Source organism: Aedes aegypti, chromosome 1 (assembly GCF_002204515.2).
Source record: "Aedes aegypti strain LVP_AGWG chromosome 1, AaegL5.0 Primary Assembly, whole genome shotgun sequence".
In the NCBI taxonomy this organism is placed as follows: domain Eukaryota; kingdom Metazoa; phylum Arthropoda; class Insecta; order Diptera; family Culicidae; genus Aedes; species Aedes aegypti.
Genome location: NC_035107.1, coordinates 105,910,822 through 105,982,910, shown reverse-complemented (window position 1 = coordinate 105,982,910; position 72,089 = coordinate 105,910,822). Strand labels below are relative to the sequence as shown.

Here is a 72,089-nt window from a genome sequence, read left to right as displayed (position 1 = left end):
GGAAAGTGGGTCTGTTCGTCGGAGTGCTCCCTATATTGGTGTAGGCGGCGTTGTGCAGCTGAGGGTGAAAAAGGATTCCTTCCATGGAAGTGTTGATGGTCTTTGTCGACACTCGGTTGTTTTATTTTTTTATTGTTATTTTTAACATTTATTTCTTATCGTATAGTGTATTATTTGTTACTTAGAATAATTCTAACAGTATATGCTGGAAAGTTAAAATTTCTAGCTTCTGGTAGAGGAAGAATTTTTCCAGATTCTAAAGGAGAAACATTCCACTTCTGGAAAAACAGTTCTCCAGCTTCTGGAAGAGATAACATTCAGCTTCTGGAAAAGAAGCTTTCCAGCTTCTGGAAGAAAAACTTTTCAACTTCTAAGAGATAAATTTCCCAGCTACTAAAAGATAATCTTTCCAGCTTCTGAAAGAAAAAAAAAACAATTCCAGCTTCTGGAAGAAACGCTTTCCGGCTTCTGGAAAAAAGCTTTCTAGATTCTGGAAAAGAAGTTTACCAACTTCTGGAAAAGAAGCTTTCCAGCTTCTGGAAGAGAAGCTTTCTTGTTTCTGGAAATGAAGCTTTCTAGCTTCTGGAAGTGAAGCTTTGCCGCATCTGGAAGAAAAGCTTTCCAGCTTCTAGAAGATAAAATTTCCAGCCTCTGGATAAGCTTTCCCGCTAATGGAAAAAAACAAAATTACCAGCTTCTGGAAGAGAAGCTTCCCAGCTCCTGAAAGAGAAGCTTTCCAACTTCTAGAAGAGAAGATTTCCATCATCTGGAAGAGAAGCTGTTTAGCTTATGGAAGAGAAGATTTCCAGCCTCCGGCAGAGAAAACTTTCAGCTTCTGGAACAGAAGCTTCCAGGATCTAGAAGAGAAGATTTCCAGCCTCTTAAAAAGAACCTTTCCACTTTCTAAAATAGGAGCTTTATAGCTCCTGGAAGAGAAGTTTTCCAGCCTTTTGAAGAGACAATTTTCAGCTTCTGAAAAAGAAGCTTTCCGGATTCTGGAAGAGAAGCTTTTCAGCTTCTGCAAGATAAGCTTTCCTGCTTCTGAAAGAGAAAATCTCCAGCTTCTGGAAAGAAGCTTTCCAGCTCCCGAAAAAAAAACTTTCTAGCTTCTGGAAGAGAAGATTCCCAGATTCTGGAAATCTGCCCTTCCTGCTTTTGGAAGAGAAGTTTTCCAGCTACTGAAAAAGAAGCTTTTCATCTTCTGCAAGAAAAACCTTCCTGCTTCTGGAAGTGAAGCTTTCCACATTCTAAAAGAGAAGCTTTCCACCTTCTGGAAGAGAAGCTTTCCAGCTTCTTGAAGGGATGTTTTCAAGCTTCTGAAAGAGTAGTGAGTTTTCCAGCTTATGAAAGGGAAGCTTTCTAGCTTCTGGATGAGAAGCTTTCTAGCTTCTGGATGAGAAGCTTTCCAGCTTCTGAAGTAGAAGCTTTCCAGCTTCTGGAAGGAAAGCCTTCCAGCTTCTGAAAGAGAAGCTTTCCCGCTTCTGGAAGAGAAGCTTTCCAGTTTCTGTAAGAGATGCTTTCCAGCTTCTGGAAGAGAAGCTTTCGAGCTTCTGGAAGAGAAGCTATCCAACTTCTGGAAGAGAGGCTCTAACTTTTGATAGAACATCAAACAACATCAAGACAACATCAGAAACAGAAATTTTTCAGCTTCTGTAAGAGAAGTTTTCAAACTTCAGGAAGCGAAGCTTTCCAACTTCAGGAAGAGAAGCTTTTCATTATCTGGATGTAAAGCTTTTTAGCTTTTTAAAGGGAAATTCTCTAGCTACTGGAAGAAACGCTTTTAAGCTTCTGGAAGGGAAGCTTTCTAGCCTCTAGAAGAGTAGCTTTCCAGCATCTGGAAGCGATGTTTTCTAACTTCTGGATGAGAAGCTTTTTAGCTTCTGCAAGAGAAACTTTCCAGCTTTTGGAAGAGAAGCTTTCCAACAACTGGAAGAGCAGTTTTCCAGCAACTGGAAGAGCAGCTGTCCAGCAACTGGAATAGAAGATCTCCAGCTTGTGGAAGAGAAGCTTTCCAACATCAGGAACAGAAACATTCCAGCTTCTGAAAGAGAAACCACCCAGCTTCTGGATGGAAAGCATTCCAGCTTATTGAAGAGAAGCTTCCCAGCTTCTGGATGAGATACTTTATGGCTTTTTGAAGAGAAGCTTTCCAGATTCTGGAAGAGAAGCTTTCCAATTTCTGGAAGAGGATCTTTCCAACTTCAGGTAGAGAAATTTTCGAGCATCTGAAAAAGAAGCTTTATAGCATCTGGAAGCAAAGCTTTCTAGCATTTGAGAGGGAAGCTTTCAAGCTTCTGGAAGAGAAGCTTTCTAGCTTCTGGAAGAGAAGCTTTCCAATATCTGAAAGCGATGCGTTTAACTTCTGGAAGGGAAGCTTTCTAGCTTCGGGAAGAAAAGCTTTCCAGCTTCTGGAAGAAAAACTTGCCAGCTTTTGAAAAAGAAGCTATCTAACATCAGGAACAGAAACTTTCCAGCTTCTGGAAAAGATGCCATCCAGCTTCTGGAAGAGAAGCTTTCCAGCATCTGCAAGAGAAGCTTTCCAGCTTCTGGATGAAAAGCTCTCCAGCTTTTGATAGAGAAGCTTTCCAACATCAGGAACATAAATTTTCCAGCTCCTGAAAGAGAAGCTTTCAAACTTCAGGAAGTTTTCAGCATCTGAAAGCAAAGCTTTCTAGCTTCAAGAAGGAAAATTCTCTAGCTACTGGAAGAGACGCTTTCTAGCTTCTAGAAGAGAAGCTTTCTAGCTTCTGTAAGAGAAGCTCTTCAGCATCTAGAAGAGAAGCTCTCCAGCTTCTGGAGGAGAAGCTCTCCAGCTTCTGGAAGAGAAGCTCTCCAGCTTCTGGAAGAGAAGCTCTCCATCTTCTGGAAGAGAAGCTCTCCATCTTCTGGAAGAGAAGCTCTCCAACTTCTGGAAGAGAAGCTTTTCATCACCTGGAAGAGAAGCTTTGCAGCTTTTCAAAGAGAAGCTTTCTAACATCAGGAACAGAAACATTCCAGCTTCTGGAAGAGAAGCTTTCCAGCTACTGGAAGAGAAGCTTTCCAGCTTCTGGAAGAGAAGCTTTTCTGTTACTGGAAGAGAAGATTGTTGAGAAGATGTTTTCCAGCTACTTGAAAAAATCTTTAGAGCTTCTGAAAATTAAGCTTTCCAACTTATGGAAGAGGAGCTTTCCACCCAGTCAACACAAACTCGTATACAATAGCGCATAAGAGTACAAGAGTGGAGGCGATATATGTACATGCGCCATTTGGCTGCATGCAAAATGTACGTATATCGCCTCCACATTTGTACTCATATATCCTATCATATACGATCGTGTGTTTACTGGGCAATTTCTTGAAGTTGAGCTCTCTTGCGCCTGAAAGAGAAGCTTACCAGATTTTGAAAGTGAAGCTTTCCAGTTTCTGGAAGAGAAGCTTTCCAGCTTCTGAAAGAGAAGCTTTTCAGCTTCTGGAGAAGAAGTTTTCAGGCTTCAGAGAATCTTTCCAGCTTCTTGAAGGGAAGCTTTGCAGCTTCTGGAAGAGATGCTTTCCAGCTTCTTGAAGAGAAGCTCTCCAGCTTCTGGAAGAGAAGCTTTGCAGCTATTGATAGAGAAGCTTTCCAACATCAAGACCAGAAACTTTCCAGCTTCTGGAAGAGAAGCCACCCAGCTTCTGGATGAGATGCTTTCTGGCTTCTTGGAGAGAAGCTTTCCAGCTTCTGGAAGGGAAGAGTTCCATATTCTGGAAGAACAGATTTCCAGCTTCTTGAATAGAAGCTTTTCTGCTTGTGGAAAAGTAGCTTTCCATCTTCTGGAAGAAAAGCTTTCCAGCATTTTGAAAAGAAGCATTTCAGCTTCTGGAAGAGAAATTGTCCAGCATTTTGAAGAGAAGGATTCCAGCTTCTGAAAGAAAAGCTTATCAGCTTCTAGAAGATAGGCTTTCCAGCTTCTGGAAGAGAAGCTTCCCAGCTTCTGGAAAAGAAGATTTACAGTTTCTGGTAAAGAAGCTTTTCAGCCTCTGGAAGAAAAGCTTTCCAGTTTCTGAAAGAGAAGCATTCCGGCTTCCGGCAGAGAAGCTATCCCGCTCTGGAAGAGAAGCTTCTGGAAGAGAAACTTTGCAGCTTCTGGAAGAGAAACTTTCAAGCATCAGGAACAGAAGCTTTCCAGCTTCTAAAAGGGAAGCTTTTGGAAGAGAAGCTTTTCAGCTTATGAAAACGAAGCTTTCCCTGGAAGAGAAGTTTTCCAGCTTGTGTTAGGAAAGCTTCCAAGTTTCTGGAAGGGACGATTTCCAGCTTCTGGTAGAGAAGCTTTTAAGCATCTGGGAAAGAAGCTTTCCAGCTTCGGGGAAGCAAGCTTTCCAGCTTCTGGAAGAGAGGCTTTCCAGTTTCTGGGAGAGAAGTATACCAGCTTCTGGCAGAGAAGCTTTCCCGCTTCTGGAAGAGAAGTTTTCCTGCTTCTGAAAGACAGTTAAGCTATCCCGCTCTGGAAGAGAAGCTTCTGGAAGAGAAACTTTGCAGCTTCTGGAAGAGAAACTTTCAAGCATCAGGAACAGAAGTTTTCCAGCGTCTGGAAGAGAAACTTCTTGAAGAGAAGCTTTTCAGCTTCTGGATGAGAAGCTTTCCATCTTATAGAAGAGAAGCTTTCAGCTTCTGGCAAACTAGTTTTCCAAAAGATATTTTTTCCAGCTACCCAAAGAGAAACTTTCAAGCTTCTGAAAGGGAAGCTCTCCAGGTTCTGGAAGGACTTCGGAAGGAAAACTCCGAAAAGCAACATTTCCAAGGCTTCCAAGATTGGTACAAAAACTTATAGCGATTAACCTGAATAAACCACAATTCCTTAGTATTTTAGGAACGGGAATTCATGAGAATATCTTAAATATCTTAAAATTAATAATATTCTGAAGAAATTATCTCACATTTGAGCGAAAGAAGTTCCAAAATGTGACACCCCTGAATTCACCATGCAATACTCAAAATAGGGACAATCCGAAGAACAGATCCACTATCGCACCCTGTACAGTTGGAGGTTTTCTTTCATCTCGGGCCGAGCGCGAGAGCGCAATGTTAAACTTTCGTCAAACGAAGTTAATCAAAATCAAGCAAACATACAAAATTGCATATTAGAGGCCGGAATGGGGCAGTTAGAGTATTCAAAACATTTACATACCACGATCAATCATCTCAGCTAGGTGTACATTTTTCTCCACAATCACATGAAGAACTTTACAATGTGTACAAAAAACATGGAAGGAGCGATGCGTTTCCTAGGAAGAAACCGTCAGTTTTATTTTACTGTCGATGTGAATAGGGGAAACCGAAGTCAAACCTGTGAATGCAAAACGTGTAAGAAACAGCGTAGAAGGACTAGGAGTGGATGCTTGGTGGATCTGATCCAGGAAGGAAACATCACGTAAGTAAGTAGGTCTATACGAAGAAAACAATATTTTTATATACAAAACTTGGTGGGAAAAATGGAGGGGAAACAATTGTATGTCGTTACCGAGGGGAGGGAAAATCGGAGGAAACATCAATCAAAATCAAGCTCAGCCGTTGATCCGATGGATCAGACAAAATCGAGTGTATCATCGTTAGGGAGTTTGTTGGATCACTTTACTTTTGTTATTCGTGCGATTAGATTTCTATTTAGTGGAAGAGTACTGTCATAAGGTGCAGATAAATTGATTGAGTCAAGCATTAGCATCGGATTAGGATGAAAATTATTGGTTCTGTTAGATAATCACACGCCAAAGGTTTCTTATATGTGTAGTAAAAGGTAAAATTTAGAAGAAAAAGAAGTAGCTCAAAATGACCTGAGGGGACGTAAAATTCGATCGTCACTGCGAGGTCGATCATCATCCTGATATGTGTGGAAGTTTGAATGTTGCACCTAATCACGTGGTCCCATGCGCCATTCACAATTTAATAGAGAAAATAAACGTGAACAAACGCCGTTATTGGAAAAGAGACCCAGCCAGGGATTATACCTGGTCCAAACTGTTCAAATTTTGTTTTCTTTAGTGCAATTGGTTCAAATCAAATCAGCCCCCAAACACCTCACTATGACTAATTCCCAATCAGTGGTGAATTTATCATTTTTTTTTCTTTGAGATTGAATGCTTTCATCACTTTGATTAGAAAATTTAGTTGTTGTTTAACATTTCATATGATTTTTTATTTTTCAATTTCTTCAAAAGCGAGCCCATCAAGACACATTCTTTTTATCCTGGAAAAAGTTTTATCGACGTTCAGGCCAGTAATAAGGCGAAAAGGTCCATATTTGTTCAGAAAATATATTTTATTATCGAAATTTCGCTATGAATTTTCAAACTCTAAGATATGGCCTCTAGTCAGGCTTGATAATACTTCTCAACATTATCAGAGTTCGGTGACTTGCTCTAGAGCAGCGGGCTGCCTTTGCCTCTTTGCGAGGGAGCGAAAAAATGCTAAGCAGAGAGGCAACGTAAAATGAGCGAGAAAGATGCAGCACAAAACATGACAGAGTGAAATCCCATAAAAAAGGGTTATCTCACAACTCACCGAGGACTGTCTTGTTTGGGCGGGTAACTCAAGAGTTCTTTTGAAGCGTGAGTAAAGGTGGGCATCGCAGCAAGAGAGAGAGAGCACTCGAAACAATTCTCGCATTTTTTTTTTTTGCACTCTCATTCGGATCGCTTGAGGATCTGTGTTGAAAATTTTGAGTTCAATTTTTTCTCTTCAGAAAAACGGCAAAATTGCCTCCTCCTAAGATAGCTTTTTGAATAAGTTTTCGGACAGTGTATAAAAATCGTATACGCAGTATATTGTATTCAATGTGTATCTTGTGTTTGCACAGAATTCTTCATTCTTCTTAAAAAAAACTCTAACTTAGACATACTGTATCAATTAAACTATAAAAGATCCTGCCCAAATATTCCAGGAATATCTTATTAGAAATGTTAACAAAACGAGTCATTTATTCGATTATTGGCCACCTGATTGCCCATAGTGGGATAATACTATTCTGGAAATTAAATTTATGAAAAGTTTGTGGAATATCAAATTTGTCTAAAATTTAAAGTGGTATAGTACAGTAAAGTTTTCTCTATTTTTTCCTCTTTTTACAAAAAAAAAATCATCATTGTTTGACCATAATTTCATTAATACTCATCCGATTCTAGATCTTTTAACATTCTATTAAAGCTAATTTTGATGTATTAAAACAATCAACGCATTAATTAGGATTTTTTAAACTTAGGTATTTCGCAAAAACTACCAAAAAACATGATTTTATAAATATAAATTAAATTTCTTCAAAATTGTTTTTTTTTTTTTTTCAATTCGCCAGAAATTACATTTAACTGTTCAACTAAAGTTTATGAAGCGTCTTGTTATAACTAAAAGTTAAAAAAAAAATGCATATAATTTTAAAAACTTCCAAAATATATTTGTTAAAACAATGATGAATCTATAAAGAAGTTGTAGTGATCCGTTTGGACTATAAGAAAAAAATATACACTGAAAAAATATTTTATTTATTTCCATAAAAATTCAAAAATAAAATTTATATTCAATAAGAACCCCATTTTTTTTTTAATTTTTACCATAGAATCTTGATAGTAAGAAGATGTTTAGCACAAAGTTTCATGGTGGAGAAATTTTCAATAAAAAAGTTTTCTAAGAACAACTTTTGGTCGGTTTTCAAAATTTTGATATTTTGTCAAAATAAAAACGGAATTTTTTGTCAAAATAAATGGAAAGAAGCTTTCCAGCATCTACAAAATAAGGTTTCTAGCTTGTGGAAAATAAGCTTTCGAGATTCGAGAAGAGAAGCTTTAGAGCTTCTGGTAGAAACATGTCAGCTTCTGGAGATAAAGCTCTCTTGCTTCTGAAAATAAAGTTTCCACCTTTTGGTAAGGAAGTTTCCAGCTTCTGGAAAAGTTATTTCCAGCTTCTGGAAAGAAAGCTTTCTAACTTTTGGAAAGCAAGTTTTCAATTTTCTGATATGTTTCCGGTATCTGAGAAAGAAGTTTTACAGTTTATGTAGGGAAACTAAACAGCTTTTTAAAAGTAAGGTTTTCCAGCTTCTGAAAGGAATTCTTTCCAGTTTTATGGATAAAAGTGTCCCAGCCCCTGGAAGAGAAGTCATCCAGATTCTGGAACGGAACAACAGCCTTCCATATACTGAAGAAGAAGCTTTTCAGGACAGGAAGCTTTCTAGCGCCTGGAAATGAAGCATACTAGCTTTAAAGAGGAAGCTTGCCAGCGTCTGGAAAGGAAGTCTTCTGGCTTTTGGCAAGATAACTTGCCAGCTTCGTTAAAGGAAGCTTTCCAGCATCAGGAAAGGAGCTCTTTAGCTTAAGAAAAAAAATCGTTCCATATTCTGGAAAGCATCTCTTCCTTCCTCTGGGAAGCAAGCACTCCAGCTTCTGGAGAGGAAGCTTCTAACCTCTAGAAAAGAAGCTTTCTAACTTCTGGAAAGCAAGCTTCTCAGCATCTGCAAAAGAAGCTTTATAGCTTCTAAAAAGATGATTTTATGCTTCTGGAAAAGAAGCTTTCGAGCTTATGGAAGAGAAACTTTCAAGATTCTGAAAAGAAGCATTCCAGCTTCTGGAAAAAAGCACTGCAGCTCCTAGAATTAAAGTTTCCAGCTTCTTGAAATGAGCTTTCCAGCTTGTGGAAAAAAGCTTTCCAGCTTCTGGAAAGGAAATTTCGATCTTCTGGAAAGGAAGTTTCCAGCATCTGGAAAGAAAACTTACCAGTCCTCCAACCTTCCAGCTTCTGGAAAGGAAGCTTTCAAGCTTTTGGAAAGAAAGTTTTCGATTTTCTGAGATGTTTCTGGTAACTGAGAAAGAATTTTTCCAGTTTATGTAGGAAAATCGAAGGCCTTCCTTAGCCGAGTGGTAAGAGTCCGCGGCTACAAAAGCAACGCCGTGCTGAAGGGGTCTGAGTTCGATTCCCGGTCGGTCCAGGATCTTTTCGTTATGGAAATTTTCTTGACTTCCCTGGGCATGAAGTATCATCGTACCTGTCACACGATATTCGAATGAAAAATGGCAACTTTGGCAAAGAAAGCTCTCAGTTAATAACTGTGGCAGTGCTCATAAGAACACTAAGCTGAGAAGCAGGCTCTTTCCCAGAAAAGTTCTGGTATTTGAGCTTTACAGCTTTTGGAAAGAAGCTTTCGTGTTTCTAAAAAGGAAGCTTTTCAGCTCTAGGAAACAAGGCTATCCAACTTCTGAAAATGAAAGACTTACACATTTTGAAATAAGAGTTTAGAAAACGGAAAATTCAAGCTTCTTTAAACAGAAGTGTTCAGTTTTCAATTTCTAGAATGGATGCTCTCAGCTTTTGGTGAGAAAGCTTGTAATACTTGGAAAAGGAAGTTTACTTTTTTGGATACGGAAAGTTTCCAGCAACTGACAAAGAAGCTTTCCAAGATATTATATTACAGACTTCTAACATCCGAAAAAAATCTTTAAATTAAAAAAAAAATATTTCCCTTCTTGGCAGACCAAGTTTTCTAGCTCTAGAAAAAGAAAATTTTCCAGCTCTGCTGATAAAACATTTCAAGATGAAAGAAACAAATTCAGGAAAGGAATTTTTCCATCCTCTAAAAATTACAGCTCTCCTGCTTCTGGAAAAAAAAAACTTTCTGAAACGGGAATATTTCTGTTTCGGAAACGAAAGCATTTCAGCAATTGGAATTGAAGCTTTCAAGCTTCTGAAAAGATTACTCCCCAGGTTCTAGAAATAAAAGCGTTTAATCTTTAGGAAAATAACTCTCATATATTTTAAACTGTTGCATTCCTCTGATAAAAAAAAAAACTTTGCAGTTTCTCAAAAAGATTTTTTAGGTTCAGGAAACAAAGCTTTCAGCTTCGGTAAGAGAAGATTTTCAGCTCCTTAAAACCGAGAATATTCCAACTTTTTGAACGAAAGCTAAAAAGCCAGCTAGTTTTCTATGAACACCCATTAAGATATTTTTACAGTAGTTTCTCCAGAAATTGATACGAAACTTAATCCAACGGTTCCTTGTAATTTCTCTTAGACTTTTTCCTCTTTTGTTCTAGGAATAAATCAATTGCTACGAGATATTCCCCTTGCGAGAAATATTAATCAGCCAATTTCAGTGAGTGGGGTTTTCCAGGTATTTTTTCAAACATTCTCCAGACGAACATCAGAGAAATCCTCAAAAAGTCGTTCAGGAGTTCTTACATAAGTTCCGGAAGAAATTCCCAGAGGATCTTTTGGAGAAATTATCGAAATAATCCAGAAGCAAACCCTTGCTGTCTTTCTGGAGCAGTAGGAGGAATAGTTTCAAAATCTTTGAATGGTTGTTGGCAAGCATCTCTGGACTAATATCTTGGAGATTTCCTAGAAAACTGCCAGTTGCAATTTCTCAAGTCATCTGAGTAGGAATTCTTTAAAAACTTCTTCGATGAATCCTTAGAATAACTCCTAGAGGAAAACATGGGGAAGCTTAGAAATAAATATAAAGAAAAATATCTGAAAGAATCACTCTATGCTATTTTTATATAAGAACCTCCAGATTGGATCTTTGCGTATTCGCTGAAGATAACTTTGGAAGAACTTTCTGTAAGATTCGGGAAGGGATTTTGAGAGAAAGTTTTAGTTTAAATTAACAATAATCTGTATATTCTTCAAAACTATCAGAAGTTTTTTTTTAATCTATAAAGTTTACCAAGAAGTCAACAACATTGAATGCTTCTTTTTAGCTATAAAAAATTAGAATAAAATGAAACAAAAAACCTTATTGCAAACGACACCAATTTGTTGAATGTCTGCAAAAATCTTATCGAACATTCCGTGGAGTAATGGAACACAAAAAATTAAATAAAATGTGATCCTTCAGCGCAATTTCACTCTCGATTCGCCATGAGCCAAAGTGAACTACTTTTTCACGACAAACCATTCTCGTCTATACATCGAGAAACCGTCGTCGTCTTTGTCGAAAAAGTCTTCGGAAAGACAGAATAAATCAGCTCATCATCCCGAGCGCGCGGTGCCAATCCGGAGCAGAACTCGCAGAAATTGATGACACTAAATCTTCTGTCTATTTCTATGCTAATAGCTTCCCATTCCGAAACGGCAGCAGCCCGACTGAGCACTCTGAGCATTTGTTCGCTTGTTTACCTCCCAGACCAGACGTCGGTCACATGCCAACGATCCGAAGAGCAAGATACCACCACTGCAAGACGAGAAAAAGTTGCCTCCCTCTCCAAACAACAACCCGGCTCGCAGCAAAGTTGGCTCATTCCGGTCTGCACAAAAAATAATCTTCCAATGAAAAATCTCATTTGACAGTTGCAATTTTCCGCGTCATTCGTCAAGACAATTTGGCGCAATTCTTATGACTGTCTCCACAATGGCATATTGGATCTGGTAGCTAGTTGTCGTCGTCTTGGCCATAGTGTGGGATGCAAACGCCACACCACTTTGGCGAGGTCGAATCTAATTTTCGCTGCTGCAAATGGCTTCTAGTACTGGACCACTTTGGACAATTGCTGTCCCCGGGGTTAGCAGCCGGCTGGTATAGGTGATAAGCCAACGGAAATTGGCACTGGCTCAAATTGTCCCTCAAATTAAGGTGTGCAGGTTTTTTTCCCTGCTACCGGCGAAGAAATTTTGTTGGGAAAGTGCTGGAAAATCGAATGACTTTTTCAGACTTCATAAGCCGTCTTCTGGATAGACAGTCGCTGATGGAGATGATGAAGTGGGAAACGGGCTTTTGATTATTGTCGGAATAATGGGAAAATTGGAGATAATAAACATTTTCGCCGTTTTGTCTGTTGTATGATTGTTCGGTAGGAGGACAGATTTTCGTTTCCAAGAAAATATGATGGAACTTTGGGCAACGACTTCTGTTTTTGGGAATGTTTTCAGTTAGACGGCTTCAATCCTGTTATGGGGGTGATTTTATGTGTAAGATGTTTGTACAACGAACTTTCAACCGTTTTATTTATATCACAAATACTTTTTTTAAGCAAAGGTTATTCTTTCGAGTAAGAGCCATACCAGTTAGATTTCAACATCACAAAACTACAAGAAATGGTCTGGAAATGTATTTTCTGTAGAAAAAAAAACATTGATTTTACAACGAGTCTTTCCCATTTTCGTTTTCTGTGGTTTATTTCTCTCAGCTGCGAAAAAAAATGCCAATGCTACACTTCAACAGATGAACAGATGAAATCCTCCTGGCTGCCATTCATCGCCGAGGGCAAACAGTTCAACTTTTCCAATTAAACAGCGCCGCTTTAGAAACCTCTCCAGAGCTGCCCGAAAATAATAATAAATTCAAATGCCCTCCTGGGGGGTCGGCACACTGTAGCTACCGTGAACGGTGTCATTTTTTATTCAAAACCAAACTTATTTAATTTCCCATTTCGTCCATTCATGTGTACCTTATCCTCGTGAAGCAAAAGGAATCTGCTGGACGCGCCATGGAGAGCAGGAACCGCGATTCTCCCGGCAGCGCAGACGTTCCGGTGATAGACCGGCCGTCCGGTCGGATGGTCCTGTACAAAGCAAAGACATCATCATAATGCGACGACAAAGAATTCGCGGCGGAGACGACAACGACGATGCACAGAGGTCCAGTTTTTCAAAAAGCTGACAAAACAATAATTTTCAAATAAAAATTTTAGTGGAAAAACAGAGTCAAATCTAAATTTACAATATCTAAGTGTTAAGAAAACATACGAGAATTCAAAATACGTATTTTTATGTCGTTGAACTTTATGAATTACCCACCTTTATGGTAATTACTTCGAATAATTAGTAAGGGCAACTTCACTGGTTCATACAAAGTCGCTTTCCGCGGTGATGTCTTGTTCAGGTACTCGTTCACGACTAAGAAATCGATTGAATAAAATTATGGTTGCGTAAGTTTGCTCAAACGCAAGCTTTCATAGGAAAAGTTAAGTGTCTCAAAATGTGTAAAAAAAGAGTTTAGTTGAAAATTTATCCTTTTTCCTTCTCTTTCGGGCGTTACGTATCAACTGTGACAAAGCTTGCTTCTCAGCGTAGTGTCCTTCAAAACAGTTCCACAAACCCAAGACCCTCAGCTTGGTCTTGCTGAATAGCTGCGCGTCTACCGCAACAACTATATGGGCCTAATTTTCTTCTATGAAAACTAAAAAATTGTGTTTCGCAAAACTTTTGAGTGTCGAAAATAATAAATTACTAAGACTGCCTATTTTTGCAATATTTTTTTGAATCTGGACCACTGTGCGAGACGAAGACGACGATGTTTCTTAAAAGGCAAAGACGACAATGACTGGGAGTCCTGTGCGGGCCCGCATCTCCTTCCAGAGATGACACCGAGGTTAAAAGCATGAAAAGGTTGCAATTCCGTCGCACTGTGAGCAACGGCAGCAATAGGTAACACAACAAAGCCTTCGCCTTCGTTGGACTTTGGAGCAGCCGTCGAGAAATCAAATTAAAAATTTCATTTTTCATATTTTCATTCTCGGAATGATGGTTGGAGGGTAAGGGGCGTAGCTAGGAGTGCCTTTGGAGTGGTTCATCTCGACAACAAATTTCGCACCCTATCAATATACCCTCATCCTTCATAAATAGAAAGTATAATGAATCCTTATTCATGGTATAACGAATTCTGTAAACAATTTAGACTACTCTCGATTGGAAGATGTGCTGAAACGACCGGTGGTAGTCTTCTTGTCCTAGGATTTCACTCTACCAAGACTAAGAAGTTAGAAAATAACCTGGAGTCCTACCATAAGGAGTAGATAAGATAGATATTTCTACCATAATTTTCCAAAGGAAAACATCGAGGAATTTCGCCAGGAGCTACTCTAGTGCCTTTTCCAGGCTATGCCGAACATTTTTTTTTTGCAGGATTCCTCCTAGATATTTTATGGTGCTTAAAGTACCACTCCTGACAGATTGCTCTACAATTTGGTACATACCTTCCTTTTTTTCAAAGGGTTCATCCAAGTATTTATCAAAGAATTCAATAAGAAATTCTTCCATATTTGCTGCTTCAATTTAAAAAAAAACTTTTTTGGAATTCCAGAGATTATCTCAGAAATACTGGTAAACCTGTTTTAGAAATCATTTGGACAAAGTTACAGGAAAGCTTCTCATAATTTGATTTCCTTTTTTTTTGTGGGGTGTCAAACCACAATCATTGCTCATTGCTCTTGGAGTAACGTTATGATGAGGATGAACTTCAAATTTTACGGTCGTTTTGCTGTAAACTGTAGCAAGATATTTTTTCTATGAAGCTCGGAATGTAGTAGTTCGAGTACCATTGATTTACAGCTTAAATTTGTCCATAAAATGATTGAAGTAATTAGTTCCCATACAAATTTAAGCTTACTTGCTCCGTATTTATTGTACCTATTGTTGCACTAGTAACAGAAACAATTTTTTATTAAACTAGAAAGATGGAGAGTTAGGAACTTTTCTACACCAATCGAAAGCTTTTGTTCTATTATTCATAGGAAAAACATGATATGATTTCAATTTAAGTTTCCAAAAAAACTGAAATTAAATATCCAGTTTTTTAAAAACGCTAATGGCTGCCGCAAACAGGCTCGCTTTCTGGTAAGGATCAGTCGATTTGACGTTTGGCTTGGATCGTTTTATATTGAACGAACTCAAGCCAAACGTCATATCGACTGATCCCTACCAGAAAGCGAGCTTTTTTTCGGCAGCCATTAGGGCTTGTTAAAACCTGGATAGCATAACTATAGGCACATGTGTTCCTAAAGTGAACACACCAAAGGTTTGAATTTTTTTTTCAAATACTCACCCACACTTCGAAGTTCGGGTAGTGTGTGGTCTTTTGATTCTGCTGCATGCTCTTTTGAGGTGAGCGACTGAATCAAATCAATCATCACTTGGTTGCGCTATGTGAGCGACAAAAGATATTCGTGTTCAATCTAGGACCAACTGGTGAGCTCGTTTCATGCTTATGATAACACAGGCAATGTTGCGTTTATGAAAAATATGGATGGTCGTCACTACAAGTTTCGGCATGAACCCTTATTCTTGTTTTGTGTTATTTTAACATACATATTTTTATTTTTTTGGCATTACCAAAAGCAATTTTTTTAATGGTTCGACAATATGAATGCCGACGCAATTTTTATATTTTCTATCAATGTTATACCAATTCACCGCGACATACGATTCAAAAGTTTAGTTTTAAGTAAGATAAATATTTTTCATCCTTTCCATGGATTGCATAACCGACCAAAGGGGACTCCCAGATCTTTTTCCACTCTCTACGTAGTGATTGTGAAGATGCAAATGTATTCTCGGTCTCTAGAAGCAACAAACAGTACACACTAATGGAATGTTAGTGTTCCCAACTGACTAAAAAAAAACTCTTATCAGTTTCGATCAATCACGGAGTAGCAACCATTGACAAATACAATCAGTCTGAATCACCAGGAGTTGGTCAAACAAATCTTCCTGGAATAGGCCTAGGAATTAATTTCAATAGCTTATCAAGAAATCTACAAAGAATACCGTTACTGACAAATTTTGAAATTTCTCCAAAGTTTTCGACAGAAATTTATTTAGTGATTCCTTTATGTGGTACTATAGGCATATTTTTTTTTTTGAAAAAAAACCTCTAAAAACTCCTCCCAAAATTCAAGAATTCATCTTGGGAACCCTTAAGAATGACTCTTTCTTGCCATATCATATTTTACCTGGAGCAAGATGAAGAATTCCTGAAGATGTACTTAGAGTGATCATTGTGAGAAATTCAGAAAAAAAACATTAGATGTTGTTTTAACGATACTTTTGAAAGTTTTGCCAAAATCATCGTGTGATTTCCACAATTTAATCAGAATACCCCTAACAAATATTCAGTCTTCAGGGTAAGGTTTGAAGGTATCCTTATAAGTGTTGCGGGGTGAATTTTTATTGCAACTTATCACTGGATGAACTTATGCATGAATATCTGGAGTAATTTCATAGAGTGGTAGAGTAAAGTGGGGCAAAGTTCGACCTTAGATGAATTCAATATTTCCAGAAAAACGATAATAGTTGAAACAAAATAAATGCCGCACAGTCAACCTTTACCCTATTGGCTAGAATTTTGCTGAACAAACTTATGTCGAAAAGATTATACATTTTTAGTTATGACAGTTTTGATATTTATTTGTCTAAACAGGTATGGAGCAAAAGATCGTTGCTTGAACGCAAAATGATGCTATTTTTATGATAGGAATAAATTATACCAGCCAGGGACGAAAAACATCATGCTCACTATACTCAATTCACTGAATTTATGCCACCATCAAAGTAACCGCACCACCACCAATATGATTGTACCAATGAAAAAGTCAAGCTGGTTAGAATGAATATAATTTTTTGTATCCGATTATCAAAAAGCGGTTGAGTAGCAGCAGGTTAAAAGGAAACTGACAATCTTGCGCAAGCGCTTTGACAATCTGTGTTGTGTTGTCAAGGTGAGGATAAAAACAAATGAAAATCAACGAAGATTCTACCCAGCAAGTACCGTGGTGCATCAATACCCGGACGCTTAAGGTGCCACAAAAGTTCTTACTTCAATATGAGCGTGTTGTTTTAGAAAATCCTCGATGTAATATTACTTGATAGATTATTTCAAGCCAGATTTTCATGAAAGTGATGAAATTTTTGATAAAAATCACGATTTTAACACAAAAATCAATCAAATATTGAAGCATGTCTTGTCTTCAAATCCGGACACCTTAGACAAATGATGTCTTTAATTCCGGACACTTTGGATCGAAATCCGGACAAAGGTGTTATAGCATGCAATATCCGTTAAATTTCAATGAAAATAATGTCAACTCGCAATTAAATAACAATCTTTAATAAACTTGATGTCCACGATTGTCCCACAATGGCAAAACAAATAACACGTTTGTAATTAAACTGGTTTGATTACCTGAGCTGAAGCACGCGTAGCTTGAACTGCATTCGACGCGGCTCGAACAGCTATTATTGAAGATAAATACAATATATCCAATAATCAATTGCACTCCGAATACTCACTACACTATCCACAGTTGTTTTTCAAATTTTCACTTATTTCTTCTTTCGGGAATCTCACTTACACTAGTAAAACGGTGGTCCATTACACGACGTCCGGATCTGAAAACACTGGCTCATAATCCCGGACAGTCTTTTTGCACACCGATAAATGTATATTTCCAATTTATTTTATGATAGTGGAGTCACCGAACTTCCAAAATATCTTCTTTTGAAGAGTTTTGGATAAAAATTCTATAAAGATATATTTTACTAACTTTTACTTCAAACAAACGTTGTTCGCGCGTGTATCGATCGTTCAACTCGAGTTGAAGTTAATTCGCGACGAAATGACGTCCAACATGAACAAATAATTTGTTTTTATTTTTATTAATTATTTAGCAATGGTTACTAGATCAGAAATAAATGTAAAATGATCAGCATTGTTTATTTAAAAGGAGATTAATGAAAACCAAACATATAATCACTTAATTTTAACTGTAATTAATTAATATAATTAAAGTGTCCGGATATTGCGGCGGTAGGCGAGGGTAGATTGAGTATTTTCGTCCCTGATACCAGCCATAAAGTGGATTGTGCGATATTTGCCAGAAAATCATTCGCCAGAATGTACACTTCCAGAAAGTACTGTTCCCCAGTAGTATTTTTCTTTTCGTTTTTGATCAACGGTTGATGGTGAAACAACCCGGAATCCAAATATTGCCCTCACAATGGTCGACTTGTGCCCCTACTCACATCTTTATAAGCACTAAATTGAAATACAACATATATTGTGAGGTTTGACCTATGAATTTCTGATACAATATTCTAATCGGTAATACCTTTTTTCAATTTCGAAAAAAATGCGGTACCTCTAACCGCGAGCTGTTCTTTATATGAATATTTTATTATACAGAATTTCTCGTACAACTACCAGGTAATTTCTCTGCGAGTGCTGTTTTTCAATGAGCAGTTTATTAGGGTTGTGCTACTTTCTTCCAAATATCGGTACCCCGAATGTCGTTTCACCAGAACATCAGTTTCGCGAGTGCCAGTTCCCTGTAAATCCCGTTCTCTCGAGTGGCCCATTTTCTAGCACTCATAATTAGCATAACTGTATGTTAATGATGGGTTTTAAGGCCAATGCATGATTTCTGGTAACATCTTTAGCAGATGTCTATATTTTAGTAAACTAAAATTTCTCCTGACGCTTTTATCTTATATACATGCACTGGCTATTTTACCAAAAGTTTTGACATCGAATTAAATTTTGAAGCACCATTAATTGTTTTTCTTATTCGTTGGTCAATCGCCTCTCCCCCCTCTTTATTCATTGGCTACGTTCATGAGCTGTGTACCCTCGTTCCGTAGCTCCTCCTGATGGCATGTTACTCGTCGTCCGAAGGTTAGTCGAAAGCAGCCTCCTAATAGCCAACAATAATGAAAAGCGAGAATGTTTCAGTACCTCTCCATAAGGGGTCCTGTTCTCGATTCAGCACATCACAATGATTTCGAGCTTTAAACCTCGTTGCATCGCGTTGGAAAGTGACGTAGCCAAAACTTAAGCCAAATTGTGTTGCTTGCAACCGATGCCAAACTATTTACATTTGAATGGAATGTGATTTCTTTTGCAAAGCAATTGGCTGCCGAATGTTCTTTAGTTACCTCCTCTGTTTTTGTCATATAATATCTGTTTCAGTCTCTATTTACTTGTTTTTTTAATCATCGCCTGATTAAACAACATTTTCGTATTTGACCTAATACATTTTTTGTGAGACCTTCCTGAGTATAGTGGTAATGTCCAAGGCTACTAAGTACTTAAAGCAAAGCTGTATTCGTTTGGAACCGATTCTCGATTTTTTTTGTAATGGAAATTTCCTTGATTTCCCTGGGTGTAAAGTCCTGCCACACGATGCACGACTATGGAAATAGAAACTTCGACAAAGATATATGTCAATTAATAACTTTGCACATGCTCTTAAAGAGTAAACTAAACTGAGAAGCAAGCGTTGTTCTTGAGAGAATGTTCTGTTAAAAAGGAAAGAATTTCTTCTATCAAATCTATGCCCATAATCATTAAACCTGAAGTTCTGACCAATCCTATCCTATTTATGACAGCCATTGTCCCAAATTGGATCTCCGCTCTACGGTGGTGCCCATACCAAACGAACTGTCATAATTTGTCAACGGCGAACGCGGCGGCACGAGACTGTTGTACGAAATGAGATTAGAGATGTAGAGTAAAGTGGGGCAAAAGTTCGAGTGGGGCAAGAGTTTCTTTTTAAGATTTCTAGCTCAATTCAATACAAAACTTGTAAGTGTCATGGTGGTTCGAATGCTATTCAAGTAAGAGACTTTCATTCTAAATATCATGAAATTGATTGAGATCGGTAAAAGTTATGGCTACTTGTTGTTTTTCGACGTGAGTATCGTAATTTTTGTTCAAATTTCGTTGCATGGAACCAATTGAAGATAACATCTTTTTCAATATTTTATGTAAGGCCGTTTCTAGGCCTATCATAGAGATGCTTTGGGGTGTATTAGTTTTTGCATAAATGCTTGGGAACAATTTTTGGCCCATAGTGGGGCAAAAGTTCGACCCATATATAAACTCACGGAAAAATGTGCAAATTGTTTAAAATCCAAATATTATCTTTGAATTCAGCAAAATTTGTCCGATCGTGCGAAAAATGTCACCGAAATTTAACATTTCCACTTAGTTTTGCGTAAAACTGCTATTTTGGAGTATATTACAATGAACCCAGTTTTGGGCAACTTTTTGATAAAAATTTAGTGTGTATTTTTCGTCAAACTTAAGTTTACGGCTGGTATAAAGTATGCCTGTCATGAAAATAGCGATATTTTGTGTTTAAGCCAGCGAACTTTTGCTCCATACTTGATTCGAACTCTTGCTCCACCGGTGGGGCAAAAGTTCGTTTAAGACAATCAATTTTGAAACTGTTATAACTAAAAATAAGTAACTATTTTAACACAAGTTTGTTCAGCAAAATGGTAGCCAATATATTGAAGGTTCACTGTACGGTATTTGTATTGTTTTTCTGGAAACTTGGATTATACCACTAAGGTTGAACTTTTGCCCCACCACCTCTATCTTCCTTGCGAAAAAATGACCGACCAAAGACAACAACGGACCAGAAACGCCATTTCGATGACGGATGGTTAGGATTGTCGACCGACCACCAGTGAACCCTCCATTCCGTGCCCGGAAGACTTGCTGCCTGCGACGAAAGGCAGCCCGGATTATCCTTCCTGGTACTAGCCTCCAGTTTTTTTTTTCTTCTTCCAACTGAACCCAACCAAGCCCAATTCTGCTTTCCATTACGGTAATTTTTATTTGATTGGTTCAAATTGCTCTTTATCCTTCGGCTTTGCCACAATGCTACGCCCGGCATGGTGCGGAATTAAGCTGTCTCGTGGAATAAAGAGCGATGGCACACGATCTTTAATTCAATTGTTTGACATTTGTCATATTTTCCGATTTTTTGGGTCACGGAATTGAGAAACAGAAATCGACCGGTAAGGAGAGAAAAACATGTAAAATCAGAAACTCCTAAGATTTTTGATAAATTGTTGATAACATTATGAAGACATTCGTTACTTGTGCTATTACACAGCGTAACAATTTTGCGTGTCTTATGAATCAAATTATGTGTCTCTAGTAGATTTGGGGTCTCAGAATCTGATGCCGATCTCTGAAATGTTCCAGCACGTAACAATTTTCAGCTGTACAATACACTGGTTTCGTTGATGTTTACATGAAATTTAAGGTATGATTTATTTAACTTTTTTTGTGATCTACGCCACCAACCATGCAAAATAGTACTTAAAGTTTTAATTTAGATATAATTGAGTTGAAATTGCAAGATAAAATTTACATTACATCGATTTTTTCAACATGCTTGCCGTCTCCATACAAAAATCTCCGTTTCTCTTATATGGCAACATTTCTGAACCACAAAAATAAAACTTTGACCATCGAATACAAGAATTCGCCTGAATATATCGACAGATGGAAATTCTTGGATAAATCACTAGAAGAAATTATGTAAAAAATAATCTGAGGTATTCTCTGAAGCAATTCCCGGATGAACTGATCCAAGAATTGAAATTATATTATATTATAACGTAATAAAAACGAAGTTCTTGTAGCAACTCCATAAAAAAAATATGAAAGGGCTTTCCAGCGGAGATCCCCAGAGAAAATATCAAAAGATTTTTAGAGGAACTTTGGCAAAAATTTCTAGAGAAATTTCAGGACGAACTTCCATAGGAATTCCTATAGGATTTTCCAAACACACTCCTAGAAGAACATTCACATTCTGGGCTAACTTTCGAAGGAACTCGGAAATCATGCGGAGCTTTAAGAGGAACTTTAAGCAGAACTTCCGGAAAAACTACTTGGGGAACTGCCGGAGAAAATTTTACAGAAGCTTCTAAAGGAACTCCACCAAAAAGTCGTCTTGGAATTCTGGAGGGAATTTACCTTAAAAAATTTCCTTTAATTTCGTTCTAAATTCCATTACAAATTCTTAAAAAAATTCCCTAGAGTGTTGTACAATAATTTGAGTGGAACTTCTGGAGGGACTCCTACATAAACTAACGGAGAAACTGCTAGCGAATCTTCCAAAGAATCTCCTACCGAAACTTTTGGAGATGTAAGAAACTGAGGAGGAAATTCATTGGGAGAATTCTTACGCAAAATTCAGAAGATATCCTAAAGGAACTTCAAGAGGAACTCGCAAGTGAATTTCCGGAAGAATTGCCGAACTCAGAAGAATGTTTTTAAAAAGCTTCTATCAGAAATTTCTGAGGTATTCTTGCGGGAACTTCTAGAGGAGCTTCCGGAGGAACTTGCGAAGTGATTCTTAGAGGAGCTTCCGGAGGAATCGCAGAATAAACTTCCAGAGAAATCCAAGGATAAATTTCTGGAAGAGCCTCCGAAGTAACTCCTAGTGGAACTTCTGGAAGAAAATTTAGAAAAAATTCTGGAGGAACTCCTGTTGAAACTTCCAGAAAAACTCCATGCAGAACTTTCGGAGGAACTCGTAGCGGAATTTTCGGAGAAAATTTTGACGGAACTTCTGGATGTTTTCATAGGGGAACTTCTGGAGAAATTCCTAGCTGACTTTCTGGAGAAACTCCTAGTGGAACTTCCGGGGTAACTCCTGGAGAAACTTCTAGAGAATCTTTCGAAAGAACTTTTAAAAAGTTTGCAGAGGAACTTCTAGATAAACTTCAAAAGATATCCTTAACAAACTTCCAGACGAACTTGCAAGTGAAATTACAGAAGAATTGAGGAACTCAGAAGAGTTTTTGAAAGATTTTCTACGAAAACTTTCTGAGGTATTACTACGGGAACTTCTTGAGGAGCTTCCGGAGGAACTTGTGGAATTACAGAATAAAGTTTCGGAAGAATTCAAGGAGAAATTTCTGGAGGAACTTCCGAAGGAACTTCCGGAGAAACATCCGAAGGAACTTCTGGAGCAACTTCTAGAGAAACTTCTGGAAGATAATTTAGGGGAAAATCTGGAGGAACTCCTAGTGAAACTTCCCAAGAAACTCGTGCATAACTTTCGGAGGAACTCCTGAGAAAATTTGATGATGAATTATTAAGAAAACTTGCAGAAGAACTCTTCAAGGAGCATCCGGAAGAACTCCTAGTCGAACTAAAGACAAAGTAAATAAATGTCCAGAAGAACTCAAGAACTGGATAAACTTCTGGAGGAACTCCTACAGGAATTTCCGAAAGATTCTGCAAAACTCTAAGAAATTTCCGGAAGACCTACCAGAGGAACTTCTGGAAGCACTCCTAGTTCAACGTCCGGAGAAATTTCCAAGGAAACTATTACAGGAGCTACTTAGGGAACCTAGAGGAACTATAACTTTCAGAGGAGTGGAATTTTTCTGAGTAAATCTTGGGACTTCGGGAAGTTTTCTTAGGAGAACTTCTGGAGAAACTGCTAGCTGAAATTCAGGAGAAACTCCGAGTGAAACTTCCAGGGTAACTCCTGGAGCAACTTCTAGAGGGCCTTCCGAAAGAAAAAGATTGCTAAGGAACTTCTAGATGAACTCCAGAAGATATCCTAAAGGAACTTCTAGAGAAACTCCCAAGTGAATTGAAGAACTCAGAATAATTTTTGAAAGAGCTTCTACTAGAACTATCTGAAGCATTCCTGCGGGAACTTCTAGAGGAACTTCCGGAGGAATTTGCGGAGTGATTCCTAGAGGAGCTTCCGGAGGAATTACAGAATAATTTTTTGGAGGAACTTCCGGAGGAACTTTAGGAGTAACGGTACATCTGGAAGAAAATTTAGCACTTCTAGTGGAACCTCCAGAGAAAGTCCATGCTCAAATTTCGTAGGAACTCCAAGGGAAATTTGAGGATGAATTATTAAGAGAACTTGCGGAAAAAATCATAGAGGAACTTCCGGAGGATCTTCCGGAGGATCTTCCGGAAGATCTCCTAGACGAACTTCCCAAAGACATTGGGGACGGACCTGGTGTAGTGGTTAGAACACTCGCCTCTCACGCCGAGGACCTGGGATCGAATCCCATCCCCGACATAGTCACTTATGACGTAAAAAGTTATAGTGACGACTTCCTTCGGAAGGGAAGTAAAGCCGTTGGTCCCGAGATGAACTAGCCCAGGGCTAAAAATTTCGTTAATAAAGTCAAACCAACCAAACCAAAGACATACTAAATAAATTTCCAGAATAACTCAAGAACTGCATAAACGTCTAGAAAAATCTAAGAGAAACTCTAAGAAAAAATGTCGGAAGACCTACCGGGGGAACTTCCCGAAGCACTCCTAGTGCAACTTCCGCAAAAACTTCCAGAGAAACTTTTACAGGAACTTCTGGAAGAACTTAGAGAAACCATTAGGGGAGGAAACTCCTAGCGGAATTTTCGGACAAGATCTTGACGGAACTTCTGGAAGTTTTCTCTGGGGAACTTCTGGAGGAACACCTAGCTGAACTTCTGGGGTAACTTCTGAAAGAGTTTTGCGGAGTTTGTGGAGGAACTTCTAGATGCACTCCAGAAATAAGGAAACTTCTGGAGAAACTTCAGAACTGGAGTGAACTTTTTGAGAACTTCTGAAGGAACTTTTAGTAGAACTTCCTGTAAGAACTCTTTGTAAAACTTCCAGAGGAACTCCTTGGTGAAATCCAGAGGAATTCCAGAGTAACTTCTGGAATAATTCGTTTTAGAAATCATAGGAATTTTCGAAGGAACCCCTACAAGAACTTCTGGAGGTATTCTTAGACAATCTTACAAAGGAACTCCTAGGAAAAAATCTGGATGAACTCCTAGAAACGTTTCCGGAGCAACTTCTACTAGAACCTCTGGAGGTAGATATTCCTAGGAGAACTTCTATATGAACTCGTGGAAAACCTACCAAAAGATTTCCTAGAGGAGCTTCTGAACAAATCCTTGAGAAACTTCCGGAAGAACTCCTACAAGAATTCAGAGGAATATCCGAAGAAACTTTTACAAGATCTTCTGCAAGTATTCTAAGAGAAGCTTCCATAGGAACTCCTAGGGAAACTTTCGGAGGAGCTCCTGGGTCACTTGGTGAATAATTCGTTTTAGAAAGCAAAAAAAATTTGAAGGAACTTCTGGAAGTATTCTTAGAAAAACTTTCGTAGGAACTCCTAAAGAAACTTTCGAAAGAACTCCTAGAGACGCTCCCGGATGAGCTTTTACAAGAACCACTAGAGGTAGACATTCCTAGGCGATTTCCTTTATGAACTCCTTCCGGAGGAACTTCCGTAGAAATCCTTGAAAAACTCACGGAAGAACGCCTACAGGAAACCTACAGAAAATCCGAAGAAACTTCTGCAAGATCTTTTGATATATTCTAAGAGAAACTTCCATAGGAACTCCTAGGAAAACTTCCGGAAGAACTCCTAGAGAAGCTTCCGGAGAAATTCCTAGAAACTTCCAGAGGAACTTTGAGATGAACTTCCATGAGAAATCCTTGAGAAAATTTTGGAATAACAGGAATCAGAGGAATTTTGCGAAGACACATCTACTAGAACTTCTGAAGGTTACTACCGGCAGAACTTCTAGAGGAGCTTCCAGTGGAACTTTTGGAGAATTCCTTGAGAAACTTCCGAAAGAACTCCTACAGGAATTCAGAAAAAATTCTAAAGCAGCTTCTACAAGATCTTTTGGAAGTACTTTTAGAGAAACTTCTACAAGAACCCCTAGGAAAAACTTCCAGAATACTTTGAGAGGAGCTTTCATGACAAATTCTTGAGAATTTTCCGGAAGAAATCCTACAGGATTCAGAGGAATTTACGAAAAAACTTCTACAAGAACTTCTGGAGGTATTCCTAGAGAATCTTTCGTATGAACTCCTAGAGAAACTTCCGGAAGAACTCGTAGAGGAGCTTTCGGAGCAACTTCTGGAAGAAGTCGTATTGGAATCGAAGAAATTTCCGGAAAAAAAACTTCTAAAAGAACTTCAGGAGGCATTCCTGAATGGAATTTCCGGAAGATTCCAGGGGAAATTTCGGTATAAATTTTATAACAACTTCCAGAAGAATTCTATAGATAAAATCCATAGAGAACTTTAAGAAGATCAGCAGCAGGAACTTCTGGAGAAACTCCAAGTGGAACTTCCAGAAGAACATATAGAAAAAGTTCTAGAGGAGCTTCTTGAGAATTTGCTAAAGGGATTTTCAGGTGAACTACCACAGGAACGTCCAGAGGAACTCCTAAAGGACCTAAGAAAAAAAGTAAATCCTGCATTAACTCCCGGTGAAACACTTACTGGAATTTTCGAAAGAACTCCTACAAGAGCTTCGGGATGAGCTCCTACAGGAAGTACCGGAGGAACTCCTAGATTTGCTTTTGGGAAATATCCTAGAGAAACCTCCGGAAAAAAAAAGAAGAAAAGCTTCCTCATAGAGTGACTTTACTAAAATGTCCTAGAATAAATTCCAGAGTAACTTCCGGAACTTTAGAAGATCTTCCGAAAAAAAATTTGAAGCAACTTACGGAAAATCTGCTAGCGGAACTTCTGCTAGCCCAGAGATAAAAAAAACACATACACACACAAATTTGTAAGGATGCATTGAGTCCTGGAGAAATCCTCCCATTTGAGAAAACATTCGCCAATTACTATGCCACAGACAATCATACATAACATTGAAAACAATTTGCATCAACCACCATCGCGCTCATATCATTGGCATCTGGTAATTTTCCTTCATCTCATGTGGTTTGTGCAACAATAATGTGTATATTTTACATTAGAAATGTATGTCTACAATCTTATTTGTAAGTCTCCATAATATTTGATTTGGCTGATTTGTTTGAATCAATTAGAAACTTTTTTTTAATTTACTTCAACAATGGAACTATCCATTATATGTGAACAATCAAAAACATCCATCTTTCATCAAATAAGGCACACCTGAAAAGTCAAACTAGATCTCAACTCACGAAATGCTTACCACCAAATAATCAACGAACGTCCTTTTATCCACCCACCATTGAATAAGAAAACACCGACAAAAAATCCTTTTCCATTCCTAAACCATAGATTTAGATAACAATTGCAATCAAAATCTACGATATAGTTAGCCAAACAACAGATTTTACTCGAAACCCATAGAATACGAAAACAAGAAGTCACACAGAAAAACAACGAATTAAAGTGGTGCTATTTAAGAAAATCGTCATTACCGTGAAACGTACCATAAATAAGCAAAACACAATCCCATCAGACAAAACCATAGAATCCCCCTCTCAGACTGGGGCAAGGAGAAAAAATAATCATAGTCAGTAACCAGTGAAATGACTCGCAATTCCAACGTTCGTTGATCATTTGCGTACAAAGCTTTCAGATTTCCATCCGCACGATAATGGGACTGTCCACAGAAAAAAAAATGGAAACAATCTTCCTCCGCAATGGGAAACCAAAATCCATTTAGACGAAAGTCAAAGCTAGTGGAATGAGAGAGAAAGAGAAGCTTGTTCGAAGCAAAAAAAAGCGGTCTAAATAGACAACACAGAGCCCGGTTGTCTTTTTAGACCGGTCACTCAAATCTTCCCCTGTCCCTTTCGTTTTCCCACACCACGAGAGAATACACTTTATGAGAAAAGGAGACCTGAATCGAAAAACTACCCACACACACAAACCCACTCTCGCAAAGTTTACACATCTCGTCGAATCCAATCAAACACTAGTACTTAGATAAGCAAAAAATGTTTAATCACTGTTGAGCGAAACTTTCCAGAGTTTACATTAAGTTTAGGTGTTTATGTGAGCGTGTGCATGAGAAAAAACAAAGAATCTAATTCAAAGTCATGGGATCGTATTGCGAAACAAAATACAATCGTAGAATCATCAAATCAAGAAGACCAATCCAATGTGTAGAAAGTCGTATATTTTAATGGACGCGAAATCTCCACACATACACAAAGCCAAACTAGACATGTGCGGAGTACAAATTACCACTCTTACAAATACAAATATATGAATGTTATTCAAATGATCTTTTTATCGTTCGTGTATCTAAGCAATGGGGCGAACACGAATCAAACAGATTTAAAAGTTTAAAGGTTAGGCAATTTCTACGCGGTAAGTTACATAGGTATTCAAAAATGAACAAGGACCGAGGAAGGAGAGTTTTAGCCGTTTCGTTAGATTTGTGCTGTCACAAATACAAATATTTCCGAGAAGAAAATAAGTGTAGTCTAATTTCCAGTTTTCTATTGAAGTAATGATTTTTGGAATTTTATAAGAAAACCTAAAAGCAACAAAAAACTATAGAAATATTGTAAAAAACAAATTTAAATGATGTAAATTGTTACTATATTACGTGATAATAATGTGTACCAACAAACAAAAAAGGCATCTCACAAACAAAGAGCGAAAAAATAACACTGATGGAATTCTATCAAATAGTAAAAAAATCATCAAAACAATGTCAACACAGAATCAAACTTCATCAAATGTCCATACAAACAAAAGTCGCTGTCGTTTATTACTAATATAAATTGAAAGAAAGTAATCTAAAACCAACAAATTCTAGTGGATATTAAATTGTTAAACTAAAACAAAAAAACTCGAAAAAAAACAATACACTAATGAAGTGTATTAGAGTCACTTCACAAAAACTCACACCAATGTAAGTCAGAAACACTGGGAGTCTGTATAGTCTCACTCACACTCACAATCACAAACTGCACGGGAGAATAGCAAGAATGTAAAGAAGAACCAGATATGAAGAGAAAGACTTAGAGCACCCTCACATCTATCACTGCAGATGCGAAAGCACCACCGAGAACAAGTTTGCCGACAGCTCGTTGACGAAGAAAGCAAACACATTCAAAAGAACAAACACAAAAGCCACACTCAAACACACACGATTAGATAATACTTCAAAGAAGCGAAATATAATAAAGAAAAAAAAAACAACGGTAGATTGTACGTACATTATGCTAATGTGTGTTGTGTAACGCCCACAATTATCACTCGTCTCAAGAGCGTTGGGGGTTTTCTATTACATTTCCGTTAACTGGGTTTGGGGGTAGAAAGGAAAGATCTGCGAAGCATGGATCATAGTTGGAAGAAAAAGTCTCAATAATAAATGCAGCAGGAATGTGAGTCCTTATGTGAACAGAAGCGAAATTGCAGCAGTCTACATGGGAGAAGAAATAGGAGCGTGAAAAAAAGAGAAATACACTCACTAAAATTAATTTCAAAAACTAATATCTGTTGTTTGTTTGTCTTCTAGAAAGTATCCGAAATTTCAAATACTATAATTTTGAAGAAAAAAAATAGGGTGTAACAGACATTTTACATTTCTGCAGGGTTGACGTAGGACTACTATGGACACAACTTCGATCAATTATGGGTCAGACTCTAAAAACAGTGCGGTAGCTTTTTGCAGATGATGGGATGTTTGATGATAGATAGGTGCTGTGATTGTGAGTATTTAATTACGTTATGGCTATAACCTCATCGGGCGAGGAGGATTTCAATCAATACGCCGTCAAAATGTGTCCGTGTTACTCGAATTCAACAATTCAATCGGTTCTTTTCAGGGTCAACAAATCTCGCATAACTTCTGATCTCGCCCTAAAAGCCATTGGTAACCATGTGTGTAGCTCGTTGTTTCTGAGCATTTGAAAGGATTTTCATGTTATTTAACAACGCTATAGGAAAGAAAGGATCATTAGCTACCTGCCCGTGATGTTGGTTTGGATGCTTATTCTTTCTTTTGCTCAGAAACAACGATCTACACATGTGGCTACCAATGGCTTTTAGGGCGTTATCTCAGAGTATGCGAGAAATGTGTATTAAAGAGTTATTTGTATGTGTCATATTTCCTAATGTGTTTACCACATACTTGCTATAATCTCTTAATTCATCTCGTAGCATCATATAATATCTGAATCATTACGAACAATCGATAATACGGCAATTTGAGGATGTTTCCGAGTACAGTGCCGTCGAGATGCAATAACAGAATAATGTTCATCTTGTACATCCTTTGTCAAGACATCAATTCCATTTAGCTTATTTAGCCTATTTCTTCGCTTTCTGATCTGGGAAATCAATAATTATTCGTAATAAATCAGATATTGTATGATGCTACGAATGAATTAAGAGATTATAGCAAGTATGTAGTAAACACATCTCATCTTCATCTTGATGGCTACAGCGTAGCGTCACGCCATTGCCGAGCGTATTGTATAGCTCCATCTTCGTCGGTCTTGGGCGAAACTTCTCCAGTTGTCCAGAACGTTTAGAGTCGCCAGGTCCTCTTCCACTGCGTACAGCCAGCATATTCGTGGTCTTCCCCAAAACCGACCTCTACCTGGTTCCTTGCTGAATATTATTTTTGCAATTCTTTCTTCCGACATTCGCACTAAGTGACCAGCCCACTGGAGTCAGCCGTATTCTACACGCTTGACAATATTCGCATCTTTGTACACTTGATACAACTCGTGATTCATGCGTCTGCGCCACACACCATTTCCCACCGAGTATTGTACGCAGCACTTTACGCTCAAAAACACCGAGAGCTTTCCGGTCTGACGCTTCGTCCACGCTTCGTGCCTGTAGAGAGCCACCGGAAGAATCAATGTTTTATACAGGGCGAATTTTGTTTCCGTTTGCAAGCTGCGGGACCTGGACGAAGATTAAAATGGATTAAATTAATAAATATTTTGAATTTAACAGAAAAAAATGTTGGGTGAATGTGAAAAGAATAGATCTAGTGAATAAAATGATCAAGCATCGTGGTTTTCTCAAGATGGTGGATTTTGGCGTGGATGGAAGTAATGAGACAATGCGGCGTGAATCTAGGAGTGTGTGTGTGATTGTGTAAAATGGATCATTAAAATAACCAAAACGGCCGCTATGGAAAGCATAGATAGCGCCACCGTAGCCTTGTGCAATGCTGTCACAATGTTAAATCCCATATACAGTGGCGCCTTTGTTTTGATGCGGTGAGCCTGAGCACTGACAAAAACTACCTTCAATGATCCATTAAAATAAAAAAATGAATAGAATGGAGGAAGAAACTAATACAAGCAGAGAGTGACAAACAGTATGGAAATGGTAGTGGTGGAATGGAGTTTTTTATCGACATGCCAGAATATCCATGATGTTACGTTTGTATTAGTAATTGGCCCGGATCACTGCCTGCTTGGAAGGAAATTATGATGAATACAGAGATGAGCCATGAAGTTTAGCGTGCTATGAGTATTTCATTTTTTTTTTTCAACTAACTTTTGATGGCTATTACTGCTCTTAAAAAGCTGGATAGTTTATCCAATGGACTTGTCCACGGTCTTCTTTTCTTGTCGACTTTTTTTTTTCTTTTCCGCTCTGTTCATATGTGTTTGCATAAAATGACTTCGGCACCAACTCACTTATCCAACGGTGTACTAAATTCACTCGGTCCAAGAATTATGACACTAGAGTGGAGTCAGAGCACATGAAGGACACAGAACGTGCCCTGCTCAAGTTTCACAATTCTTGGACCGAGTGAATTTAGTACACCGGTGAATAAGTCAATAGACAATTTCAACGCACTCGCGATCCTGCTATGAAAATTACACTGCGGAACACGTTTTTGTCTCAAGCATCAAAATACCGCTATTAACTCAATAAAGGGTTGCTGAATCGTCTGCCGTTTTCAAAAATATCGTAGCACGTCAAGTTTTTTTTTTAGAAATTCACTGTTGAAAATGCATAATTTGACTATTTCAACCAACTTGCATGCAAGTTTAACAACTTGTACGGCAATTTATTTGCTTAATTTGACACACCATTCAAACTTCATGTGTAAAACAACACTAATCAACAAAGTTCATAAAATTTTCGATGTTAGAAAGTTATTTTTTGGCGATTCATAAAAGTATTGTACTTTGCCATATAAGTGAAATGAAGAATTTTGTATGGAGACTGCAAGCATGTTGAAAAAAAATCGATTGAATCTAAATTTTATCATACTATTTCGCATGCTTGGTGGATAAGATCACAAAAAAAAGTTTGATAAATGATACTTTAAATCTCATGCAAACATCAATGAAATCAGTGTTTTATACAATTTTGGCGACCTGTAGCTAAAAATTGTGATGTGCTGGAACATTTCTAAGAACGGCATCAGATTCAGTGATGTACTAGAGATACATAATTTGATTCTTGAGACACGCATATATTTCATTTTTGTTAAGCTGTGTTATATAGCAGGATTTTCAGAGAGAAATCAAGAAACGTTTTGCACAATTAGGAACAAAAATTTCTCAATTGGACCCTGGCTATAAGCTCTTTTGGAAATTATCTAAAGTTTTGAAAAAAAAAATCCTCAGAAGCCAATACCGGTAGGAAAACAAATTATTACTAACCAATTGCGAACAAGCTCAAAAACTTGCTATGCAGTTTGAAAGTGAGCACAATTTTATGTTGGGACTTACTAGTCCAATTGAAAATCAAGTTACTCAGGACTTCGAAAATATTCTCAATCAAGAAAACGTTTTCGAAAATCCCTGGGAGACTGATTTGGAAGAAGTGAGAATTATTAACAAAAAGTTCAAATATATGAAAGCCCCTGGCGATGATGGCATTTTCTACATATTCATCAATAAACTTCTAGAAAGTAGCTTAGTTGATATATTTAATAAATGTTTTCAATTAGCATATTTTCCTGACAAATGGAAAAATGTCAAGATTGTACCAATTTTAAAACCAGACATAAATCCTGCAGAAGCTTCTTGCTATCGTCCAATCAGTTTGCTTTCCTCCATCAGTAAACTTTTTGAAAAGGTCATTTTGAACAGAATGATGGCCCACATCAATGAAAATTCAATTTTTGCCAATGAACAGTTCGGATCCCGCCATGGACATTCGACCACTCATCAACTTTTACGTGTAACAAATTTGATCCGTTCCAACAAATCTGAAGGCTATTCTACTGGTCTTGCTCTTCTAGACATAGAAAAAGCATTCGACAGTGTTTGGCATGAAGGTTTGATCGTAAAATAAAAAAAAAACTTTGATTTTCCAACATACATTGTGTACGCACCCTTCGGATGCGGGTAAAAATGATCTCACAGTATGTCGGCTCGCAAAAAACTCAACTAGAAATATATTTACAACATTTATGTTAAACCTTATTACAAACAATTAAATACAAACGACTTACAATCTAGTCTTTTCCCTTCGGCTACAATTGCTCCTCTTACTCTACCTCCGGGTGTGCAGGGTAATCCTATTGTACAATAACCAACATTAGCACATACGACACACATTGAACAAATGTAATCTTACGGTAAACAACGGTGACGAATAACTAACGTCACTACTTGGCTACAGCTCGACGATATTCTACGTTCAACAATCACAATAGAACAAACAAATCTCGCGAAACATTACTAAAGGACCTAGGTACAAATGAGAGATTCTCTCCTCTCTCGCTCTATTTCGATTATAACAGTGGAATACTAAAGTTTTTGGGAAGTTTTTCACTACAGATCGAAAGGCAATTTCCTTGACGTGCGTTTCATACAGAAAACGCAACAGAAGAGGTTAATGTGACTCAGTTATTGATCAAAGAGAAAGTAAACAAAGAGAGCCTCTCATTTGTACATATGTCCTTTAGTAATGTTTTGCGAGAAGTCACAGGAAACTTCACTGGTAAACACTAATGCCTGATGGAGAAAACACCATCTTCCACCGCAGTTGCCTTTTTAATTGATCACCGATCAGCTGCGATGGCTGTTTTCCCCTCTTTTTGCACTCTCCGTTACTCTACATTTATGCTGCGATGCTGCACAACAACAACAAAACAGAACACGTTCACGGTTGTGCACTTTCGCAACAGTGGGCCGCGGCGTTGTAATTGTGAACAGTGGGCCGCAACACATTGTTAGAATAATTCAAAGTTATCTGTCAAATCGTACACTTCATGTTAATTATCAGAACTCCAGATCTGAAAGATTTCCTGTAAGACCTGGTGTTCCTCAAGGCAGCATTCTGGGACCAATATTATACAATATTTTAACATCTGACTAACCTGAGTTCAGGGATGTCAAAAATCCTTGTTTGCCGATGACACAGGCCTCTCCGCCAAAGGACGAAGTCTGCGTGTCATCTGTAGTCGATTGCAAAAAAGTTTGGATATTTTTTCTTCATACTTGCAAAAATGGAAGATTTCTCCTAATGCTTCCAAAACTCAACTAATAATATTTCCAGGGCTCATGCTAGATAAGAGTTTAACTTTCAAAAGTCACATTGAGGGCATTCAAGCCAAATGATAAAAATATGTAAAATGTCCCTATCCTCTTATTAATAGAAAATCAAAACTTTGTCTTGAGAACAAGCTCTTAATATTCAAACAAATTTTCACTTATTTCATTATTAATTAATTAACTAATTTTATTAATTACGCAACACTTTCTCATTACGCAACTGTTTTGAATTGTATATCGTACATCTTACGATTATTTCGTTAAGTCGGTGATACGCTACGTACTACTCAGAGTAGTCCCCGGCGGTGGATCTATCTTACTCCGACGAAGATTTCCCCGGCGGCGGAAGATCTCCCGAACCGATGCTATCCGGGCAGATCCCGAGGTCGGTCCTGCGATTCCGGTGGAGGGAAACTTCCGGTTCACAGGCGCCCCGACGACCATTTGCCGGTGCTATTTCGCGAATTACTCAGCTGGACCCCGGCGGTGGACTCAGCCTACAACGCCCATGTTCCTGTAATTCTTAGTAGGTGTATCTTAACGCCCTGTTAGACATCAATACAAAATTTCAAGCTGTATCAGCTCTGGAGTAATTGGACATTATCCCACCAAGATCAGATGCATCTGGACGCCCTGTGGGGCATCAGTTGCAAATTATAATCTGTATTAACACCCTGGAATAATTTGACCATATTCTATGAAATTCAGCTGCATCCCAACCCCCCGAAGACATTAATTGAATGTCCAAGTTGTATCAGCGTCCTGTAGTAATTTGACCATATCTTAAGTAAATCAGGTACATCTTGACGCCCTGAGGGCAACTATTGAAAATTCTAAGCTGTATAAACGCCCTGTAGTTATTCGACCTTATCCTTCGTAGATCAGAACCATCTTGACGCCCTGTTCGACATCAGTTCGAAATCATAAGCTGCATGAACGCCCTACAGTTTTTCAAACTTGTCTCACGTAGACCAGATGTAAATAACCCCCTGTATGACATCAATGGAAATTTCCTAGTTGTATCCACGCTCTGAAATAATTTGACCTTGTCTCACGTAGATCAGATGCATCTCAACCCCCTGAAGACAAACATAGCAAATTTTAAGCTGTACCAACGCCATGGAGCAATTTGTCCTAAATAGATTAGGTGCATCTTAATGTCTTGATAGCCATCAATCTAATTTTCCAAACTGTATTAACGTTCTGAAGTAATTAAGTCTTATGCTTCATGGATCTGATGCATCTTGACGCCCTGTAGGACGTCTAATGGGAATTATGTGATATCTGAACGTCCTGAAGTAATTTAAATTTAATGTATCCAGACCAGATGGATCTTAAAGCCCTGTAAGACATCAGCTTTAGAATAATTTGACCAGATATCACATAGATCAGATGCACCTCAACGCCCTGAGGACGTTACTTTAACATCACAAGATGTAGATCACAAGTAACTTGACGCCCTGTGGAACATCAGTTGAACACTATAAGTTGTATCAACGTCCTGGAGTGATTTGACCTTATCTCACGAAGACCAAGTATACTTAACGCCCTGTATGACATCATTCAAAATTTCAAAGTTGTATCAACGCCCTGGAGTAATTTTATTTCGACTGATATAGATCAGATGCATTTCAACCTCCTGAGGACATTAATTGAAAATTGAAAGCTGCTTTGGAGTAATTTATCCTATATAGATCAAGTTGTATCAACAATGGAGTAATACAGTAATCTGGTGTTATTTGACCTTATCCCACGAAGATCTGGCGCCTCTTGACGCCCTGTATGACATCAATGGAAAATTAGAAGCTATATTAACGCCCTGGAGTAATTTGAGCTCATCCCACGTAGCTTATCTACATCTCAACCCCTGTAGACATTGATTGAAGTTGTATAAACACACTGGAGTAGTTTGACCTTATCGTATGTACATCAGGTACATCAATATGCCCTAAGGACAACTATTGAAAATTCTAAGCTGCATCAACGCCCTGGAGTTATTCGACATTATCCCATGTGAACAACGTCTACTTGGCGCCATGTATGGTATCATTGGCATCCGGATATTCATGCCCTGAAGTTATTTGGCCGTAACTCAGATCGCCCTGAGGATAGCAATTAAAAATTCCAAGCTGTATCAAGGCCCTGTAATTATTTGATCTTATCCTAAGTAGACCAGGTGCATCGTAATGTCCTGAAAACCATAAGTCGAAATTTCTAAGCTTTATCCACGCCCTGAAGTAACGTGGTCGTATCTCTCGTAGATCATGTAGATGCTGTTAAGCTGTATCAATGTCCCTCAGTAATTAAATATTGCTTCACACAGATCTTCTCGAGGTTATGAGCATGCTTACGCCCTAATACATTCCGGAAATTTTATTGTTGCATATGGTTCTGCACAGTTCTACGTAAGATAAGAAAATATTATCCCAGTGTGCTGATATAGTTGAATATATGATTGTTTATTGGACCACAAAATGCACCTGATACCTTGATTTTCTCATAATCATTTAATAAATTTATGGTTCAATTATCTGAACAGATATTTAGAAAAAAAAACACGTGGTCTTTAAGACTACGATTGAAAAATGTTTGGACAAGAACCAAATAAAGTGGTTTATGGACAGAATGCTTTGTAGGACTTCAAGAAGAATTTCTGGGTCAATCCAAATAAATCCGCGTCGGCGACAATGATTTGTATACTATTGAAGGCGACCAAAATTCGCACAAGAACGCAGTAGCTTAGCTTAGCTTAGACTGACTACACATATCAATGGTTGCTATTCCGTGATTGACCGAAGTTAGTGAAAATGCACAAAGAATCAACTAGAAGTTCGGCTGGGATTGGTCATAATCTTCTTCAGTGTGCATAATTCAGTGCCTTTATTTATACAGGGTCAATAACGGCGCCGGCCACGTCCTTGCAGTCAGGTGGGATTGGGGGAAGGAATGTTAGTGTGTAACCTTTGCTATTTGGAGACCGTGTTTGCCTCTGCATCTCCACAAAGGTTACTGGGAAGGATGTTTGTTAATGGGGAGGATCGTTGGGTCAAAGGATTCACTTTGATAAGTGATTAGACCATGATATATAGTTTTTTGTCAAATATAAATATGCTTTTATGAAAATATAATATTTTCATTTGATATAAACAATTTCTATGTAAAGGAAAATTATGCCGACACTTGAGGTGACGAACCATTCAAATTTTGTTGAACAAATATCTAAATGTAACATTCCTACAGCATGTGTTATTATTTTTTACTTATTTGAAAAGAAACAAAAACTCGATTGGCTGGAACATCATAGAACACTCTTATTCTTATGCCGACACTTACAGTGGCGAACCATCCAAAGTTTGTTGAATAAAGTGAACCTTTCGCAAGTCTACACTTGTAGTGTCGAACCATTCAAAGTTTTTTTTATAATTACAAAAATAAAGATAAAAAGAAAGGGGTGTTTTGAAAACAAAAAAAAAATGTTAAACATAGATAATTCATGAATTAGAGTTTATATCGACACTCACAGTGACGAACCATTCATAGTTTGTTGAAAAATCATATTTACGTCCTACCGTTGTATCGATTAAATGTGCAGTCATACATATTTTATAGATTAGAAATAGTAGCATGAAACGAGCTCACCAATTGATCCGTCATCCTTGACTGAGCAGCAACAATTCACATTCAGCTTAACTCGTTTGCTCGGCTATATAAAATCACTCAGAGAAAATAGGCGCACGACCCGAGAGGGAAAACAACTGACGACTTCTCGGGCTTTCTTGACGCACTGCCAAGGAGCAATCGTCAAGGTCGAAGATCAAACAGAACTAACCGATCGCGGAACTTTTTCACTTCACTCGACCGACATGTTTGATCCTGCCCTCGACACCCGCTCCCGCAGAAGCAAGCGTCAAGGTCGGAAGATCAAACAGAACTAACCGATCGCGGAACTTTTTCACTTCACTCGACCGACGCGCGACATGTTTGATCTGCCCTCGTCACCCGCTCCCGCAGGAGCAAGCGTCAAGGTCGGAAGATCAAATAGAACTCCCAAAATTCGCACAAGAACGCAGTAGACAATAAACTCCTGAGTAGGAGTTGCTCTTATATCTCGTTTGATTTTTGATCAAATTGTGGCATGCAATTCAATACTTTATTAACGAAAATTAAGAATGTGTCAGGAAATCTGGAGCCTTCTTGAATTAGATGTGCATTTTACTAACAAACTTTTGCATGGCGCCAACTTAAAAAAAAGGTTCAGAAATTACAACGGTGTGACCTTTAAAAAAGGGTTTGGGGATATGTATTACGAAAATATACGATCTCTTTATAAATTCGCTAATCAACTAACCTGTAATGGTAATTGATATTTAGCATCTCAGAACAATATTGTTCAAGTAGAATATTGTCCATATAGTGTTGAAAGTTTCAATGCCTGCCCATATAAATATGAACCATATTAGTACTGTTTCCCAAACGTCCAAAATCATTTGCAACAGTATGTGAATGATTTTGTTTAGCATGAAATATAACAATATGTCCACCGTACGGCGAACGTTTTTGACAGTTTTCCAAATAGTAAACCGGCAAATCACAATGTGGGGAATGGGCGGTTAAGTTATGTAACCATTTAAAAACGGCGATTTTCTCGAACAAAATTTTTCATTTACAATTTGCCAAAAGGTAGTCATACTATCCATGTTTTCGCCAAATCCATTGTAAGGCAAACGGTTGAGAAACAGTAGAAACATAAACTTTCATTAAAAATCATTAACGTATGAGAAACTGTAGACTTATTATGTTATATGGTATTTTAACCGTTTATTAAACTGTCTTGATTTGTTTAAACATTAAGGGAATATTTTTTCTAGATTGAATAAGAAGCAATAAAACAAGTAAATACGTGTAGAAAAATATTACTTTACAAGCAACTTGCGCAATTCATCCAATTACTCAAATAAATGTCTGATTGAAAGTACCTAAAGCAAATTTATACTACACGTATGTTACTAGTTTATTTTTTATCAATTAAGCTAATTAAATTATTTTATTCAAAATAGAAATAATACAGTGAAATAATACTCTGCCTCAAATGGTATCCTAAATGGGGGGGGGTTGGCTCATTAACAAATTTCATAACGCCAAGAATAGCCAATTTTGACACCCACCCACCCCCTCGTTGCACATTTTGTAGAAATATTTTTCGAATTTTATATGAGCTGTAACATCTTAAGGACACCCATCTATCCCTGTCAGCGTTATGAAATATATGAATGGGACCTAAATTCAAAATTACAATATAAAATAGTTGCTGTTTGATAATACTGATTATCAAACATTAATATTAGAGGAAACAATTGTCTTTTTTTTTCTCTCGACGTCTATATGAGAGAATAAGCTTTTTTCATGGATTAAATACTTTATCTGTGCTCGGTTCTGTATTTATAAAACCTGCGTACTTCCAAAAACAGTTCCTAAACTGACTCGTATGCTGATAAGCATTCTTATACTCCGTACCAACTTATTGTAATATATAAAATATATGTGGATAAATGAATGTATTTTCTAGAGCACATCACTGTAACACTTCAAAGCATTCTTTGGGCGCGATATCAATAATTATAATTCCTACAGTATGGCCCATAAAAAAATGCGAAAATTGTTTGAACGTGGATGTAGCATCCACATGCGTTATTTTCATTGATTTTGATAGTTAATGTAATTTCTGATTATTGTAGTATATTCTGACACAACTTCGCTATCCAGGACAATTTTTTTCATATTTTTCTTACTGTCCTAAATAATGTAATAAAGCAAATAAGTTCAAAGGGTTTTTCCGCCCAAAGCTAGAAACAGCGTCTGATTGTCGTATACTCTGGTGATAAACTTTCCACCTTCAAAAATCACACTTCATTGTTGAAAATTTTAGTTTGTTTGGTATCAGAGGATGGAGGAGTTCTTAGAGAACGTGTTCTTCATGATCACAATAAAATATTTTGCTAGGGTAATAGTTTGGAGGGCATTTGCAGCTTGTAGGTATGATATGCCTTTATTTTTTGTTAAAGTTGAATAAAAAATAAATGCGGAGGCCTATAACAGATTTTTGAGGATAAAATTGGTTCCTTCGGTTAGAGACAACTTATATCAATACAAGCTCATATGTTTTGAGCAAAACGGAGCCGCTTATCGAACTTATATGAAGGTTCAATCAAATCTCTCCAAAATGAGTCGTTTTTTCGAAAATATGTTTAAGTCTCCAATTATCCAGGTATGAATCGATTCTATCATTTGATATGGGCGTATGCTGGAGACAAGGCCTGTGAAGAATCTCACGCCATCGTTGATGTTTTAGAAGCTTTCATCACACAGAAATTGAACTCGACGTCCGCATGATAAAATTTGAAGGTATGCTTCCAATTCCTTTCTGGTAAGGTGAAAGTAACAGATAAAAATCATATTCAAATCGAAAAACTGAGTAAAAATAGATTAAACAATACAAGTAATGAATAATATATATGTTTCATTCACATTTTCTATGTAAAAACTACCATAAAACATGATATGACGATTTTCGCATTTTTTTATGGGCCATACTGTACTTGTTTTTTTTATCGACATTAATACTACTTTTCCGCTTGAAGGCTGACCAACCCCCACCCCCCCCTTAAACATGTTTTTTTTTTGAATGAAAACAAAGATATTGCGCGTAAGAAATCACAAAACCCCTTCTCGGCATAACTCCTTATTTAATTATTGGAAGTCCTCTTCTGTCCTGTGTTCCGTTTAGTCGATCACAAGGTAGTTCGAAAACCAAAACACTTTATCCGGGTCGATCAATTCACTGTCTTAATATCTGCTGCTATTATGTCCAGACACAGATGTACTGCTCCGGAAAGAACAGGTCAAGTATGTGATGTATTGGAACCGGAAAGATCACTTCCATTTCGAGGCCGTTGTGCGTTGAATCGGTTGAATCCTTGACATCCACCGGACTGATTCAACAGCATCCACTTTTCCCGGGAATACCTTAGCTGTTCCGCAACGAACTGAAAATACTGATAATCGAAGCGGGGGACAGTGTTTATTCGAAGAGGTCATCATCCGGATCTGCAGAAAACCGTTTGTTGATAACTGAAAAATGAAGGAATCGTTAAGTTCACATTGATTATATACAAGGCAGTAAGTTTATCTAATCTTACCTGCATAGTTTTGGAAAAAGGGGTACTTCGCCATTTTAATAGCGGCAATGTTAGTGTCTCGATTTGTCCGATATTTTCACTGCTTTCAACGTTAAACAAACATTTTCCTTTCACATTTTTCGGACCTTTTATTTCATTTGTTTTGATTAGGCGAATATATACACACTAAAAAATATCCAAACGGTTGTGTGAGTTTCACAGTAAATATATTTTTAAATGATTTTTATCACACCTCAACAAAAAATAAGTATTTTTTGTTGCCGAAAATATTTTGTTTATTTTTATGGAGAGAAACAACATTTTAATATTGTTTTAATATTTCGGTCAAGTAATATGAAAATCCAATGCATTGTATTGAGACCACGTTTTTTTAGTGTGTTCATTTATACATTTCATTGACTTCGTCATTAACAAACACCAATGAGTACAACTGTTTGCCAAACAGTTGAATACAAGTTATAAATAGTTAAATAAATATGTGTGCGTGCTTACGGATGTATCTTGGGATTTATAAAAATGGACCATTTGAGAAATTGTTGCTAAATATTTCTAACGGGTTTGTATACTCAAATGGTTCTACAATATCCACACTCTGTAATAAACTGTCACTAATTGGTAAGTTGTACTCAAATAGCTTTTTACTGTATCGAGAGTGAGGTTTCATATTGTTCAACATAAGAGCAACCGTTTGTGATTCACTAACCCTATCAGATAGAAGAAACTTACTGTTTGGAACATTACGCAAATTGTGTTTTTCTATGCGGGTGCTAAAATCTATTGTTAAACTGATAAGAGGAATGCAATTTTTTAAGTGTTTTACCTCTAAAACTGTTACATTTCTTTATTTTTGCAAAAATAAAACGACAGATGATAACAACAATATGTTTATTATTCTTTAACATACAACAGGATTAACCCGAGCAACACACATGTTATAAAAGTGTATTTTCAACTGATATATGACTAATTTTGGTCATATATCAGTTGAAAATACACAATTATAACATGTGTGTTGCTGGGGAAGTTACAACTCCAGGAACACCAACACAGGACGAGAGACATCTGGTTCAGATATTCGTTAGTCGCCTGTTGTTGCAGAATTGCCGGGAGTACAATGTAACCACACATCATTAAACAAATTTTATTCATCGATTCCAAATCTGCCTACGATACATATGATCGAGACCAGCTATGGCAGATTATGCAAATATACAGCTTTTTGGTCAAACTGTTAATATTGATCAATGCGATGATAGATCGAGTGATGTGCATTTCCAGAGTATCAGGGACGCCCTCAAGTCTCTTCGAATCTTGCTGTTCAACATTGCTTTAGAGGGTGTGATAAGAAGAGCGGGGATAGGCATTTTCATGCGACAAGTCCGTCTATGCAAAAGTTTACATCGGTGGAGCTCCGGTTCAAACGCGCAGTCATCTCCATAGAAGAACTGTCAAATTTCTTTAAAGTGAGCTGATTTGAAACGACTCGTAAAAAGGCCTACAGACATGAGTAGCACGATTTTCCGAAAGTACGTTCAGCTACTTAGTTTCGCCGATTATATTGATATTCTAACACGGAACTTCGAGAAGATGGCGGATACGTACAACTGATTGAGGTCTGAAGCTAGGTGAATCGAACATCAATGTGTCGAATAATCAATGTGTACGATAACCAGGGACTCAAAAGATACATGTCCCCACCTCGAGGTCATATCGATGAAGATGAAATCGAGGCGGTCGGAGAATTCGTGTACTTGGGCTTACTGGTGACCGCCAACAACGACTCCAGCAGAGAAATTCAGAGACACGTCGTTGCTGGAAATCGTGCCTACTTTGGACTCCGCAAAACTCTTTGATCGAGTAAAGTTCGTCACTAAGTTAACCATCTACAAGACGCTGATTAGACCGGTACACATTTATGGGCACGAAACATGGACCCCTCGTACAGAGAACCAACGCGCCAATCGCAACGCTTGGTGTTTTCGAATGGAAGATTTTGTAGATTACTACGGTGGAGTACAGAATGAAGACGTCCTATAGGCGAATAAACTATGAATTGCACCAGCTGCTGGAAGAACATTGCAAAAATTGGAAGTTGTGGTGGGCAGGCATGTCAACAAAATATCGTATAACAACCAGGTGAAAATGGTTCTCGAAAATAATCCGACCGGCACAAGACGATGTGGTGCGCAGCGAGCAAGATGGGTCGATCAAGTTGAGGATCATTTGCGGATTCTTCATAAAATGCGTGGCTAAAGACCGGCAGCCATGGACCCCGATGTCTCCGGCCGCCATGGCCTCACCCTAACCGGTAAGGTAAATAAGTAAATTACAACGTATCGATTTGATTGAATTTTTTATTGAACAAATAATGCATTACAATTGTCCATATAAAATTAAGAGATAAAAACTTGTCTCTGTCCTTGTAGGGACAATGCACTAGAAGAATAAAACATGATTTAGATTATTTATTTTGTCTGTTTAATAAAGCTAAACAGCTTAATGTTTCTTGATCAGAAATTAGACTTTACAAACGACCTCATAAACGCCTGGGAGAAGTAGCGCCCTCTGAGCTATAGTAACGTCCCCAAAAAAAACAAGACGACTAAGTAGCTCCAATTTTACGACGACAGGGCTGATTCCACCTGGAATTCCAGAGATTCTATCAGAGGTTCCTCAAGGGATTCCATCACTAGTTAATCTACGAATTTCATCAGAAATTCCTCCATCAGGAGCTCCTTCAACAATATATTTAGGATTTCCTCCAAGGAATTCCTCCAGGGTTTCTTTTAAGATTTCACCCAGAATTCCTCAAGAGATTCTGTCAGGAGTTCCTTCAGGAAACTTATCAGGAAATCCTCCAGAAATTTCATGTGGAGTTCATCTAGAGATTTCATCGGGACTCCTGGTTCTATCGGGAGTTCCTCTTACAATATCTTTATATTCCTCCCAGTGGCTATTCCCTAACCTCAAATCTAGCTGCCCCACAAATATAAATTCTTGAATTTCAGCAACAAATTTGCATGTAATGAGCAGAGATAATAATAAATAATCCATTTATTTATCTTCTGATAATATACATTAAATACATACATATTCACCTAATTATCTATACTTATTCTTTATCCACATTGCACAATTTCTTTTAAATTCTGAGACAGATCTTGCATTTCTAACTTCAATTGGTAATTCATTAAAAATTCTAATTCCATTATAATAAATCGATTTTTGAGTACTTGTCATAGTAAATGGCACAACACGTAAATCATCTCTTCGTCTAGTTCTATGGTTATGTATATTTCGTCCTCGTATGATAATATTCGTCAAGTATTCTGGCAAGAGTTCATTGGTCAATTTGAAAATAATAGTCAGCACATTGAAAATTATACGCTCTTTCGCAGAAAGCCATTGAAGCGCCTCTAACATGTTTAATATTGGAGTATACCTGTTACAATTTAAAATGAATCTCATTCTTTTATTTTGTAGTCTTTGCAGTCTATTTAGGTGCGTTTCACTTGACAAGAATAGCTCTGATGAGCAAAAATCGATATGTGGGGCCACTAAGGTTTTATATAAAAATATGTTGCTCCAAAACGTGAGTTGACTATTTAAACGGATCAGCAAACTATATTTGTTAGATTTGTTAGAAAGGACGATTTCAATAATTTACTCTTTGATTACTTTTTGATTTATATTCTAAACTAGTGGTCCCGGCAAACTTCGTCTTGCCATCAAGTAGGCTGTTGAAAACCGCTACGAATCGTCTCATACAAACTGACAGTTCCGTTCACTCTCATTTTTCCGACTTTCCCGGTAAATATCCTGGAACTTTTATACACACAAACACGTCGGAACCCTTGACGAACAAAATGGAGAAAGTATCATCAAAATCCGCTGATCCGTTCGTAAGCCAATTTCGTGACATACAAACACCATTCCATTTTTATTTATATAGATTTGTCGAAATAGTCATTTTTAGAATCATAGAACAGTTAGAAAATGAAGTCCAAAGATTCCATCAAGAGTTCCTCCAGGGATTCTATCAGGAATTCCAATAGGGATGCTATTAGGAGTACCTTTAGGGCTACCATTAGAGTTCTTCCGAAGATTTCATCACGAGTTCTTCCAGGAATTCCATCAAGAGTTCCTTCAGAGATTCCAGCTAGCATTTCTTTCGAGATTTTATTAGGAGTTCCTCCAGAGTTTATATCAGGTGGTCATTTACGAATTCCATCAGGATCTTCTAGGGATATCATAAGGAATTTCTTTAGGCATTCTATCAGAAGTCCCAGCAGGAATTTTATCAGGAATTCCTCCAGAGATTTCATCAGGAGTTCCAATAGTAATTCCATAGGGAATTCTTCAAGGGATTTCATCTTAAGTTCCTGCAAGAATATCTTTAGGAATTCCTACAAGGTTTCCATCAGGAGTTCCCCCGGATTCCGTAAGGAATTCCAGCAGAAATCATCATTAAATTCTTCAGAAATTTCAACAGGAGTTCCCTTAGAGATACCATCAGGAGTTCCTCTAGAGATTGTATCAGAAGTTTCTTCAGAGATTTACCTGGATCCTCCAGGAATTACATTAGAAGTTTCTTCTAGGGATAACATCAGGATCTCTTCTGAAAATCACATCAGGAGTTCTTTTGAGGATTTCAAGAAGAGTGCCTTTAGGGGTTTCATTATTATTTTCTTCAGACATTCCACCTGGAATTCCTGCTGGGATTCTATCAGGAGTTCCCCCGAGTCTTTCAATAGGAGTTCCCAAGGAATTCTATAAGGAGTTCTTCTATGGATTTTATCGAGAGTTCCAATAGGGATTCAATTAGGAATTCCTACAGGGCAAAACAACAGAAGTCGTTTTTAGCATTTCATCAGAAGTTTTTTAAGGAATTTCACAAATATTTGTTCTAGCATTAACACTGGGAATATCACCAGAGTTTCACTAGAATTACCACCAGAATAATCTACTAGAGTTTCGCCAGAAGTTCAACCATAATATAATTCAAAGGTGTTACTAGGATTGTGCTTCAGGATTATCAGAAATTCCTCTAGGGAGTTAACTGATATTTACTCAGAGTTTCAAACAACACATTTCTCTGAATGCCTCAGGATAAATCCCTAAAGTGGACCTAGAAGATTTTTTTGAATTCTGAAAAAAAATCCATGGAGAAATTTGTTTTGAAATTCTTGGAGGTATCACCAAAGAAATCAATGTAGAAATTCCCAAAAAGTTTCCTCAATATATTTCTGGATGAACTTTTAAAGCAATCCCTGAAGGAGTTTATGAAAGATTCTGTAAGGTAATTCCTGGCAGATTCCTTGGAAAAAAATCCTTCAAAAAATACTGGACGAAATTGATGGATAAATTCCTTTAGGAATCCTCGGAGAAATTTATATAAGATTATTGAATTAATTCCGGCAGAAATCCCAGGATGAATGCCTCTTAGCGTCCTTTCAGAGAAAAAAGGAAGGAACTTTGAACGAAAGAATGAAGAAATTTGAAAGAATTTATTGAAGATTCTCTAGAAGAATACCGAAGGATAACCTGGGGGATCCTCTCAAAAAATACACGTAGAATCTCTAAGGGAATTCCTGCTGATCAATTTTTGATGAATTCTTTTGCAGCATTTGCCTTGAAATCTTTGAAGGCTTTCTGGTGGAATCCTTGGAGGAATTGTTGGTGGAATCCCTGGAGGAACTTAATGAATCCTTGGATAAATTGTGGGTAGTATGTGTATAGAAATGCCTGAAGTTTCGCTAAAAGAATTCTTAAATAAATCTTCAAAGGATTTTGTTGGTGAAATTCTTGAAGGTAGCATTGGATGAACCACTGGAGAAATCTCTTCGGAAATTTTTGTATAGATCTATGGAGAATTCTTTTGAAAAATTACTAGAAAGAATCGCTGAAAAAATTCCTGGTGGATTTTCTGAAGTAACTCCTTGTGGAATTGAAGGAAAAGTCCTAGGAGCAAGCCCTTAAAAAGTCCTGGTGAAATCCTTGGGGGAATTTCTGCTGATGAATTTCTTGAGAAATCCTTTGTGAAGTATCTGAAAGAATTCGTGATTCCTGGGTAATACGTGACGAAATCCTTGGAACTAACTTCTAGAGAAATTTCTGAAGAAATCTTTGAAAAAAAATGTCATAACAATCTCTGGAAGAATTCTAGGAAGCAGCCGTGAAATTATCCCTGAAAGAAATTCCTTGTGATTTTTTGGACAGATCTTTGAAGGAATCACTGGGGGAAATCCACAATAATTTGTAGAGGAACCTCTAAAGAAATCCTTGGAAAAATTTCCCCTGAACGTATGCCTGAAGAATGTTCCCCGGAGGAATTTATGGTTGAAGTTGTGGATAAATTTCTAAAGGAATTATTGATAAAATTCGTGGTAGAATCCCAGGAAGAGTTTTTGGTGAAATCCTTAGTATAGCTTATGGACTCCTGGAAAATTTTTAAAGCAAAATAAGTAGAGGAAACCACTAAAATATTCTGGATATAATGTTTGAAAAAAAAATCCCATGGCCATTCCCATATCAATGACTGCTTAGAATATTTTCCGAAAGAGACCCCTTATGTTTTCAGAGTTTTGTCGGAATATTTCGTACGAATTATAACTGGAATTCCTCTTAAATATTTATTTCTTCCGGTACTCAAATGTTGAAAGTTCTTCTCTTCCTTACTGCGGTGATTGCCAGAAAATCGCTAAGAGATTCTCCCTAACAGCCACAGCGTTTTAAAAAATAACAATCACATATTCACTAGACTCTCAGCAAGTATAAACACATGCGAAGAAATATCGTGTTACTGCAACCAACCTTGATAGTCGGTCAAACGGTTGTATCAACATAAATCGGTTTGACTAACTTGTGGGCGGAGTCAATGTTGGTCAAACCGTCTGAGCGTCTGTGGAGTGCATTATATGAGAGAAGACAAAAAGACCAATCCAATTGCAATTTTGACAAAATTTTCTTTGTTTGCTGTCAGAACTGTCACAACATTGCTTTTGTTTGCTTTGAGAAAGCACACATAAACATAATTCTCGCACAACGTTTCTAAAGGGCCTATTCAACATTGAGAGGCTCTCTTTCTTTCTCTTTTATTAATTACTGAGTCACATTAACCTCTTCTGTTGCGTTTTTTGTATGAAACGCTAGTCAAGGAAATTGACATTCGATCTATAGTGAAAAACTTCACAAAATCTTTAGTTTTCCACTGTTATAATCGAAAGAGAACGAGAGAGGAGAGAATCTCTCATTTGTACATAGGTCTTTAATAATGTTCCGCGAGAATTGCTGCCGAGCATTCACTTCCTTGTTGGACTGACGTTGAACGAAGGTTCAAATGGCGCAAAACAAACGTTGATACGTTTTCATTCTGAGAAAATCAGCTTGTGTAAGATTGATCGTGCGTTTGTGTTCGTAAAATTTGGCTTGTACACTGAGATTAGCGTTGCAGTTGAAAATACTATATTAGAGGGTTAAATTAAATACACAACGCCACTTGATTTGGGCAGACTAAATTTGCAATTATTCAATTCATTCAATTTTACCATGGTACCATTTCGACAGAAAAATTACTATATCATGGTTAAAAACTTGCAGCAAGCCAGAATCGAACCGAGGATCTTGCGATTGTCAGGCGGTTCGCGCTTGCCGCTCAGCTATCGATGCGATTGGATTGAGTGGGACCAAAACGCAAATAAAAACCGTTCTTTATAGTAGAGATGGTCGGGTTTCACATTTTTCAAACCCGAACCCGACTTATTTTAATCCTTCAAACCCGGACCCGACCCGAACCCGAAAAATGTTTGCTGTTCAAACCCGGACCCGACCCGAAACCCGAAAAAGTTATCTAATAATGACCCGAATGGAACCGAGTTCGAAAAGATGATAAATACATCGTTTCTGATGCATAGGGAAGCTTTCTAATTGTTACTTTGAGAACAATTCTCACCAAACCCGAGTAAACCCGTATTTTTTCAAGCCCGAACCCGACCCGTACCCGATAATTGTTTGGCCTTCAAACCCGACCCGAACCCGAACCCGAAAAAAATAAAAAATTCAAACCCGAACCCGACCCGAACCCGTCGGGCTCGGGTCGGGTCGGGTTTTGGGTTCGAAAACTCGAGACCCGACCATAACTACTTTATAGCTCAATCGTGTTTGGAATAGTAAATTTAAAAACTTGTTCATTAGACTGATGCAAATTTTGAAATGTTTGCTCCCCTATGCTTGAACGATTTCAATTATGATGAAAATAATCCTCCCAAAATTTGAAGTGATTTGGAAGAAATTTGGTTGTGCACACGCTATTTAATGTTTATATGGAAATTATTATGGAAAAGGCAAACCTTTTGTGTTCAGTCCTCTAACTGCTCGTCATAATAATCTATGGAAAGGTTAACACACTCATCTCATGTGAAATCTTCCCAGCTACAACTTTGCCGAAGACCACATTTTAATGGGACGTAAGGATAATTTGTTATCATTGATAACAAAGTCTAAATTATTCTGAGATGATCATTCAATTACTTTCAGAGCAACACTGCTTTTTTGCTGTAGAACATAGTAGCCTGGATTACTTTGATCTATTTTACCCGCCAAGAGCACCACTGTTGCCTGCCGAGCAGTTGGTTAAGCACGCAAAATGCAAACCCACTTTATGATTATAAATAGCAATTTGTCCTGACGTCCAATTGAAATGAGATCTTCGGCAAAGTTGTAGCTGAAAGGATTTCATATGAGTAGAGTTTGTTCACTTTTCCATAAAATATTATGACAACGAGATAGGGGGCTGAACACAAAAGGTTGGCGTTTTCCATAGTAATCTCCATATAAACTTCAAATGGCGTGTGCACAGTCAAATTTCTTCCGAATCACTTCAAACTTTGAGAGGGTGCTATTTACCATAATAAAAACCATTTAAGCAAAGGGGAGCCAAAATTTCCAAATTCGCATCACTCTATTGTTCATGGTTCTCATTACTTCAACGCTTGTTTCAGTGTAGACCTCTAAAGGGATAGTTGTGAGCGAGCTATTCGGTGTTGAACGCCAAAATGACCCACAGCTGTGTGTGACCCGTGGGCAATTGGCATGGTATAAATCAGAGATCCTCTATATGAGAGATAAACGGAAGTAAAAAGAAATGACCAGCAGTGCTGAGTTTGCTCGGCGTCGAGAATAATATCGTAACACGAACATGACTTTCTCATTTCTAAAAAGTGTCTTTTGTATCGTTAAAAATCTTCAAGCTAAATGTCCAAACAAATAAACAGCAGAAAAAATCAACAACTAAATATCGCAATGACAAAAAATCAAAAAAAGGAAAATATTTCATATATTTTGCTCTATGCAAAACAGCTTTCACCGAAATAATTTCAAGCAGATTACATTACTCCTCAAGAAAAGTCCAAAACAAGCATAACGCATGTTCGTTTGGCTCACGCTTTGACAGTTCTCGCTGCTCGATTGGCTCACACTTTGACAGAAATGTCAGCTTCCGTGAATCTCTCTTATAAAGATCACTAGTATAAACCAGTGATTCCTAAAGTGGGTGAATGCGCCCCTTGGGGGCAAACTGAATTTGGTGGGCAAAAAGCCAGAAAGGGGGCGATATGTGGTATGTGAGAAATGTAAAACAATGACCCATAACATTTGTTTACATATGGGAGTCTTACCATTTTAATGAAAGATTATACTCTTATGCATTTGAAGAATTATTCCACATCTCTCTTTGTTTATACCTTTAAGCATGTCCATTTTCAAATCAATTAAAGATTGTTAAAAACAAAATGTTTGTGTAATGGTTTAAATTTTTTGCACTTCATACATTTTACAACATGAATCAGCAACTGAGAGTTTCACCATGAACCAACTCAATTTTCCCTTAATTTCTTCTTCTTCTATTTGATATTACATCCTCATTGGGATAGCGCCTGCTTTTCAGCTTAGTGTTCAATGAGCACTTCCACAGCTATTAACTGAGAGCTTTCTTTGCCTAAGTTGCCATTTTCGCATATCGTTTGGCAGATACGATGATACTCTATGCCCAGGGAAGTCAGGGAAATTTCCATCATGAAAAGAAACTAAACCGCCCGGGAATCGAACTCAGACACCTTCAGCATGGCTATGCTTTATAATCGCGAAAATTAAATAAAAAAAAATGAAAACTTTTTGCAATCCAACTGTATTTCTAAAAAAATATTTCAATTTAACTACTAACGAAACCTACACCTAGCATTCAACTGTCTAAATCGATTATCTTTTTCGCTCAACGAAATTAATAACACAGTTGGGCATCACTTCCTGAAGCGATTCAACATCCTTGGCCGTAATCAACGTGCATCGATAAATTTTCAAAAACCTCAAATTAGGAAATATTTCTGCCACGTGCAGCAAATTCTCCCCCAAAAGGTAATCGAAATTCTCCAGTCGCAATCTCGTGACCTTGCTACATCCTCGTTGACAGCCGATTTTCCTCAGCGGGATACCACTTAACGTTAACTGTTCCACGTTCACCAGATCTCCGATCCAGTCGAAACCATCGTCCAAAATTAGATCCTCTGGCGGGAATTCAAAATCTGCAATGGTGAGCTTTATGATTTTGGTGAACATTTTCCCGATATGGTGCATCAAAAGGTGATCCATCTCTTTGCTTCTAGTGCCGATCACCTTGAAAGTTTTAACGTTCGGTAACATGTAATGCAACTGCTTGACAAATCGTTCCAGATCGATGTGTTTCTTGTGCCAGTAGATGCAAAAGGTTTCAACCTTGGGAAGTGGCCTACATCCGTCGATCATGTGATATTTTAGGCAACCATCTATAAGGAGAATCTATGTGAAGAAAATGAGGTTAAGCTCGTTGTCAATCAATGTTGAACACAAAGTTCACAACTTACCTTCAAGTTCGTTAACTTGTGCAGAGCAAACAATGCTCTGTGTTCCATTCTATCTGCTATGAATCCAAAACTGGTCAACTGTGGACAGTTGTCGCAAATCACCTGCAATAGCGAAGTCGACATGCGTACGTGTAGAAAGAGTACACTCAGCATCGGAACCCTCATGAAGAGCTGTCGCAGTGCCTCATTGTGGATGAAGAAATTGGTTCCCCACAGTTTGAGAATCTCCAACTGGCGCAAATCTAGCAGCTCAATGGGTGCCCGACTGAAGTCAGCGAAGACTTCCAACATTTTCAACTGAGATGATACTGAGCTTAATGCTATGAAGGTATTTCCCGTTACATATCGCTGGAAGCATAAGCTCAAGTTTCGCAACGATGGCATCATCCGATAAGCGTTCATGCCTGGTATCTCGAAGATCGCATCGGTAGATCTGAAGTCAACCAGACTCTCCAACACCGGGAATTCCTCCGGCGTTACGTATGATTCTCTTTCGTTGATTACGTTCACCACGAGTCGTCTTATCTTTGGCAAACGTTTCAGCATTTCCTTCAACTGCCACGAGGTGAACGACGTCTGGCTGCCAAACACTTCAATCCATTCGCCGAACTTGTTCAAGATCACCAGAATCAGCACCAGGTCTATGCCAGTATTGCCGAAGTCCACCATCACATTCCGGTACATCCTCCAGCTGGCTTGTAGCGCTTCAACGATCACCCGCTTATCCTCCAGAGATTGTTCCTTCAGCCTCAGTCGAACACTCGCCAGATAGCGATACGTGAAGGCTTGCTCCGACCATCGATGACACACCAGGGAAGCGGACTTCCGATCAGCCAACGGAAGGTAGCTCATGATGTGGTCTATCGTCTCCACCGGAAGTTCATTGATGTGCGTAGCCATGGGCGTGGACAGTGACATTGGACTGATGGCTCGGCTTCTGCAGCACCTAGACTGGACACAAAGTATCTTCGACTGACTACATGGATTGGAACTTTCCCCTATATGATTCTTAGGTAGTGCTTCGAAACGCAGGTATTTTTGAGCTCTGCTCGATAATAGTATCTACCCGAATTTTGCCGTTGACAGCGCGGGATTGATTTCTTACCTCGAGTCTAATCAGGATCCAATTGTATTTTGTCATAAAGGTGAATATTTGAGCACATGCAAGATAATTTAATTATAACATAGGGGAAGCGGTCGTAAAATGGACATGTAAGAATTTCATTAAAATGAAGTTTAATTTGAACAGTTTTATTACACAGCATCTTAAATGGATTTTTTTTTATTTTGCTGGTGCGGTCAAAGGCTGAAATATTTAAATTTATTACTCTTTATATCAAGCAAAAATTATATATTTTATTTTATTTTTATTATATTATTATATTATATTTTATCAACTTACAATAATAAATCGGCTTAGCGAAGAGAGTTCCTTTCTCGTATTTTTTTTTTCTGATTATATGTTTGCGTTCTTCTTCTTCTTGACAATACGTTCTCACGTCCTCAAAGTTGCCATTTTCGCATTCGTATATCGTGTGGCAGGTACGACTATATTTTATGCCCAGCATAGTCAAGAAAATTTTCATTACAAAAAGATGCTGGACCAACCGGGAATCGACATCTTCAGCATGGCTGTGCTTTGTAGCCGCGGACTATAACCACTCGGCTAAGGAAGGCCCCTATATGTTTGAATTATGAACTGGTAATTTCCCGATTATTTTAAACCAGAGTCGCAACTACACTTAAGATCGTGGATAGAACAAATTTATGCAATATTTGATCATTTGCCTATAAACCCGGTGTAAGATTTTTTTACATTATTTATCGAAAACTGTATTTTTATAAATATGTTTGTTATGCCTAACATTTCTAATTTAATAATAACATTACTAATTTAATAAAAACGGACTAGCATGTAACGCCCAGTGGCACAGTCGGGAAACATACCTCACGAAAAGTTTTCCGGCCTGAAGCGGGAATCGAACCCACAATCCTTAGCACGACGTGGCTCAATGCCTGGCGACACTATCAACACGGCTACGAAGCCCACAAATTTAATTATTGTCCAGCGACTAGGTGTCTCAGAAGTCACAGAAATAATGGTTTATATAGAGAAGATTATTCTATTTAGTGGCGCAACCCCTCTCCCTTCAGAGCTGCAAAGAAATAAGGCTTACCAAATTTATTTTGGAAATCATCGCTACACATCCTACAACTGCGTATCAGTTACATAGTTTTATTTATGAGTTTCAGTGCTTTTTATTCTTCAAAGTAAAGTTTTTTTTTTTTTTTTCAATTTATTCAATTTATTAAACCCTTGAAAAGGAAAAAAAAACAAAATTATCTGTAAAATGCTATTTCGCTAGAATTCCCATAAAAGTCACATTTATGTTTTAATATATACTGTGCATATCAATATTAACAAACTTTGTTCGACAATGTAGTGAAAAAATACGAAGTTGATGCAGTCCCATATTGAAAAATAAAGGCATAACCCGAGCAAAAGAAAAGTGCTACTGAATACCAAACTGAGGTACAGTCGAAGCTTGTTATAACGACATCGCAAGGGACCGTCGTCATAGAGAAATGTCGCTATAGAGAATAGTTATCACATCAAAATATTTTTCAAGGGACCGAAAAATGTCGCTATAGAGAGCTTTTGTCGCTATAAAAGTTGTCGTTATAACGAGCTTTGACTGTATTCCATACCAGATAATTATCAATACTAACAACCTGAATTAGGTATGAATGAGCCCTGCATAAGAGGTAAAATACCTCAAATTATATCTCAAGCATGTTCTACTGATACCAAACTAATAACTAGATCAGGTATTGTAATACAGTCGCCTCTCCACATCTCGATATCGAATGGACCATCGAGATAGGGAGAGATCGAGAACGTTAATTTAATGAACACTAGACTGAAAATCACTCCGTTACTAGAAAAATAATAAACAATCAAACTTCGTTTCAAGTTTCCAATTTTTTTTTTTTTTTTGAATTACTTAAATCTGGTCTAGTAACCTTTGATAATGTGCATATTGACAAATGAAGAGAAAAATGTGAACAAAAAATCAACAGAAACACATCGAGATATGGAGATATCGAGATAAGGAGGATATCGAGATATGGAGAGTGAAATCGTAAGCAGAATGAAGGGACCGAAGCGACATGAGGAGAGATATCGAGATGTAGAACATCGAGATGTGGAGAGTCGACTGCACCTAAATAATACGTGATGGATTTTCATATAAAAGTGAATTTTTTTAATAATAATTCAATACCTCAAGAAGTTCTCAATAGCTGTCGAATACCTCAATGAAGTATTATTGATTTTTTTAAAACAGTTTTCCCAATACCATTATAATACCAATACCATTAGCAACTGCATAGTAAAAATTGTGTTCATTTTTATATTTTATACAGATCAATAGAAGCAAAATGAGCTATCTGAGCGGTAATGTTGTATGAATATAGCATTATACTGATGCAAATTTTGAATTTTTTTCTTCCCAATGCTTAAATTATGTCAATTTTGATGAAAATGATCCTCCCAAAATTTGAAGTGATTCTGTAGAAATTTGGTTGTGCACACGCTACTTGAAGTTTATATGGAAATTCATATGGGAAAGACAAACATTTAGTGTTGAGTCCTCTAACTGCTCGTCATAATAATCTATGGAAAAGTGAACACACCCATCTCATGTGAAAACTTCCCAGCTTTAACTTTGCCGAAGACCACATTTTGATGGGGCGTAAGGATAATTTGTTATTATTGATAACAAAGTCTATATCATGCTGAGATGATCATTCAATTACTTTCAGAGTACACTGCTTTTATGCTGTAGGTAGAACATAATAGCCTGGATTACTTTGATCTATTCTTCCCGCCATTTTTTTGACGAAGAGATAGAGGGCTGAACACAAAAGATTGTCGTTTTCCATAGGAATCTCCATATAAGCTTCAAATGGCGTGTGCACAGTCAAATTTCTTCCAACTCACTTCAAACTTTGGAAGGATGCTATTTATCATAATTAAAATCGTTAGAGCATAGGGGAGCTAGAATTTCAAAATTTGCATCAGTCTAATATAGCATGCAGAAATGTACTAGACAACTATAAACATTTGTATGAGAAGACAAACTTGAAACTTTGAGCGCTATTTTCTCAATGCCTACTAATTCCATATGGGACAGTTATGCTTTTACGGGCAGTAGAGCTAAAGATAAAAAAATCTTGCCTTTCACGAAAAAAACAATTTATGATTCGTGGTTTACGGATTAAATGGACAAATTGAGAAAGGTGTTAATTCTACAAATTGTTAGAAAATGTGACTCTGATAACCCTTCCTTGGCGGAGTGGTTAGAGTCCGCGGCTACAAAGCAACGCCATGTTGAAGTTGTCTGGGTTCGATTCCCGGTCGGTCCAGCATCTTTTCGGGTTGGAAATTTCCTTGATTTCCCTGGGCATAGAGTATCATCGTACCTGCCACTCGATATACGAATGCGAAAATAGCAACTTTGGCAAAGAAAACTCTCAGTTAATAACTGTGGAAGTGCTCATAAGAACACTAAACTGAGAAGCAGGCTCTGTCCCAGTGAGGACGTTAATGCCAAGAAGAAGAAGAAGAAGACCATGACTATCAGCCGATGCAGACAAGCGACCAATATCTCCGGGCCCATTTTAACCTCCCAACGCCCAGTGTCACCTCTAGGTGACTCCTGTTTTGTTTTGCTTGTCAAAAATCTTATCCTTATCTGGTTTGTATGAAATCAGTTGCAAATGAAAGCTATACTTATCTAGTTTGATTTTTGCTTAAAGTGGTCCACATCAATCTGGAGTAGCCATCGACTTCAAGCAAAAAAGTCCACTTTCTGTTTTCAATTATAACAGCAAAACAAAACGACAATTTATTTCAAACCAAAGGTGGTTTGCATTGTGGTCAGATGTGCTTCAAATATATTTGAGGTATCAAATTTTTGGACACAGTATTTTCTTTATATTCCAATTTTTCATCTCTGACTAATTTTCGTCTACGAATTTGACATGACAATGGATTGCAATAATATTCAGAAAGTAAATGTAAGAAGCGATGAATAATAGTCGTAACATGTCGAGAAAAATCAGAAATGGTCACCGCGGTCTTTATTGTGGTACCCAGAACCTGTTTTAGGAAGCATATTTATCAGAGTCCCAAAGCTGTTTTAATCGAAATAATGAATACTACGGCCCGCAGATCAATTCAAATGAGCTGTATTTATCTAGATTCGTTGAGTAATGATCAAAATACTGTCATTGTCTAATGTTGGACCTACGTGGCAACATTTTGGCCTTCTGGGAGATCCGTAACATCCGTAAAAAATGCAAAAAATGTTATACGTTACTCGTTGTAGAACTCAATTTTACAGCACTCGTCGTAATTATCCTACTCGGCAAGCCTCGTAGGATAAATTTAAGACTCGTGCTGTAAAAATCATCATTCTGCAACTTGTTCCGTAAACTACTATTATAGAGCATAGGAATTGATTGAACCGATTCAAAAGAGCATCAATTTAATATAAAAGATCATGAAGTTTTCCTGATTGATTAATTGATTGATTACGGTTACCCCTTATCCAAAGACAATTAACAAACTTTTCCTTATTATATTACAATAGAACTTTCGGATAACCATATGAGATAAAAAAAAGTTTACTTATTGAAAATTCGAATATTGTTATTTTAATGTACGTTTTTTAATTCTTACTATTATCTTGTATAGATAATGTAGAAAGCAAAAAGTAATACAATCGTTTTTTTATGAGGAGCCAGAAACATATATTTCATATATAACGTATTTGAAAGCAATGAAATCGACCTGTTCAATAATTTACATTTATATGAATGATTTTGTTATGGTAAAATGTAGTTTGAAGGTTCAAAAGTGTATCAGGCCCATCAAACAAATATGTAACAATATTAAACGTTACACTTCAACTCAATAAAATCTTTTGAATCTTGTAATTATATCTCCAATCGAAATACAATCAACTTTCCCTAACTCTGTATTCTGCAGATCGATGTCGAAGTAAAGAACAATAGTAGAAGTATGTTTTCATGGCTACCTCGATGGTCGTTTCAACCACAATTGCTCTGATTTTGTTTTCTATAACTAGTTATAACTGTAACTTTAACCCAATATCTCCCTAGCTCGATGGTCCGTTATATATTGTGACTTGACTGTAGCATCATAAACATAATTTGTTTGATTCTTAGGTGTATTATTCTTGACATATTAGTTCAAACCGTTTCATAAGTAAATCAGTAACGCATTTCAGTAGGAAAAACAAATTTAATTGAATTTTCATCACGCACAGACGATTTAGAGCATAAATCAGAGTGTTCGGGTTGATACGAAGGTCAATTGTAGCAAAAACATCAACGAAAACTAAGATTTTAGAAAACCAAGTTTGAAAATTAGAACTGACGTTACTTTTAGCACGGGAGTCTTGAGGTTTTTCAGTAAAGTGGGGGCCTTCCTTAGCCGAGTGGTTAGAGTCCGCGGCTACAAAGCAAAGCAATGCTGAAGGTGTCTGGGTTCGATTCCCGTTCGGTCCAGGATCTTTTCGTAATGGAAATTTCCTTGACTTCCCTGGGCATAGAGTATCATCGTACCTGCCACACGATATACAAGTGCGAAAATGGCAATTTTGGCAAAGAAAGCTCTCAGTTAATAACTGTTGAAGTGCTCATAAGAACACTAAGCTGAGAAGCAGGCTCTGTCCCAGTGAGGACGTTAATGCCAAGAAGAAGAAGTAAGTTTAATATCTTTATGATATGGTGTCGAATTTGATACCTTTAGACTTCTTTTTGAATGGGTTACAATCATAAATGGATATATTTTCAGGAATGTAATGAAAATTTTTAAAAATATTTGTTTTGCTCACCTTTTTTGTTTGATGCTCATTTTACCACCAACAGCTGTTTATTTTACACACATAGTGCAGGTAAAATGAACATTTGCATCGTTTTTTGCTAGCGATTAAAATATATGAAAATTTAACTATTTCAATCTGAATTCGTGTCGCTGCTATAGATAACATACCTATTTTTGATGTTGTACGATATAACTATACAAATTCCTCGTTTTTCTATCAGAAACAAGATCATCTCCTTAAGGTGTTCATTTTACCACCCCTTCCCCTACGCATTTCTGCCGTAATATCAAATTTCTATTAGCTAACAGAAAAAATACCAATTCAAGAGTAAATCGGTATGAGCGATAAATAAGTTCATCAAATAACAAGATGTTATTACACTACGATTTTTGCTTTTATAAAAAAAACGTTCAACCGAAGCTGAATCACAAATTGCACAACTTCCCTTATATGCCGATTTTGTTATTTTACTGATTAAAAGTGAATTGGTAAAGTTACACATTACAGTTGTACGACTAAACTTTCAAATTATAACAGAAAACATAACCGGCTATCTTCTGAAGTAAGAAATGAATGGTTTAACCGGTTTATAAGCGAATCGGTTATTTGAACCAGATGTAAAAGTTACATATTTCAGTTGTACAATTGAACTGCTTCCAAATTATAACAGCAAACTTTACCGGTCATCTACTGAAATAAAAATGATTTAACTGGATCTAAAGTAAATCGGTAAAAACTTTACCGCTTATATTCTAGAAGAAAAAAATATCAAAAAAAGTGAATCGATAAAATTAACCGGTTCAAAAGTAACACATTTCAGTCGTATGACTAAATTTCCATCACAATAAAACAGCAAACTTAACTGAGTATCTTAAAAACTAAAGATGAAATATGATAAACCGATACAAAGAGTACAACATCACAGTTGTATGATTAATTTGCTATCCAATGATAACAGTAAATTTTACGGGTATCTACCGAGAAAAAAATATTTAACCGGTTCAACAAGTTACACATTTCAGTTGTATGATAAAATGTGTACCTTATTATAGTAGTAAACTACAGCGGTTATCGTCTAAACAGCGTTGCAAAAATCGCATATGCTCATACCTCTTGCTTGAGATTTTTCACGCATGGATTGTAGCTCAAGCAACCTAATAGTTGGCTAATCCGCTTAACCTACCAACTCTGCTTTAAAAGTGAACCGATGCATAAAGAAAAAAACAGATTTTTCTAAAAATTTCACCTCCTGTCGAAAATCGGTATATGGCGTTCCCCATAAAAGTAGTAAAGAGAACATTACAAATGTAACTCGATGTTCTGTGATATGTCTACTCGCAGAAATTGTCCTTCATTTATTAATTTGTTTATTAATTATAACTAGTTCTATCGCACAACATCAACAATAGAGATGTTAATTAACGCAGCGACACGAATTAAGTCTAAAACAGCCAAATTTTCACATACTTTCATCGTCATTAAAATATTATGGAAATGTTCATTTTATGTTGGTTGTAAAACACACGAGCAAAACATTTTTGAATTTTTTTTATCACAGTCTTAAAAAAAACATCTATGAATGATTACAATCCCTTCGAAAACAGTTCTAAAGGTTTCTGCTTCGACATCATATCTTTACGATATTCACCTAATTGAAAAACATCAACACTTCCGTTCCTAAAATTACGTGGTTCTGACTTCAATTTATCTCCGTATCAACAAAAACACTCTTATATATGCTCTAAAACATCCGTGCGTAACAATAGATTATTGAATTTTGTTGTTCATTCGTAACAAGTTTTGTGTTTATATTACCATCCTGTTAATTTTTTCACCCCTTCCCCTATGACAAATGGTAAACAAACTTCATGCTGTTACACACCTGTGACTTAGCAATTTGTATGTAACGTGATATTTGTTTCTTTGCAACCACAGATTCAATTTCAGTGTAACTTATTCATTTTGACAGCTCTAGGTTAAGTTACATACAAGTAAAAATGCAACACCAATGTAATGTAAACAAAGCGTAAGTTACAATGTGATAGTTTAGTAACCAAAATTGAAAATCATCAATAAGATATGCTACAAATTATCTGAAATGCAACGGCAGTGTAATTTGTTTTATTTTTCTAAAATATTGCATTTGTTACCAGTGCTACTTGGGTGACCACCCACTGTTGCTTCTCCGTTATTACAAGAGCAACTATGCTTGTACAGGGAACCAACGGATGCTACTTAGGATTAGTCGCAGCACTGTCAGTTTATAAGTAATGGAATTCTCATTCCTTGTACTAAGCAATACCGGCGCGGCTGTGTCCGAATACAGATCAATTGGGGTTATGAAAGAAATATTTACGTGTTACTATATTTGAGGAAGCCGTTGGAGTCCTCTGAACTTCCACAAGAAGTCAATGGGAGTTTGGAAAATTGGAAGGGGTTATTTTACAGATTCGTCTTGGTTAACAAACGCTTAATTACAATAGTCCTAGAGATTGTCACATCATTTTCACTGGTTATACCTCCCTCAAAGCATAATAAAGTCAACAACATAATGAATAAAATAAAACTAAAAGTAATCCTTTTATATGTACAAAACAAAACTGAAGAATCAATATGACGATACATTTGATGACGAACCATTCAAAGATATTGCAATGAATCCAAAAAGAAATCTATCAGTATCTAAAGGAAAAGTCGACACTTATAGTATCGAATAAGTTAAAGAACTAAACAAAGTATAAGGCTTGCTGCATTTAAATATTTTGCAAATCATGAAACCAGGTGTATTTCTACGGGGGTGGGACATTTCGCATAAAGACGTTTCGCATAAGGACGATTCGCATAAGGACGTTTCGCATAATGGACATTTGGCATAATGAAAAGTACATGCCTTCTCTAAAATGCTACATGTTCTTGTAAGCTGCACACTTGGTTACCAAAGCCTTTTGGGGCAAGATCAAAGAGTAAGCGAAAAATGTTATAGTTTTTTCTGTAAATAATGATAATTCAACTAAGATCAAACTTTTGTCGCACCTTGGTCTGTACTGTCTGGACTGTACTCTAAAACTTATCCTTTTGCTCCTAGAAAATGCAACCAGTTAAGTTTTCACGGCGCAACCTCGACTCTCAAATTCTCCAAATATTGAATGGGTGTCATGCTCTTAAGGGGGCAGGATCCGTCATTGATTTCAGAATTTTCAAAATCAGTTTTTTCGATAAAAATCAAGAAAATTTAGACGAAAATATGTTCACTGAATTCTATTCTCCAACCGAAACACAGTGAACAATCAAACCGAGGAGCCGAACATCCCCTCAATAACACTCTAATAACGGCTGCAATTGACATGGTCTTAGCTACACGGTTTCATTCCTATCAAATCGATCGGCAATCGACATCCTCACACCTAAAAAAGTTAATTTTATCGCTCATTCCTCAATATCTTCAATCAGCAGCGCCAACACCTGTCGTAAAAAAATCACTTCACAACTTTTGCCACTGCACGCCATCACACGCATGGCTTGTCCTTTCGCTGCCATCGGTCTTCCACCCTCATCTGGGTGGAGGAAAACGGAAACCTCCCCTGAGGGAAACCGGCTCATGTGTGTAAAGCCCCAAGCACAATGTGAGCGGCAGCGCGGTACAACGGCAACACGGCAAGCCCATCTTGAGCTACACTCTACTTGTCAAGTCAATGTTGAAAAGGATTTAGTCAACACTGGGTTGATAAGTAAAGTGTAGATCAAGATGAGCATGCCGTTTTGCCGTTGTGCCGCGTTGCCGTTCACATTGTGCTTGGGGCCTAATACGTGCACGCTGACGGAGCTACCAGCCGTGCCGCAAAAGCTTCGTCCAACGACCACAAAAACATACCACGGGGATGCTGTGCCGAGAGCAAGGCAGGAGGGTGGCCCATTTTTATATGAAAAAAAGATCTTAAGTTACACCCCTAAACTAATTCAATTAGACCACCAGAAGCTACTGTGAAAAGGACAAGCTTGAAGTTTGCATGAAAAAATCGACCAAAAATATAGGAACACAGTTCTGACTACATTTTTAAAGCTGTAGTTGATAATTGTTTCCATTGATTTTTATACAGCTCATTTTAGCTGAATTACCTGTTACTCAGCTACCAACAACGTTTTTTTATAAGAGCTGCCCTTTCTCTCCCGGGGAAAACCAAAATCTGTAGACGACCGTTGTAAAAGGCAGTCGTAACGACTGATGTGTCCGCGAACGTATATTTGTAATTCGAAGGCGAATTGTTTTAAAGTGAATAAAAAAGTTATACCTAGATGTCGAGGTATAACTTTTTTTCTTAACGAAAAGATTTCCGTTTTAATGCAGTATCTTGCCTACTTATTAGAGAATCGACTACAGCGCCAGCTATGGTCATATAGTGAGCCGCTTTTCCCACATATTTGGTTGATTCTCTTCATACCATTTTCAAGCTCGATAAGCCCCCTTTTTGAGTTGATGGATTCCGCCTTAATTTTTCACGGTGGCTTATGAGAGTCCAAATGAACTACTTGGAAGATGGTTACTCAAGATTTTTATGGTTTGTTAATTATGGACCACCCAACTAGGCCGGCATCCACAGAAAAGTAGACATTCAACAACCGAGGCCGAAAAAAAAGTTAGGAAACACCTGCTGACACGAAATATATGTGTAGGCAGAAAACGAAATGAAAACTGCCAAAAAGTTGGGCTTCATGATGAGCAGCAGACATGGGTGGGCTAGGCTAGACGATTGGCATTCGGAGAATCGGGAAAGTTTTTCGCGCAACCGGAGGCTGCAAGCAATCGACCGAAACGCCAGCACGAGAGCAGCCTACGAAATGCGCCCATAGAATACGCTATTGGAAAGTAATATGTTGCAAAGATCTTCATTATGAAGTTCATTATATATAGAGAGAAAAAAGAGAACCAGAAAAAAGTAAAAAAGTGGATGTATATATTAAATTATATGTTAAAAATTGGCAAACAATATAAGTGTATAAATTTTATTGTGAATTAATCTGCAATCTTCTTCTTCTTCTTCGCATTACCATCCTCACGGGAGCAGAGCCTGCTTCTCAACTTAGTGTTCTTATGAGCACTTCCACAGTTAGGTTTCTTTGCCAAGGTTGCCATTTTCGCATTCGTACATCGTGTGACAGGTACGAGGTACGATGAGACTTTATGCCCAGGAAAGTCAAGGAAATTCCAATTGCGAAGTGATCCTGGATCAAACTCAGACACCTTCAGCATGGCTTTGCTTTGTAGCCGCGGACTCTAACTACTCGGCTAAAGAAGGCCTTAATTTATGATAACAAAGTTGATTTGATTGCTGATACGGATAGATTCGACTTACTTTGTACGTGTATACGGAAATGCACGGATGAACTGCAGTGGTGTCGCGCCCAGTCTAGCGTATTGAGAGTCGTGGGATCGAAGCCCACCAGAACGAATTCACTTTTTTTACAATTTTACATCTCAATTTCTTCAAATTGACTCTTGTGTCTACAAACTTCATGTTTTTTTTTTTTAAACACCGTCTGCTAGCTTAAGCCTTAATAGACATGACAACCCTAGTTGCGTAAGAAAATAGTCACAAATTCATGAACTTTAGTAATTCGGTCCCTATTTTTATTTCTGAGTGTATAGAATGATTTTAACTCTTATACCACAATTAGTTATTGGGCTCGCGAGATTTTTTTTATTTTTCGATATTTTCGTACCAATACTTACAATTTTATGAAGGCGATTTTATCATTGGTCTTCTAATTCCAGAGTTACTCCAGAATTCTTCGAAAACCGACGCTTTGCCATAACCCACGTGTTATGTGATTTAAAGTTCTGTTGTTGGTTGAGAGTAAAAATGCTGCTGGTAAAAAGATGAATAGTCATATATGTTTCATAACCGACACATCGAATAAAAAACTAAGCTAATCTTTGAGCTGGTCGCTTTATTAACGGGTGTTTGATAAAAAATGAGATTTTTTTCCAGTCACACAGTATTTTTTTTAAAGGAATTCAGTAGGTATTTTTTATATAAATATAATATGTATATGTATCCACGTATTAACAGAAAATCAAAACTTTGTCTTAAGCACAAGTTTTTGATCTTCAAACAAATTTTCAGGCCGGCCATGTTGTACGCTGTAAAATATGAACTCACTGATGTATTGTTGTAATACCAGGAAGCTCTGCAGAGCATTCAGAATAAAATCATAAAAATTATTCTGAAACTAATGTTGAATTATTGACACAAATGTTTGCTGCAGGTGTTTTTTGGTCTAATCATAGCTTGTTCCACGATATGGGACGTTTCGTACCCACTCTTAGCACTCCATTGAAACCGTATGACGTCACCCATCTTCCCCTCCATGTTTGTTTTGATTTTACACAGCACTAATACAATCACACACCGACTTTCTCCTCACCTCTTTTATATCACATTGATTTTTAGGGAGTTTCTTGACGAGGAAATAAAAATCACGCTCTTTACAATAATGACAAAAAGGTATTTAAATCATTTATTATTTTACTGAACACCCGTTATATACCAGTTACCGTACCGGTAAACGCGCAGCTAGACTGCATTACCAATCAAGGGTCGTGGATTTGAATACTATCGGCCGAGGGTTGGAAACTTTCTCGACTTCCCAGGACATAGCGTATTTTTGTACCAGCCACTCAATACACATGCAAAAATTGTCCAATCGCAAAGAAAAAACTTTTTACTTAATAACCGTGGAAATACTCATATGAACGCAAGCTGAGAAACAGGCTCTGTCCCAGCATAAACGTAACGCCAGAAAGAAGTAAATAAGAGATCATGGACGAATGATTTAATTTTTTCATTAAGTGTTTTCATTTTTCGATTTCTTTGTATTGTGTATCATACTTTCAATCATTCAAACATCTCGAAAACCTTTTGCCCTTTCCAAACATTTTTTTTCTGTCGAGAAGCGAAACTAATTACTGAAACGACTGTAACTAAAAATAAATCCGCCAAAGTCTCAATAACGATTAGGGTATAGACATAAAGCATAATGATTAGGGTAAATGACTTAAATATTAGTAACAGACGGAAGACATCCATACATACAAAAATCGCTTAGCTGACTAAGAAAAGAGTGTTAATAAGAAACAGCATTTTAAATACAGACTTTAGAGTTCCGTTTTGAGTTCGGTATGCACATATATTGGCAAAGTATTATTTCTCGATGTTTTGTTTTGGTTATTTAAAGAAAAGTGCAATAACATGCAGATCATAGAATATATCCCAAAGAGCTATTTGACTTCCCGAGCAGTAAGTTATCTTCTTCTTCCTAGCGACACGCCCTCATAGGAAAGAAGTTGCTTCTCAATTGAGTGAACACATCTGATTCCAAGAGCGATTTTCCCAAGATTTGCTCTTTGGATATCTCAAGTACCGAATGTTTCAACAGTTATCTCAACAAGAGTTTATCAGAGTAGTGTTTGGTGCTTTGATCTCGTCGTTTGCTCCGAGGCAAACGATGAAACAAGGATAACATTAATAGTGCGCATCGTACCTTCGTGCTGTGCGTACACGAATTATCTCTGCTCTTGGAAATTTTCTTTAAAACTACCTAAAGCAATAAAACAGTACTTTTCAGCGCTATAAAAAAGGACTTTTCGACTATAAGTCACCTGAAGAGATCAAAAATGGAATAAATGATTTACTTGGATTTTTCCCAGTCCAAGTAATCATTATGAAAAAAAGAACCCAATCTAGCATTGTTCGGAAATGGCTTTCTCAAGAATTTTATTTAGTTCACTTTAACAAAAAAGAACTATTAGAAGCTTTAGAAAAAGCAAAACTTATGTTCGATGTCCGTGTGACGTGGGAACATTTCAAGAAACCTGGAGGAAATTACCAGAACCCCACTCAGTGCCGTCGGTGCCAAAAGTAAGGTCATGGTACAAAAAATTGTCACATGGATGCTAAATGTATGATTTGCGGAGGTTCTTCTCACGTCAAGGACGTCTGTCCAGTGAAGGAAGATACCACCAAATTCATATGTTGTAATTGCGGGGCTAACCATAAGTCCAATTTTTGGAATTGTCCTTCACGCAAAAAGGTCATTGAGGCTCGTGCCAGGCAGATGAAAGATAATATCCGTTACGATAACGGTCGTTTCCGGAATTTGCCTGGTAGAGTATCGAACAATGCTCGTTTTTCAGTTAACGATCGCTTGATTAGGAATCATACCCACCAGGAAGATCATAATCAGCCTCATTCACAAACTAAGTTTAATCCGTCGGGTAGCCGTTCGAATCTTTTAATTTCGAATGTATCTACCCACGGAAAATCCTTTGCCGATATCCTAGCAGGTAATTTGAACTCTTCCCCTATTCGTCCCATGAGTACCCATTCTACTTGTTCAAAATCAAATGGAAAAAACCCTACCGCCACAGGTAACTCCTACTCCGCTTCTTCGTCTACCGAGCATTCTAATGGGAAATCATCAGTTAATGTACCCACTTCAAGTGACATGTCTGCCTCTGATTTTAATTTTCTAATTGAACAATTGAATCTAATGATTGATGCAATGTTCAAAGCCACCACTATGACTGAAGCAGTCCAAGTTGGTGTAAAATTGACAAATCAAATTGTTATTTGATAACGTTTTTCTAATGGGTCTAAATAATAACTTAAATATTTTAAATTGGAATGCTCGTTCTCTGAATGGTAAAGAGGACGAGCTGTTTAATTTTCTTACAGCTAAAAGCGTGCATGTAGCAGTTATTACCAAAACGTATTTGAAACCTGGATCACCAGACCAGAGATCCTAACTTTTTTGTTTATCGTAATGATCGACTTGATGGGGCATGTGGGAGAGTTGCAATCATCATTCATAGGCGTATAAAACATCAACTGTTTTCAGTTAAAACACAACTTGGTAAATATACATTCATAGCTGCCTATTTGCCTTTTCAATGCTCTGGACAGCAAGTTAATTTGCTCCAAACTGACTTGCGAAAATTGACTCGCAATAAGTCAAATTTTTTGTCATTGGTGACCTTAATGCCAAACATCAGTCATGGAATAATTCTCAAAGTAATTCCAACGGCAGAATTTTATTTGATGAGTGCTCTTCAGGATATTTCTCACAAGGGAAGGTCACGATGGTGTTACACGGGGTTTTCAACCAGTCTATTTTTGTTAGATTCTACATGTCGAAATATGAAAAACCCCAAAGCCTTTCGGGTGATGGACCAGTGGTGTAGCCAGGAGGGGCTCTGAAAGGGGCAATTTTGTACGTATATTATATTATTAAGCTAATTGCAAATTTGACAAAAATATTTTTTTAGTGTCTATTGTGATGGTAGAGAACAGAATTGACATTAATGATTGTTTAAAATGTATTTTCCCTGCCATTGGCGTAACTAACATGGAATATGGACACCCAAACAAATTTGGTTTTATTAGAATAGTATACCAATACTAAACCCATCCCGATTGCGCCTATGGCATGTAAAATACATTTTAAACATACATTAATGTCAATTCTGTTTTCTACCATCACAATAGATGCTAAAAAAATATTTTTGTCAAATTTGCAATTAGCCTAATAATATAATATACGTACAAAATTCCCCCTTTCAGAGCCCCTCCTGGCTACACCACTGGTCCATCACCCGAAAGGCTTTGGGGTTTTTCATATTTCGACATGTAGAATCTAACAAAAATAGTCCGGTTGAAAACCCCGTGTAACACCATCGTGACCTTCCCTTGTCAGTTCAATACCCTGATAGCCCTACATGTTTTTCTTCTTCTAGAAACCCTTCTACGATTGATTTGGTCTTAACCGACTCTAGTCATCTTTGTAGCCAACTGATTACTCATGCTGATTTTGATTCAGATTATGTCCCTGTCACATTTCAAATATTCCATGAAGCGATTCTCAATCCTATCAGCTCCACATTCAATTATTTTCGAGCCGACTGGATTATATATGAAATATATATTGATTCTAATCTTGATGTTAACATTTTTTTGCAAACAAAACTTGATATTGACAATGCTCTTGAAACTTCAACAAATTCCATTGTTAAAGCCAGGAGCATTGCAATTCCAAACTGGGAAGTAAAATTTGAATCCGTGATTATAGACGACGATCTCAAACTCTTGATCCGTCTTAAAAACGTGAGGAGAAGGCAATTTCCACGCACTCGCGATCCTGCTATGAAAATTATGTCGCCAGATTTGCAGAAAGAAATCAAAAAACGTTTTCCACAAATAAGAAACAAAAATTTTTAAAATAAGATTTTTCAATTGGACCCTGGCTCTAAGCCCTTTTGGAAATTATGTAAAATTTTGAAAAAAAAAAACTCAGAAGTCAATACCGGCATTGAAAGAGGAAAACAAATTATTACTAACTAATTGCGAAAAAGCTCAAAAACTTGCTATGCAGTTTGACAGCGCGCACAATTTTAATTTAGGACTTACTAGTCCGAGAATGCCTGTGAGACTGATTTGGAAGAAGTGAGAACTTTTATAAAAAAAAAAAAAAAAACAAAAATATGAAAGCCTCTGGCGATGATGGAATTTTCTTCATCCTCATCAAAAAGCTTCCAGAAAGTACCTTATCATTTTTAGTTGATATATTTAACAAATGTTTTCAATTAGCATATTTTCCTGACAAATGGAAAAATGCTAAGGTTGTATTGATTTTAAAACCAGAAAAAAATCCTGCAGAAGCTTCTAGCTATCGTCCAATCAGTTTGCTTTCCTCCATCAGTAAACTTTTGGAAAAGGTCATTTTGAACAGAATGATGGTCCATATCACCGGAAATTCAATTTTTGCCAATGAACGGTTCGGTTTCCGCCATGGACATTCGACCACTCATCAACTCTTACGAGTAACAAATTTGATCCGTTCCAACAAATCTGAAGGCTATTCTACTGGTCTTGCTCTTCTAGACATAGAAAAAGCATTCGACAGTTTTTGGCATGAAGGTTTAATTGTAAAATTAAAAAACTTTTATTTTCCAATATACATTGTTAGAATAATTCAAAGTTATCTGTCAAATCGTACACTTCAGGTTAATTATCAGATCTCCAGATCTGAAAGACTTCCTGTAAGAGCTGGTGTTCATCAAGGCAGCATTTTGGGACCATTATTATTCAATATTTTTACACCTGACTTACCTGAGTTACCACAGGGATGTCAAAAATCTTTGTTTGCGGATGACACAGCCATCTCCACAAAAGGACGAAGCCTGCGTGTCATCTGTAGTAGATTGCAAAAAAAAAGTTTGGATATTTTTTCTTCATACTTGCAAAAATGAAAGACTTCTTCAAGTGCTGTCAAAACTCAACTTATGATATTCTCATATAAACCAAATAATCTTTATTTGAAACCTTCAAGAAGAAATGTGGTTGGGTGGTAAATGACTGGACAATGCGTACCATTGGTACTTCGCGTACCTGCAGGTATAAAATAGACCCCATTTGTGGTCCCTAGCCTCTTGTCCAGTAACTCCTTTTCAGTTCAGTTCAGTCATTCGTCGGAGGTAGACGCGTTTTTTAAGTGCTCCGTAATTATTTTTATTTAATTTTTTTTTTATTGACAAACATCGCGCGCGACCGGCAAAAATGCAGTGTAGTGTGAAAACCTGTAATATCAGTGACGATCGGTTCCTATGGAAGTGCGAGTTTTGCTCCAAAAACTACCACGCGGCGTGCATTGGAGTACAACGGCACCAAGAGTGTTTTATCTTGTCCTACATGGTACCTCTATGTGACGATTGTCAACATAATTTGAAAACCGGCATTGACACCCGCAAAGTGCTGCATCAACAGCAGCAGCTAATTAATTCAATTAGGGCGCAAACTGACGCCAATCTTCGAATAGCTGCTGATCTGAAAAAGCTCAGCGCAATGGGTGAATTATTTGACCAAATTGAGCTTCAGCTCAAGGAATCGGTGCTGTGCATTAACAGCAGCACATCGTCGAGCGTATCAAATGCTGTATCGGCATTATCGCGTGTGGCCGAAAAATATTCAGGAAATACAAATGATATGCCCAGCAACGATTTGATTGCTATAAAAAACCATTTAACTGGCCTTTTAGATATTTCAATGAAATCTTCAAAACAACATATTGAAGATTTTGTTGAGGCGTTAACGGTGGATCTGACTGATGAATTGAAAAAGATCTGTACCGAGGTTCAGTCGTTGAGCAGCCTAACCATTGAAATGGCTGCTCATTGCAATGAACATAACGCTAGCATTGGTACTGCCCGATTTATGGAAAATGAGTCGCCGCCAAGCCTATTACAAGAGTTGGCTGAAACTGCTGATTTAAACTCTGGTACCGCAGGTTGGCGTTTACTTGGAACTAAAAAAGTTTGGCGTTCAGACTGGACGGAATATGACAAACGTCAGTAACGCCGTGCACTACAGCAAAAGCCAAAGAAAGGCCCCAAAAGCGGAAGAAAGCAAAGAAAAGCTTCAACACTTCAAAGAGCACGACAAATACTAATATGAACAACAAAGAAAAGCCGTTAAATGTTTTACCAAACTTTATGAGCTATAACGACAGTCACTTCAGGGGCAGAAGTAACGGAAAGTGTGATCATGACAACAGCCAAAAACCAAAGGTGTTCATAAACAGATGTCGAAAAGGAAACAATTTCCTTCCACATGACAGGGAGCTTCTGGCTGTAGCAAATGATCGATACTCGAGACCGCCAACGAACTACCCACCTATACAATTCCAAAGGGGGGAAACTCTAAACCCCTATCCAGTCTGCAATGGTCAACAACGTCACGTTCCCGCCACCAACCAACCAACAAACTGGATGGAGCCGAGCTGTCCTTCAACATCAACTGCATCATGCAAATCGTGTGGATGTACTAGGTACTCGTGTTTTCAACGAAACTGACGCTCTCCCTAGATGAAGAAAACAACAATGACGTGTTAGATCTAAATATATCTTCAAATTTAACAAGTACCGAATTGCAAGATGAAGAGGTAACTAATCTAAGTAAATCAGATTGTTCTACTACTTTTAAAACTTCTTCACAGTTAGGTAAAGAAGTTTTGGTTTATTGCCAAAACTTTAACCGTATGAAAAGCGCTTCTAAGATGAAAGAAATCCAAAGTAGAATTTTAACATGTCCTTACACAGTTATTTTGGCAACAGAAACTAGCTGGGATGAAACTGTGAATAGTGAAGAAGTTTTTGGAAATAATTATGATGTTTTTAGGAATGATCGTGATAGTGCAGAAATCATAGAAACCACTAAATTTAAAGAGTTTGAGCATGTATGGGTGAAAGTACACATAGCAGGCGAAACGCATATGTTTGTGTCTGTGTATTTTCCGCCGAAAAACGCTCGTAAAATAGTTTATG

At 37.5% G+C, this 72,089-nt stretch overlaps 1 protein-coding gene across 1 annotated transcript; it reads right to left on the bottom strand.

Annotated features, from left to right (window-relative positions):
* Positions 1-51,072: 51,072 nt before the first annotated feature.
* On the bottom strand, positions 51,073-52,761 carry LOC110674472. The gene is made up of 2 exons (XM_021838677.1): positions 51,801-52,761; positions 51,073-51,735 (listed from the first exon to the last, which is right to left on the bottom strand). Exons 1-2 carry the CDS (start codon positions 52,716-52,718, stop codon positions 51,160-51,162), a joined length of 1,494 nt encoding a protein of 497 aa, XP_021694369.1. The 5' UTR covers positions 52,719-52,761; the 3' UTR covers positions 51,073-51,159.
* Between the last annotated feature and the right edge of the window lie 19,328 nt (positions 52,762-72,089).

Coding starts and splice junctions, on each gene's coding strand:
- LOC110674472 (XM_021838677.1), bottom strand. CDS start 52,718: ATGTCACTGTCCACGCCCATGGCTACGCACATCAATGAACTTCCGGTG. Junction 51,736..51,800: donor ACAAGTTAACGAACTTGAAG/GTAAGTTGTGAA, acceptor TTCTTCACATAG/ATTCTCCTTATAGATGGTTG.